This window comes from Aythya marila, assembly GCF_965140915.1.
Source record: "Aythya marila genome assembly, chromosome: 10".
In the NCBI taxonomy this organism is placed as follows: Eukaryota; Metazoa; Chordata; class Aves; order Anseriformes; family Anatidae; genus Aythya; species Aythya marila.
In genome coordinates, this window is record NC_139051.1 from 22,097,940 (window position 1) to 22,169,678 (window position 71,739).

Genomic DNA, 71,739 nt, shown 5'->3' on the forward strand with positions numbered 1-71,739 from the left:
CTCTGAAAATCAAGTTATTTGTTGGCTTTATTTTGGATGATGTGTCTGTCATGCATCAATTTAATAAGAGATGTGCAATTTAATGAGAGATGTTCTCCTTCTAGGCCTCGCTCTGTTGTATGTGTGCAAAACTGCAGACTGAGACAGCTGGTGGGAATGGAGGGCCTGTTTCTTCAGTGTCAATCATTTATCTCTTGTAGTTGAGATGCCTGCTGAGTGCATCTATGCCCTTTGTGCTCATAATAACTGTGGTACAAGGCCTCATGAGCTCGGTTTCATTGTGTTTCAGGCTTTGTTCTTCTGGATGAGAAAGGGTGCTAAGTATAAATTCTATGTGCCTGCAGAGGAGGAAAACAAACAAGCAAAAAACAGTAAAAGCTAGTATGTTAGCTCAGCATATGGTAGTAAAGTTGCATGAAACTAATGCTTTAGTGTTCCTACATTTGTTTTATGTTTACTGAGGAGCTTCCACTGCTCTTGGACTATGTATTTCATTAGTAACAATACATTTCTGAGGGGATGCTGTATGTCTGAGAGCTAAGCAACTAGGGTACTTCTGACCAGCACTGATTTCCTTAGTACATATGGCAGTCTTCCCTTAGCTAAAAAAGTGTAGTATTGATCTTTTCTTATGAAGCATTTTGAGATACTCTGGCCAAATACTTAAGCTAAGCCAAATTTTGTTCCCTTTCTCTTTCTTCATTTGTCCTTTACCAATTAATCAGTCATGCTCTAGGTCTAAGGCTGGACTTTATCCAAGGAAAGCTTTGGCCTCTTTCTTAACATGTCATGCTTTTTATAGTCTGCAGTGTTTTTGCATTTGTTGGCATCATTCATCTTGATTGGTTTTGATCTTGTTTACTCTGAATGATAAAATCATCATCAGTTAGAAGGCTTAGTTACAGAGGGAAGAAGTATTTCACGGCATTATCCATTACAGATACAAGTAACTGAGCGTACATCTATAATACTCATATACTGCTGAGTTATGAGAGCAGAAATAACAGAGCTACTGTGAAAAGTGGGAAAATGCTAGCAGGTGTTGTTTCTTATGGTTTTCAGTCACTTTTGGCTAGTATAGCAACTATTCCGCTTTGCGTTGCATAATGAAAAAGAGCTTAATGCATTTTCTTTTGAAGTTTCACTTTTTCTTTGCACAGGAAACTCAAATAGATTTTAATGTGTATCCAGAAGTTTGAAACGAAGACTAAATGCTCCTGGGAAATAAAGTTTTGGGTCACTTCTGAGGGTTTTTATTCTACCAAGTAGTCTTTTGAACATTCTTGCTATTGTGTTTGTTTTGTGCCTTGACGGGTCAACTTAAGAATTTAGAAGGGTGTAGCAAGTTAAAGTAAAAACACTGTCAAAAGCCAACCTTACTTGTTTTACTGCTCCCTCTGAGTCCTTGCCTTAGTTAATTAGAAGCAATAAAACATAACTAAATGTCTCTCTGTGAAGCAAGAACACTGGCCCTTTCAGTCGTGCTCTAATGGGAGCACAGTGGTAATGGGGGAGGAAATGATGAACACAAAGTCTTAGAAAGTAGTCTGTATCTAAGGTAATTTGTTATATTGGGCTGACTAATGTTTGGGAGGATGAGGTGTGGGTGTAAGCTGTGCAGGGGTGGTAACAACTATCCTGTTGAAGCTATGGAGATATAGGGTGACCGTGCCCTTTAACTTTTTTTATGCTGCATTAGGATGCTTTGTCCTTTCAGGGATCTTCATGCTCTAAGAAAAAGAATTTTTTAGTTCCCAGAGTGTGGTAGTTGAGAGTTAAATATCACAGAATGTTCATCTCCGATGTATTTGCTAACCGGATAGGAGGTCGTGGCAAAGCTTAGAACAGAACTGAAAACTCTAAGTCTGATTTCAGGACAATATCATGTCTAAAGTCCAATCTGGCTTCAGTTTCGTGGTTGGTTTAGGTATTCTTAATTATGGAGGTTGCAATCAAAAGCAGAGGTTGCAATCAAAAAGAATGAACTGATCTGTTTAATGTATGCATTCATTCCTCCTCCTTTGCGTTGGCACAAGCATTCAATTTTTGAGTAACAGATTTAATCAAGAAGCCAATCCAGCTATAAAATCAAATCCAGCTACATTAAAAAAAAGAATATTCAGCTCTCCTCACATCCTGACCATAACTGGGGCTAGTGAAAGGCGAATAGTAGTAAGAGTGGCTTTTTTTAAGATTGGCACAGCTGTCTTTTTGGTAGCAGCCTGAACTTGGGTTGGTTTAAAGCAACTGAACCTACAAGCACAAAGGGAACATACTTATCACTTGTGAAGAATTTGCCTTGTGTGTTTTTAACAGTTTGTTCTTCGTAGAGTAGCAATCCATCATCAGCGCTGTTTTTGTTAATAGATTCAGAATGGTCAGAATGGTCCTTGCTGAACACTTTTATCTCTGGTCATTTTTAATAAATATTTATTTGCTGAATTTTCAGTCAAAATCTGTCTTCCTAAAAATGTTCTAACTGAAAAAACATGGGTATAAATCTTTCTGGAAAATGAGTTGATAGCATTATGAGCATTATTTAGCAAAATTTTAGTTTGTTGATCTTTTCAGCAATGTTTGCCAAGCTTAGCTATAATCATAAACCATAAAATAGCTGAACTAGGAGCTGCAGGATTGATGTGGGAATATTGAGGTGAAACTCTGTGGTTTGTAGTATGCAGGAGGTCAAACAAATTTATTGAATTATCTCTGCTGGTCTAAAAGTACACAAATCCCAGCCATGTAAATCCCGGCTGAAGGTATAAAAATATGGCAGAGTAGCATGGTTCTGCTCTGAGATGAAACATAATTTGCAGAGGCAGAGGAGAAAATATGTTTGTGAGTAGATGAATTATTGAATATTTTTGACTCTAGGAATGGATGATTTCAAGGAGGGAACTCCTCCAGCTTTTCAATACACTGCTCTCTGAAGTAAGATGAAGGTTTTGTCTGAAAAAAGTGAACAAAAAGTTAACCATTCGTGTGTGCGGTTCGTTTTTATGCTCATTAAAAATGAAGTGACTGTTTTTTGTGCTGGTTACATGTGGTGTCTTTTATATGTATCTAAATTACTTTTACTTTGGGAAGATGTTAGGCAATAATGGAATAATGAAAGTTAAACTTGATTTTGTTGTTACATCAGACTGAAGCATGATTTGAATCAAGTAATTGGAATTACAGTAGGCTAAAATTGCTGAAAAATGAGTTTGGAAAGTTGAAATACATTTATTTCCTATTAAACCTTAATTAAAATATTTGGTTCTGTTTTCAGTTAAGAACTACTGGATTCATAAGTGTAATACACAAATGATAACATTTATGAAAGTTAATATTTAATATTTAAACCATATTTTCAAAATACAGAATTGTTCATTTTATCAAACAAGTTTTCCAGTTTTCAGGCAGTGACCTTGCAAACAGTTCAGATGATCGATGACCCTTAAAAGCACAAGCCAGTGTTTTCAAAACAAAACAACAAATCTCCTATTTATAGCAATTGCTGAGCAATTGCTGCTTATGTTACCATCCTCATCCTCCATCCTTCACTCCTCATCTCTTCTCTTAAACTTCATGTTGTCACTGTTATTTTCCACCTTTCTTCTTAGATGGATGGAACAACATGAAACAACTTTTCTAGTCAGGCTAGAATAATTTCTGAAATTTATGTATTTACATTTTTCAGTCTGGTCGTGTCAGTGGTCCACTGACCTTAACTGAACAGCAGCATTCATTCTCTCCTACCAGCCCCAACCACCCCCCAGACCAGAAGAACTGAGCAACCATGCTGGAAGGTTTTGATGATGAATGTTATCTATATTATTTTCCTTCTTCCAGTCTTAAACTTATTTGTACTTTTTTTGTTTAATAACCTGATAGGAAGAAGTAGCTATATACGTTTCTACAGCATTAAGCATCCTATGGAGGATAAAATGTTTGTAAATCAAACGTACAGCAAAAGAAGAGACAGAACAGACAATGTTATTGATTCGTGCTGTTATTCTGTGGCTAGGGACTGGATCTACCTGCTAAAATGGGGATCAAATATAGATTTTAAGCACAAAGTAATTTTGGAAAACAGGTGATTTAGTGGCTTTGACTGGTCTTACTTTGAAGATACAGGATGCTAATGGGGTATGTAGCTAGCTCTGCACTGGAATTTGGAGCACATGTGTGGATGGAGATGAAGTCTGAGATCTGACCTTTCCTGTTCTTTCAGGAATGATGCTGGTGGTGCTGCCTGCCAAAGCCACAAGTTTTAGGAGCATCAGCAGCTAGCCAGTGAGAAAAGTAGATAAAATCATTGGTGCCTCTGTCCGTGCACACAGTAACAGCGTCAGAAGGAGAAAGATAAATCAGTAGTGAATGAGGAAAACAAAGAATAGTTAGACGAGAAAGGCTGCACTCCTGTTTTGTCATCCCAGACGAAGGGCAGGTTGTACAGAACATGCCATTCTGTGCTTTGTCTTTCTGACCTTTTTGGCTGCTGCACAGTAAGTGTTGCTTCGCTGTCATGAATTTGAAATGAGCTGATTGTTTCTCTGTTTGCCAGTGGGCTGGATGTTTCTATTTCTCATCAGTAATGTGACAGGTAATGTTTGCACAGTGTCACTTAAAAATGTTGAGTTTTTTTTTTTTTTTTTTAATATCATCCTGTTGGATGGTGTCATTCCAAGAGATGGCATTGTGATGGTTAACCAGAGAGCTCAACAGTACACAGAGCTGATTTGGGGGATTGGGACTCTTGTTTTGTCACAAAGGAACTAATGATAGAAAGCAGCCTTCAAAGTTTTTGATTATAGCTCATCCTGTCTGTTTGGAATGATGTCGGTGATGCAGGTTTCAGAAGTTGCAGAATTAGGGATCACTGTGTAACCAGTAGAAAAACCTGTGATCTTAAGAAGCTCTGTATATTGATAACAGAAGAAACAACAGTTTCCATAACAGGGTTTGTATTCAATTGCTCGTTATGAAATTGCACAGTCAGGGTAAAATCTTCATTTGACTGACAGAGGAGAAGAACAACGAAAACCTAGAACTGAATAAATACATAAACGATTTTTGGGATGTTTATTGGTGCAGGATTTGGGGGTAGGAGGCATTGTGAAATCTTTGGTCAAATAATAGAACACAGTAGACTGGGGCTGGGTATAAGATAGTTTTCTTTGGGAGACAGAGCAGAGTCAAAAAATGTAAGTCTTCTCCGTTCGGATGATAACTACAAAAAGAGAAGCTGTTTCATTACTGTTGTAAATTATGTTAAAAGCAGATATATCTTGCTTTTTCCTGTTGGCATCTTGAAAAAATAGTTTTTTTAATAGGTTATGTCTATGAAACTGTTCAGAATTGAAATGCATATTAGCATGCATGTATTGTTCACCTTGTATCTCTCTGTCTTCAAAGTTTAATGCATCTCTCATGTAAAAATTATGTTTCTTGTGGGATAGTTTAAGGTGAAAATATGGAATCATTTTTTTCAAAGACAGGGAAAGCTGAGGATCTCAATCAGTTAAGCCGCGGGGGGGGGGGGAACAACAACTATCCTTTTCCCTGTCTTGTATAAATTTTTATTTATTCCCAGGTATAAATATCCTTTTCCCTTTCTGGCATAAGTGAAACTTATTGCTTCTGTCATCTAGAGTTAGTTCTGCTGATTCTCTCGATGTTTTTAATGTCTTTCTTGGTGCTTATATTTTTCATATGGATTTAAGATTGTTTGGATAATATTTTGATTGTAATTACCACTTCATTCAGTCATTTCTAAGGCAGTACCTTCTAAAAATGATGAGATAAAAGTTTTAAGTGGTGAATTCACAGGGTAATTTAACTTACGGTTTCTGTTTTGTGAAATTTCTTAATTTAGCTGCTGTGTTCTTTATTTAGGATTCAAATATCCTTCTAAGAGACTCACACTTAAATTGTTTTTAAAAATGGAGCTTAGCCATCGAAGTGACTGGTGCTCCTGACTGCAAAAAAGCTGAAATTATTTTTAAAAAGCTGAGCCCTGTCTTCCTTAATTGCTTTTAAAAATGGGTTGACAACACCAGTTCTTTGGAAGAATGATGCTTTGACGCAGGGAGCTATCTTTGTCACATACAACACAGCATACTGTCAACAAAGTGATAATCTCTTGGTATGTTTCTGAGGTCTTTGAAACTGGCTAAATATAAAATATACAGGAAGTATAAAGTATTGCCTGTTCAAGAGATGTAGAAATTGTCAGTGCAAATAGCAACTGATATTTTATTCAGGTGTGTTCTATGTGCAAATTAGCCTGGGTAAGTGTTGATAGAAGAGTGTGCAATGGTAACTTCTGGTTCTGTCATTTTGCTTTAAAAAAAAAAAGTTCTGGGGGGATTTCAGCTACTATTTTACAGCAAATGCCAGTATTGAATTATAAAAGAATCATGCTCTGGTAAATTTGGAAAACATATTTGTACAGTTAAGTGCTCTATGTCTGGATTAATGAGTAACTTCTACTTCAATTAGTTGTTCTCCTGCGGTGTAATAGTTGGGCTTCTTTTTCTCTATAAAAACTCTCCTTGTTTTCATTTCATCACTTAGCACCCCAAGATGCACGTTCTCCCTGGTAAGCTGCCAGTACTCCTGATGGGGATAGTTTGTATTACAGAATTTCATGCTGTACCATTCGTTCTTCAGAAAGGTAGGATCAAAATTTCACATCTAACTTTAAGAGTTTTCTAAATACTAAAGCTTTTGTTCATACCCAGTGAAAAGCAAAGAAGTTTTTATTCTTATGCAGCTTTTGTCAGATTCCTTAATGATTCAGTATGAATAAAATTAAATAAATGCGATTTATAACTAAGTAAATAAAATTAAGTACTCTCAAAGTAGCAGCGAGTTAATGAAGGTCCTGGTTTAGCATGTTACCCTTGAGCTGCAAACAAAATACAGTGAGTCTTCTCTTACATTCTTGTATCTTACAATCCAGAGCACACTTCTTTTTGGCACAATTAATGATTGTAATTGTTCCATTTCCTTCATTAAGATTTACTAATTTGTGTAATTGTACACAAATGTACATTAGTGTACAATTGTACATTTGTGTACAAAATGTACACATTGTACATTAGTGCCTCTGTGCCAGGCCATGCCTTCCAATTTTAATCTGCTAAAAAGTAGAAAAACATTAACCCAAAATAAATCATTCCTTCTTTTTCCCCTTCTATTTCTCAGATCCTAAGTGTGGGCAGAAAGTTCATGAGACAAATCCATGGAGTTACCTTAACCTTTTCACTCGGATTGTTGGGGGAAGCCAGGTGAAACAAGGCTCACATCCATGGCAGGTTTGCACAAGCATATGTTGTTTTATCTTCAGAACAAAGTCATTTCTTTCTTCATATTCATAGAAATGACAAAAGAAGACTGGTATACTTTGTGCTTACTGACACTTAATGACATATTGTTGAGCTCCACCTTACATTTATGAAAAGCGGTAAAGCAGGCTGAGAGGACATGAATCTGTCCTGCTCTCTAAGAAACCTTTGTGTATTGTTTATCATTAATTCTGAAAGAGCATCTTTAGATTAGTCTATGTAAAGATGCATGGGTGAAACTGCTTAGAAATAGGATTACCCCAAAACCCATAAACATTGTCAGGCATCATGGATTTGCACTTTGGAAGATAGGGTACCTCATGATGCTTGTGGTGATTTAAGCTTACAAACTGAATAAAGGTTATGGAAATAGATGTCAAGGGCTCTGCGGTGCTCCCAGTGACCTACAAAGGAAAAATTCTTGACTAGCCAGTAGCTTTTACAGCATGCTGAATAAGTCAGTGAATTGGCATTTTTTATATGTAAGATGCTTTTATCGAGGTATCAAGTCATAGACAACGAAAACAGCAAGGTTTAACATCTCTTAGTCTCAAGGAAAGTAGGAATACTGTGAAAGCATCTTTGCTTGAAGTGCAGCATGTACCTTAGCTATCTGAATCTGCAAAGTCTTCTTTATGTGATACAGGTTTCCTTGAAACGAAGGCAGAAGCATTTCTGTGGAGGCACCATTGTTTCTGCTCAGTGGGTGGTCACAGCAGCTCACTGTATCTTAGAAAGGTATGGATGTGATATTTCAGGAGCATTTTGCAGGTGCAGAAAAACATTGTGTGTGCTGTGGCATCTTTCTTTGGAGATTACTTCCAGGTACTGCTCTTCCACCAATATTTTCTATCTTTTAACAAGAAGGGAGAGGGAAAAAAAAAAAAAGACAAACAAAACCTTTGAACGTTTCAAAACTAAGAATAAAATAGCCATACAAAGTGAGATGAAGACTGACTTTCAAGTAGGTAAAGAGTAGGTAAAAATCTGTTATGGATATAACCTAATTATAATTATCAGGTGATTGCAATATTTTTTTTTTTCCAGAAGTAGTATCTAGCACCAGAGGTGAAATTAAATGGTGAATGGACGCAGTACTTACTTATTGCATGCTGATGACATTAATGACATTCAGCCTTAGTTAAAAAACAAAAACAAAACACAAGGTTTCAGTCCTGATTCTGTTGTGGCTTCAAAGAGATTTTGAGATTCTACATTCTAATTCCCTGGCAGTTAATACTGAATCTTTGTACTAAAGGATCACTTAGAATTTTACATTTGATCTGAAATAGTATGTGACCACATCTTGGTTAAATTAGCTATAACTAACTAAAGAAGAACTGGCAGTACCTGAATCAGCACAAAGCCTTCTGACACAAAAGTAATACATCAAGTTGGTGCATAAATCTGAAGCAGAATAGCAAGTTCATCATGATTGTTTTTTTTTTTTGTTTGTTTTTGTTTCCTTGCTGTACATTTTGATTCAGTACTAGGAATCCCAAAGCAGGATTCACTACGTTTTAAGGCATAAACAGGGAATGCTAAAGAAGTGGTTTTTTTTTTTTTTTTTTTTTTTTTGTACTTCCCTATACTTAAATTTTCCATTCTCTGAAAATTCAGTGTGATCAAACATTTTTAAACACAAGAATAGGAGCTGGTTCTTTAGCGAACCACTTAAGCACAGTCAGGGGTGTAGCAAAATGTATTTCTCTCGGTCCTTTTATTTCTCAATTTCTACTGTTGGGCATGCATATTGACTGTAGATGTCAATGTAAATGCTTTAAAATCTGAAGATGAAAGGTATTAAGTATCAGTAGTAATAACTTCTCTGTTTGTAAACAACTACATTTTTACTTTCATTTTGAATATTCTGTAGTTGAATTTTTATTTTACTCTTTTGCAGGAACATACTCGAGTATTTGAATGTCACTGCAGGAGAGCATGATTTGAGGATCAGGGAGAATGGAGAGCAGACACTCCCTGTTAAATATGTCATTAAGCACCCAAACTTTGACCCCAGAAGGCCGATGAACTACGACATTGCCCTTCTGAAGCTAGATGGAGCCTTCAACTTCAGTAAGACCATAGTTAAATATGGAAAATGTGAAGATGAAAAAGCAAGAATAAATTGTCAAATACCTAATTAATATTTCAGACACCACAAAAATAATTAGAGAACTAGACAAAAAATAAAGTACTTTTTTGTTAATGCTTTTTCAAATATTTATCAAGAAACTTCATGTCCATGTGTGGCAGGTTCATCAGTTTTGCCAGCATGTCTTCCTGATCCAGGTGAGAAGTTTGAAGCAGGATATATCTGTACTACTTGTGGCTGGGGACGTTTAAATGAGAGTAAGTCACTGGAATTGTTCTTAAACATTCTAGTTTTATTGACACTGGCTGTGTCAGTCTTTACTTCCTTTGCTCATCCTTCTCTTGCCAATGGGAAAGGACTTGTATAGCAACTTTGTATCTGTGTAGCAGGTAGTTATTTTCAGATGAGCAAACATTCTCTTACCATATTGTTTGGTTTCAGATATTTACTTGAAAATTATGTCTGTCCCAACATGCAGTGTTAGCTTATTTCTGAAGCTAAGAGCTTCTTTGCATAGGCTATAGATAGCCCAGAAGAAATGATAATGTGGTCATAAGAACTGTAATCTCAAAATGGGATCTTTGCCAGCTTTTATGTCTACCTGTGAATTACCTCGATGGATCACTAGAGTACATGGACCCGTATTTCATGTTGGAGACACTTTGAAGTTTATTCAAGTAAAATTGCCTATGTATGCAAAACTGGATGTTTATCAAAATATGCTTGTAAACATAAAATGGCCCAGAGCAAGTTTCCAATTGTTTTTGTTTGTGTATTAGCAGTGACATTAAGTTCATCTCTCAACATTTCTTATGAACAGTTTTTTTGTGTTTCAGATGGAGTACTCCCTCAAGTTTTATATGAAGTCAATCTACCAATTCTGAATAGGAAGGAATGTTCAAGAGCATTGTCATCTTTAAAGAAGCCCATCCAAGGTGACACTATAATGTGTGCTGGATTTCCAGATGGAGGAAAAGATGCCTGTCAGGTCAGCTGAACAGAGGGCATTGTCTACTTACAAGTATTTCTCTGATGCTCAAGGCTCTGTGCACATAAATGAATAAATACACTGCACATAGTGATATTTGGAGTGTATTTCTTTTGATGTGGGAATTCTTGGAAAAGTTCTGTATGGAGGAATGCTATTAATTGCATGATTCTATTTTAATTATTGTGTGAATTGCATGATAAGTGTCTGACAGCAATTTCACAGTGTATCCCAGTGCAGTAATGCATAGAGCTTTCTAACTTTAGAAAACTTGATAAACATTGATTAGTGAATGCAGCTAACATAGTATGGAGGAAGTTAGAAAGTTTTGCCTTGGAAGAAAGTGAGATAAAATTGATTGTTGCTTATCATGTAAAAAAAAAAAAAAAAAAAAAAAAAAAAAAAAGTTCTTCACTCTCTTTTTCATGCTGGAGCACAGCAGATGTGCGCTTCAGAGTGAATTAATCTCTCCCCATCTTCAAAATCCTACCTACTATGTCTTTTTTTTTTTCTTTTTTGCCTTTTTTTTTTTTTTTTTAATGGAAACTACTATTTTGTTTTGTGGCAGGTTTATTAGTATGATTAAAAAAAGGCAACTCAAATTCTTAGAGGCTTGCTCAGTGGTTGGTGTGCATGCACTTTAAGCTATGGGTTCTGGGGGTTCTTACAGGGAGACTCAGGGGGCCCTCTTTTGTGCCAACGTAAGCACGGTGTGTGGATTCTCGCTGGTGTGGTCTCCTGGGGGATGGGATGTGCTCGTGGCTGGATAGATAATGAGAAGAAGAAATATTATGAAAGAGGATCACCAGGAATATTCACAGACCTCAGTGCAGTACTTTCGTGGATTCAAGAAAATATGAGTGCTGGTATTAAGTCTCCACAGTAATTTCTCTTTGTGAAAACTTTTCTGTCTCATAACAACATTTCATTTATCTTTTTCAAGATAGAGTACTAATATTATCCCATTATTCCTGTCAAAGTATTATAGCTTTTCACAATGCCTTTAAGTAGATGGTACTGATTGGTAATTGCCAAAACCAAACTGAGATTATTGTAAACAATTATTTCTCTTCCACTTTGTCTTTTACCTGGATTATATATATATTTATTTATTTAGTATTACTTATTCATGTATTACCTTTAAGGAGGATCCTTTTATCCAGCTAGCCAGTTAGCCTGGTATTTTTGGTTTTAAGTGGAAATTTAACCAGTTGAAAGTCTCTGAAATTCCATATGCACCTCTTTGAAGTTGCTTATCATTTTTCTCAGCTAAAATGTGTTTATTGGGCATTTGACTGGATGGGAAAAAGTCATGGTCTCAGAAGCATTTCTGCTTACTCTGCCCAAAAGGCTACATGTCCTCTGTACAATGGAGCAGCATGAAAATTATCAACCACTTCCAAAGCCATGCAGATGGAGATATAAATAACATCATGTCTAGGTGTTAATGTCACTCAGAGCATTAAGAGTCTGAATTAATATTTTCTTCCAGTTTGAGCTATGTTCTTTTAAAGATAAAGGTGATTGTAATAAAATGTATGTGGAGAATTGGAAAACTGAGGAGGTGTGTTTGAGAGGTTTTGTTAGTCAATGCTTTAAAAAAAATGATGAGGAAAAAAAATAAAAATTTCCTAGATTCACTTGCCACTCTTTTACACTGTTGCACTGGTGCAAAGAATCTGGAGTGTAACTGCTGTCAGGCTCAATGTCTCTGTGTCCCTGATGTGGTGGAAGCAGTTGGATTCTGCTTCCCTGAAATGTATCATATCTACTCAAAACAGAGAGAGAGTGCTGCTCAGATTGAGCAGTAGCCTATCAATATGTGGTTAATTCTAGCAGTGGTTGCTCTAGAATTGTTTATTCTGAAATTAGCATTGCATGAACTTGCAATTTTGTTTTAGTTCCAAGTCTAATTTACTGTAGGCAATATGTCCCCAGGAAGCATTCAAATTTGTGTCAGTGCTAGCTGTATAAACTTACTATTTCACACTGTTAAAAATAGAATGTATGTCGTGAATACAAAACTACACTAATATATTCTTCTTTTTTTCAACCCCTTCCTCCCTTATGAGACCTGAAAATGAAAAGTTCTACACGTGAGTACAGTATTTTTTCAGAATCTTTTATCTGTGTTAGAGCATAACCAACCTGCTCCCTGAATAGTCTGATATATAATCCGTGAAGGAAGAAACATATTTATAGCATGACTCATCAATGCACTTTAAAATGTATACTTTAAAAATACACTTTTTTCTTCTGACTCAATTAAAAAACAAACAAACAAACAAACAAAAAACAACTTATGTAGGATACTACTTATGTGCTGGTGACTTCAGAAAGGAATTTCCCTTAAGACAGCTACGTATGAAAAGCAATACCTTTTTTTGAAATGTAAATAGGATTAATGGGAAAAATATAGAACAGAGCCTCAAGTAATTCAAGAAATCCAGTTAGTGAGGTTGATTCTGTATAATAATATAGATTCTAAGCAGGAAGTATGAGATAAATTGATAGTATTTCTGAGCAGTTTATGATGAATCTACTTGTCTGATGTCCATTTCTGTGAATAAAATATAAAAAACAAAATCAAAAGCAAAAATAACTAAAAAAGGAAATATGATATAATTTGTTTTACAACTGAAGTTTTATTTTGATTTTGGTATGTTTATGGTTTTTTTTGGGCACGGTTCAACTACATACCATTTCACATAAGGATAATAGTAACTCCTGTGAACTAGATCATAGAATTTCAGTTTTTACTATCTAGAAATTTCTCAGATGACAAATGACACAGTCAGTTTGCATAGACTTGTTTATACCAATGAGCATTGGGTGTTTGTCTTTTTAAAATTTTTTACTGGTCTTCCTAGGACAATTTAGGTAAGATAATCGTTAAAGTACATAACTCTTTTTTTTTTTTTTTTTTTTTCTTTTTTTTTTTTCCATGAAGTGTTGATAAATGTCTTACTAGCTTACCTTGGCAAGGAGAAAGAAAGGCAAGAGGAGACAATTTTTGTAAGTAGTTATAGTTTGCAGCAGTAGCTATCTCAACAGAAAATCTTTTGCTTCTTCCAATACCATGTTGTACTGTTACAGAAGTTTCCTGCTGTAATATAGCTAGGAACATTATTATAAATGGACAGCAATGAATACTTATGTCTTGTGATATGCATTTTTTGTCCCTGAAAAATACTTCAACCAAAATCTTAATTTAGCAAATAGTTTATTCAAGGTAAAAAGCAAGCACTGCCATTTTTACAGTAAAATATGATAGGGCACTGGCAGTGCTTGGTTTTTGCCTTCAAATTCTGTGCTTTAAAAATGGCTTGCTGTAATTTTAAATAAAAGAAGGAAGACAGGAAAGACCCAGCATCATTCTGCCATCAGTTACAAGTTACAACATCAGTTACAGTTACAACATCAGTTACAAGTTACTGCTGAGCAGTCTTGAGTCTCACAATAGTCTCAGATAATTGCAAATGTATTCTTCCTATTTTGTTTTTACTCTGCAATGCAGCATTTTGTGGTGTTCAAGATGGCAAACTCCCAGACAGTGAAGGAGAATTACATTTTCCTGGAAGTCTCAAACAGTTCTATCAAAACCACCAGTGAGTAGACAAATGGAAACCTTGCCCAGAAACTCTTCCTGGTACCTGTGTGGTTGTTTTTCATTGTAGTTTTGACAACAGGAACAAATCTATCATTCCAGATTGTGTGTATGGACTCTACTTGTACCGGAAGGAAATTATATATTGCTTCATTTTTCCCACTTTGATATAGAACCAGAAACATTTTGTGACTTTGATTCTTTATCAGTATATTCAAAAGACAACAGACTTCTTGGTGAGTTACTGTCCTCTTGTTCTTTGAAATAATCTGTTAGCATAACCTTTTGTTCTAAAGGTAACCAAACCTAGAGAGGACATTGCAGTTGATGATGTTTTACTCATGTTTTCATAATGAACACATTGTGACATGTGATCTGAACTAAATGATGAGAGGTTATGAGGGGAAAAGAATGGAAGAATACCTGTTAGGGAGCTGTGTCAGCATGTGAATTGATGGTGTCAAGGATTTTCAATTTTTAATATTTTAATTCTACTTTTAATATTTTTATTTTCTTTTATTTGGACTAATGGATTAGTAGTGAATAGAGGGGATTGGGTAGGCAATTTCCTTTTCATCTTTGTTTTTTTATAGCCAGGTACAAAAAATAGTACCTCAAAGTTTTCTCAAGTGACTAAATATTTTGAACTATGATTACTATCTGATATCTTGTTACAGGAAAATTCTGTGGAGGAGATCTTCCATTACCTATTTTGATTGGCTCCAATAGTATAAGGCTGAAATTTGTTTCTGACAGCAAGGATTATGGAACTGGTTTTTCCATGATGTATAAAGCTCTTACACCACATATACTTCCTAGTAAGTCTAAGTCTAGTAATATACCTGTCTGTGCTCTTGGGCGGTTGCCTGAAAAAATAAACTGGAGGAGAACACAGAAGAAGTTAGCTTGCTGCTCTTTTTCTGTTTTCTTTCTCAATTGTGTGAAAGCACCATGAGAGGTTTTCTGGATTTTATTTTTATTTTTTTTCCAAATGATTTAAGAGGTGCCTCCTTTTTTTTTTTTTTTTTTTTTTTTTCTCTGGATTTCCAGATTCTGGCTGTGAGTCCATAGCCATCCTTTTTGAAGAAGGAGTGTTACAAAGCATGCACTATCCAGAACAGTACAGTAATCTGGCAGACTGTCAATGGATTATTTGTGCACCAGAGGACCATGTAATCAAGGTATAATATGAGTGCTTCTTGTGTCTACAGAATGGAAGCGGGTAACGTTTAGTAGACACAAAAGCGTGCTGCTAAGGACAAACAAGATCTAGCAACATAACCTTGAATAATGCTGCTGGATACAGTTAAGAGAAATTGCTTTCCATCCCAAAAGCCAGATAGGTTTTGATTTCTCCTTTAGGTTAATAGTAAAATAGGATTTTCTGGTTTATCGTGTGTCATCTTATTTTGACACATTTTTCTATGAAATTTAATATGACGTGTCACTTGTTAGAGGTCTGAATGACCCTAAAATAATCTTTGAGACTATTAAAGATGTTTTTGTAGATAATTGAATTTTAATTTGTGAATTTAACAATATTTTTTTTCTTTAATGTAAAGCTTACATACAAATCTTTTGAAGTAGAAGAGAGTGAAGATTGCTCTTACGATGCTGTGACTGTATATGAAGATGTGGGAAAAGAGGAGGAAATTGGTTTGACTTTTGATTTTCAACATATTTTGGGGATGAACTATCAGTCCTATGATTTTCAGTAGCTCTGTTTTACAGTGTAAAACCAAGTTCAACATTAGAATCTTGGGTGATGTTGAAGGTACCAGTTTGAGTACCATGAAAATACATGTATTGGTTCTTCTGTTCCACTTGTTGAGGCAAAAAGACATCTAATAACTATTTGGTGTATTTAAGTTCTATATGGAATGAAATCTGAATTCATGTAAATGAAGAGAAGAATTTAGGACAATAATTTGTTTTTATAGTAATTATGTTGGTCAGATCAGGAACAGAAAGCAACCCATGGGTTTCAGAGTCCAGTTTTTCTTCACTCCAGATGTGCATTCATGTTATTCTTACCACCCTGATAGAGATTCCCCTGGCTTATATCAAAAGAAAGGAAGACCTGTGCCAATCGAATCTTTTCAACACTAATTAATGCTGTTGCTTAGATTAGCACTGGCAGATGTTAGTGCTGAAACAGCAGTAAGGAAACCAATTTTCCAGTGTGTTCTATATGTAATGGCAACCTAAGAGCGTGAGTGCTGCAATAGTATCTTGCACAATGATACATGATTCTCCTTGCTCTTACGAGATAATTACTAAACAGACTGACAAGAATAATAGAATTGTCCTTCAGCCTCAGTCTGGTTATCTATTTCTCTCTTGTGTATAGTTCTTTTTTTATTATTATTTTTTAACCTTCCTATGTGGCAGCTGGAATGCACAGACTGTTGAAAGAGATAAGGATGAAAAACTACCTTCTAATCTGCTGTGAACATCTGCTTTCTGATCTTTAGCTAAGTCTTGTGGATTTGACCTACCAGCACCTGTTTTAAGCTCCTCTGCTCTGATGCTTGTTGTCTTTCACTCTGATGAAACAAAGACCTTTGAAGGATTCAAAGCTACAATCTCTTTTGTTCATGTAACAGGTAATAGAAGTAACTTGGGAGACTGCCTCACTGGGGCAGCACAAAGGGCTCTGCACTGAATCTGGATATTCAGAATGATTTTGTTCTAGGAGATTTTCACATAATACATAGTTTCAGTGAAAAATAGTATGAACCTATTGAGACATTGAACAAATGACTTATTGAGCAGGTAAAGAGAAACAATGGATCTCCCCCAAACCTCAGGGTTTTGTTTTGTGTAAAAGTATTTTGGTACATTTTAAATGGTACTTTAGTACCATGTGAATATGTAATAACACAGGCCCCTGCTGTAGAAATCTATTCCTTCTACAAAAATGATAATAGGGAAATAAAAATAATTTTGAAATAAAAGTATTATTCAAGACAACCCACTAACACATTTGTTATTTTCATTTGCTAGATTTAGATACTCTGAATTCAACTAGTGAAGAAGTTTTTGAAGATATGGATACGACTGTAGAAGAAATACAGGTTACAACAGGTATGTCAACCTGAGGTATATTTTCTTCATGGGAATGTGGAGTACCTCTAGGACTGAAATGGTGTTTTCTCCAAATATTTAATGGCTGCATTCTGAGTTGTCCTAAGATTTTTTCCTTAGGATGTGTTGTGGAAATAAAAGATGAATAGTAAGATTTCTATGTTTTAGCTTTTGAATAATAGAAGACATTTTTTGCTTGTTTCCTTCATCTTCTTAAGTCACTTAGAGCAATACACTGTCATTTTTACAGCCTGTCAGTCAGTTTTACAGCCTGTCAGTCAGTTTTACACCCTGCATCTTGGAAAATAATTGCAAAGAGTATAGGGTCTTTTCTGTTTCAGATGATACTTGTGGAGTGCCTTCAAATCAGCCCAGGTTCATCTTCAGTAGGATAATTGGAGGTGAAGAAGCAGTACCATACTCATGGCCTTGGCAGGTCAGCATACAAATTTCGAATGAGCATATCTGTGGAGGAGCTGTCCTTGCCAAAGAATGGGTTGTCACAGCTGCTCATTGCTTTAATTCTAAGTAAGTACACTGGGATGAACCCTCTGCTGTGAATATCTGCGATTGCACAGTGCATCTCTGCAGTGTGGTGGTCCTGCCTAGGGAGGCTGGCATGGTTTCGGTTACTACCTACTTGCAACTCAGTCAGGACTCTTTCTCTACACACACGTATTAGCCTTACAGTGGCTACTTAGGAAGCAGCCTCATTCTGTAGGATTGGTTTCCTTTCAGATCAGTCTACAGAAGAGATGACAAGACACTGTCATCTTGTCATCCATTGCTTATTCTCAGGCAGTTTCTCTCTGGGTCATTTGCAGAGCATGATTTCCTCTAGGTAGAATCAACCTATCAAAAAGTCTTAAAATTACTAAATTTATATAGACTTTAAGAGGACATAAAGGAAGGTTTTGTGCACAGAAGCCAAAAGGGCAGTCTGTGAGACTTTCAGACTCTTTTTATAAACACTTTATAAAATGTACTTTAATTATTCATCTCATAGACTGAACTACCAATTTCAAATGAATCACACTTAGATTTTAAATTAATCTTCACATACTTCACATAAATTAAACTTCACATACATCTTGAGTCATTAAAAATGACACATCTTGAGTCATTAAAATCTTTTATAAAAATCCTCCCTGATAATGAGATATTCTGGACCAATTTTTAAATAAAGTAGTAATTACTTGAAAATGAGAGGAAGCATTCAAAAGCTAAGAATGACAAAGATGTTTAGATATGTACATGTATATTTTCTATTGAACTCTGAAATGGAAATGCTGTTTTGAATTTTTGACTTTGTCTTTTAAGTTTCTAAATATTAGTTTGCAAAATTTTATGTCTGGAGCATTGTTGTACTGTGTTGAAAGTACTGCTCTAAGAGCCACAATAAGGAGGATTTTTCTGTCACACATTGCCAATGCATCAGAATTTGTGTACATGGCTTAATGTGATTTTATCAGGGAGTTATGACATGTTTTCAAGGAGCTGAAAGGATTTGGTTAAGATAACAGAGAATGAAATGAAATGTACCTGTTACATTTCTTCATATCATTTGATGAGTAGTTATGATGTATAGGTTACCCGTTTTTTTCATTAAGATAGGGACCAGCGCCATCCCTGGATGGTATTGACCATGCAGGTCTTGAGTCCTGCAGCAGACACTCTAAGTCTTTATAAATCTTATCTTTCTGTTAGTTCACTATGTGTTTGAGATATGCTATGGCCTCATCATGAGATTTCCATAGATTTGTATGGTAGTGTGGTCCTCAGGTGGTGTTGGTCCAGGAATATGTAGGGCTTTAGTATTTGTTTTGGGTGAGGGAGGTTATAAGATTCTCACGTTTTATGAATGTTGTTATAGCAGCCTGAGAATGGGCTTATATTGTATTTATATTTTTTTGGCAGGGAATTGTACAGAGACCTATGGATGGTGGTCACAGGACTTCATGATCTTACAGAGCAAGAATACAGACAGGTACTATAAGTTCTGCTTAATAACAGAAAGCATATCAATCTTACAAAATACATTTTTAATGTAAATGTATCTTTCAAGTTGTTCATGATGCAGCAATTTAACAGCCTGAATGCTGGTTTTAATCTGCATTTGTACAACGTTTTTTATTTGACTGACAGAGAACTTGCATCAATATAGACCTGTCTTCACCATTAATGAAGTGTAAAGCTCAGTATCCTGGAATATGTCTGAGGAGTGTATTGTTTCTAAATTTTGGTAATAGTTGGCTTGGTAATAGTTCCCAGAAATAATGAGGACACAGCTTTCCACTTTGCTCAGACTGGACAAATGTTTTTCCAAGACCCTTTTCCTACATTTGGTGGATGAAGCTTCCTGCACATTTCCTGATCCATGTCCAAGAAGCATAACCCTGACTTCTTAATAAAAGCAGCTGCTGAAGTTACCTGCTTTCTTATAAATATTTCTTCCTCCTCAGACATTGTGCAAATTTATAAGAGATTTTAAAAGAGCTTTAAAAGAAGATTTATAAAACCAAAGACTCAGATTCTCAAGTCACTCAGCAAATGTCAATGTCCTTGCTTTCCTAGAAAAGATCAGTGAAGCAGTATATTATACATCCAAGCTTTAACAAAACCACGATGGACTCAGATATTGCTTTACTGCAACTGGCCAAGCCCTTAGAATTCAACCACTATGTGCGGCCAGTGTGCCTCCCTGCGAAGGACGAAGTGATTCAGCCTTCAACGGTGTGCATCGTCACAGGATGGGGGACACATGAAGAAGGTATGTAGTCTTTGCCCTTTTGAGGGCTGATCAGGCTGTGGCTGTCTCTTATGGTTCGTTCTGTGTTGTAATGTTAATTCTATCTATACTTAGTCTCCTGGAGAACTGATTTGCTAAGAAGTTTTTGCTTGTGTAAGCTCAGCTAGACATGCGTGGATCTGAGTAGGAGTAAAGCAATCAGATAATAGAGATTTAGGCTATTTGAAAAAGAGAAGAGTAAAGCTGCTTTCTGGAAGCCCTAAATAAGCAGGCTGTCTAAAGCACTAGAGAGATACTGTGGAGAGCAGTCCTGCTCTGGAGGAAGACAAAACTGAAGGGACCCAGAGATATTCCTCACTTTTTGTGATGTCAGGTGAGGCAGGTATCGTATCATTAATTAATACCTCTGCTGGTTTCTAAAATGTTTTTTTTTCTTCTTCTTTTTTTAAAGACAGAGAAAAGAGTAAAAAACTACGTCAGCTGGAAGTCCCTATCCTGGTGCTTGACAGATGTCAGACCTATTACATAAATCTGCCCAGTAAAGTGACTCAGAGGATGATCTGTGCTGGATTCCCTCTGGAAGAAGGCAAGGACTCATGCACAGTAAGTTGCACACATCATCTTTGCTTTCTAATACCTGGGGTATGTCCAGATGTGTTCTGAAAAGACGGGAATGTTGAAACCTCCCTAGGAGCTGTTCTCTTGCAAACAGGCTGTAGGTGATTTACAGTGGAACACACCTTAACAGTAGGATTTTAATTATTCATATTGTATAAAAAGGTACATCCCTTGACAAACGGTTATTTCTCTCACTGCCCTTAAAAACAGGGACACCCAAACACGTGAGCAACCTTGAGCCTATTGTGTAGCTGAAGTTATCTTTTAAAAACATAAGGAGTGCTTTTGGATTGTAACAGGATTCCTTTGTCCTTGCGCAGGGTGATTCTGGTGGCCCATTAGTTTGTCCTTCAGAAGATGACTCAGGATTTTATACCCTTCATGGAATCACTAGTTGGGGCTTGGGCTGTGGAAGGAAGAGCTACCCAGGAGTATACACAAATATCGCGTTTTTTGTGGACTGGATCAAGCAGAGTGTTAATACTAGTGGTATGTATGAAAGCAAGCAAGCAAAAACTGATTAAATTAATCCTTTTGCTGTTGCTAGTGGCTCTCTTTGAGGCCTTTTCCAGGATGCCACTTTTATACTTGGGCGTCTAGCACTTTCTGAAATCTAGGCTGCTTAAAATACAACGAGCTGAGTGCCCAGAAGCTGGTGAATCTAAATCAATAGTCAGTTCTGAAAATCTTACTACTTCAGGATGTATTGTTATTCCTCTTCACCGCATTTCCCCTCCTGAAGAACAGTGCTTTTTATTATTGCTGCTTTGCTGCCTCATTTCTAAGGGTTGGGGGAGGTAGGGAGGTGTGAAATGACGCTTGATGACAAGTGAGTCCACTTCGAGGAGTTGACTGACAGACTTTGGTGTTTGCAAAGTTTACCTGGTGTTTTTTTTTTCCTTTCTTGTAGATCTTCCCATGTTCATGGTGTAGCTGTCAAAAGAGCAGTTCTGATGGACTACATTGTAAAGCACTTCCAAAGTACAAATGTCATTGAAAGCAACATTTGGTGAAGCGTATTAGATTATGACTGGTGAACAGATTACAAAGTAGCTGATACTTAGCTTGATTCTTGTACTGCCTATTTATCCAAGTGAGACTTTGACCATACCTGTATGTTCTTGGGAAATACAAAAGTTACTCGCATGCTTCTGGCACTGTTGGTCTGTATTAGAAGGAATGATAGGGAAAATGAGTCACCATATACATGTACTGAATGTCAAGCATGTCCTTGAATGTAGCACTGGAGAGAACAAAAATGAAGATGAAATAAGCACTTGTGTAAAACAGCTTGAGGAATAGTCCGTTATCTTTCCATTAAGGTCAATGAGAGTGTTACCTCTGGCTCTGAAAGGACCTAGGCAGTGGCAGTAGTAGTGCATTTGTGAGGAGCAGAAGAACATTGCCTAGTGATTAGTCAATCAAATTGCTGTGAAAATTATATTTTAATATGACCAAGCGATGGTCCCTATAGGCCTGATCTGACCAATTTGAGTGTTAAAATACTCTTTTCAGCTGAAAAACCTGGCCAGTCATACCAGTAAAAAAAAGTACCCACTGCAGCAAGGAAGTTGAATTGCAGTGTAAAATACGTATTTTTTTTTCCCCCTCTGGTTCTTTCCTATTATTTTTAATTTTTAAAAGCAATGTTTTGTTTAAAGAAGTCATGCAGTTCTGAGGAGTTAGAATGTGCTTACACCATCAATTGCCCATTGTTGTAACAATTTTTCTACATGTAACTGCATCAAAAGAACTTCAGTGCTTGTAGAAAGCCACTACCAAATGAGGAGAAGGCATAACTATCTCCAAAACTACTCAGGCTTTTAAGATGTAAGGTAGGATCAGCAATGAGCCAGGATGACTTGCATGACCACTACCTTCTGGTCTGCCTTCACAGTGGAATTTTCCATTAGTGTGAAGCCCTATGTATTAGCTCATGTATTCTGCAAGATTTTCATGGCTTGTTAAGATTAAAATTCCTCTGAAAGACATTTTCTTGACGTTACATAAGTTGTTGTGGATGTATGGAATTCTACAAAGTCAGGGCCGTGCTAGGTGGAAATGCTGATCTCAGCTATCCACAACTTTTCAATAATCTCTACAACCTGGGATGCTGGAGGTATGCTTTTCATACTTAATCAAAGGTTTCCCTTGCATCAGCCATGCACCCACTTTAATTCCATGGTTGCAATATTTTTTTTATTGATTGAGAGAAAAGAGAATCTGGGTCATTAGCTTAAGTTTTCACTATACTTTTGTGAAGTCTGTATTTAACTGAACTGTTTGACATCAGTTATGTAAAGTATATTACTTAAGGTCGGTTCATCTTGGTTAGCAATGCAAGTATAGACTGAGGTCTAAATGAAGTCTTGATGACTTGTCCAATATTTGTAGTGTGGTGTTGCTATGCCTGTGGGGAATATGAAAATGGCTGAGATTCCAATTACTTGTATTCAGGACTTCAGTAATGGTCATCAAAGTTAACAGATGTGCTCACAAAGCATTAGGTATTGGATTGTCTTTGGAATCAAACCACTTGCTGGTTGCAAACTGTTGCAATTTTCTGGATTGAAGGAAAGTTGATGTTTTGATTAAAAAGTAACATCAGTTTTTCAAGCTGCTGGACATTTCATATATTCATTAAGTTTTGAAAACAGCAACTAGTATTTGTTATTTTAACAAATTGCTTGTTGTTCAAATAGAAATATTTGAAAACTCTGGTGTTCTAGGCCAACCACCTTTGGCACCATGCAATAACTAGCAAATTAATCTATTAATATATCCATATAGCCCAATTAATCTATCCATATAATCAAAGAGGTACTGTGTAATCCACATGCTTCTAAGTGAGCACATCTGCTTGTAAACAGCAATTTGTTTAATGCCTCAGTGGCTGCTTGCACAAAAAGATGTGATGACAAGCTCCAATTAGATTTGCAAATTGTGGTGTGTGAGGGGTTGCATAGAGGCTCCCAAAGGGGGTTCAGGTCCACCCAAAGGCTTCCATTGGGAGCACTTTTTGATGGGAGAAACTGACGACATACATGTTTTTTACGGTCATATTTAGTGTTAGGGTTACATTTAGAGTTGTTTGGAAAGAGAGAAAACGCAGAGTGCTGTTGTGTGTCAGGTTGCATAAAGGCTACCAAAGGTAGTTCAGGTCCACTCAAAGGTTTCCACTGGGAGCACTTTTTGATGGGAGAAACTGGCGACACATGTTTTCTTTAGGATCCTAATTACGGCTAGGCTTAGTATTTCGTTTAGGGTTACATTTAGTTTTGTTTGGAAAGAGAGAAAGCAAAGAGTCCTGTTATGTGTTGTGTTGGACTGTGGCCATGGGGGTAGACAAGCCCCATGGTTGGCGATAACATTGGACTCTTAATCATGAGGCCAGGAGGAATGTAAAGTGTTTAGAAGGAACAAAGAAGGGACTATTCAGGAGACGCTTTGCCATCTGGGACTGCTTTTTCTTCAGTCGTTAAGACACGGAAGTTTCTGGGTGTTAGTGGTTGGTGGGCAAAGTTGTTTGACCAATGAATATTTAGTGGAAAAGTACTGCTGTAGAGCGAATGGTATGAGAAGGGAGGCTGTCCTCAATAAGAGATAGTTAAAGTTATGCCCTCAGTGAGATAGTCCTGTCATCTGGAATGAGCCTGAGAAAGTGCATTTTGATAGGGGACTGCCCTGCACTCAGATTTTGTCCTTCCTTCTTGCCTTCCCCTCCTCACCTTCGCCTTTTCCAGCTGTGAGCATTTCTGTGCTCTCAAGACCTTTTCCAGGCACTGCTGTAGACCTGCAGTTTGCTGACCACAGCAGCGGACAGATGTGAATTTTGGATCAGCTGACAGGATGGACTGCTCAGGAAGAGCATCCTTAGCCTTTCCTCACTTGTGAGGTAGACATCAAGGCTAATCTGTCCTGTGTTTCCCTCGTGACAAGCTGATCAAGTCAAATAAGGCCTGGCTGGAGTGAAAGCAGTTTCATTAACATTAACCCACTTCACACGCAGTTCTTCCCTCACTTAGCCATATGAGGGTAGTGCTTTGTTTTCACCCCAGACCAGTGCTAGAATAGTTGTCTAGATGCTCTAAAAGAGCATATGTACATTCAGTGCATCTGTGAGAAATCAACCAGGGAAGTTAGGAAGATAAACAGTATTCCCTGACCTCTTCCAACTCCTTCATTTAATGTTGACCTCATTTTGATATGGGTTTGTCTTGCCATTTCTCTTCATTATTTCACCAGATTGGTACCTGTGTCGACTTAAAGGTAAAAACAAGCATAAAGTCAATTGCACTTCCTGTAATTACCTAGTTATTAAAAGGGAAAGACATTTATTTAATTTGCTTTGAAACCTGTGAGCTCATGAGGTTTGTTAATTTTGTAGGAAGTAAATAAGTTCCAGTGTTCTGTTCTGGAATTTATCACTTTTTACCTATTTCCATTTGAACTCATAGTTTAAGCTCTGCAGGGGTTATGGGTTAGGGTAAGGGTAAGTGTAAGGTAAGGGTAAGCTTTAGGGCATGGGTAAGGGGTAGGCTAAATGGAAGGGTTAGGGTAAGGGTAAGGTTAAGGATAAGGTTTAGGGTTAGGGTAAGGTTTAGGGTAAGGGTCAGTGTTAGAGTAAGGGTAAGAGTATGGATAAGGGTAAGGGTTAGTGTAACAGTTAGGCTTACGGTAGGGGTGAAGGTAAGGATATGGGTTAGCATAATGGTATGGGTACAGGTAAGGGTATGTGTAAGTGTAAGGGTTAGGGTAAGTGTAAATATAAGTTTTAGGGTAAGGTTTGTGGTAAAGGTAAGGGTAACAGTAAGGGTTAGTGTTAGGGTATGGGTAAGAGTAAGTGTAATGGTAATGGAAAGGGTTAGGGTAAGGGTATGTGTAAGTGTAAGGGTTATGGTAAGTGTAAATGTAAGTGTTAGGGTAAGGTTTGGAGTAAGGGCTAGTGTTAGGGTAAGTGTTAGGGTAAGGGTAAGGTTTAAGGTAAGGGTAAGGGTTAGGTTAAAGGTATGGTTTAGGGTTAGGGTACCAGAAAGGGTAAGGGTTAGTGTAAGGGTTAGGATTAGGTTAAAGCTAAATGGAAGGGTACGGGTTAGCAAAAGGGTATTGGTAGGAGTACAGGTAAGGGTAAGTGTACAGTTTACAGTAAGAGTAAGATTAAGGGTAAGTGTAAGGCTTAGGGTAAGTGTAAATGTAAGTGTTAGAGTAAGGTTTAGAGTAAAGGTAAGGGTAAGAGTTAGTGTTAGGGTAAGGGTAAGGCTAATTTTTAGGGTAAGGGTAAGGGTTAGAGTAAGTGTTAGGGTTGCGATAAGGGTAAGGGTTAGTGTAAGGGTTAGATTAAGGGTAAAGGTAAGAATACGGGTTAGCCTAAGGGTATGGGTCCAGATAAGGGTAATTGTTAGGGAAAGGGTTAAGGTAAGGATAAGGGTTAGGGTAAGGTTAAGGGTAAGGGTAATTGTTAGGGTTATGGTAATCATAAGAGTAAGGGTAAGGTTAAGGGTAAGGTTTATTGTAAGAGTAAGGGTTAGGGTAAGGGTAAGTGTAAGGCTAATTGTTAGGATAAGGGTAAGGGCAAGGGTTAGGATAAGGGTAAGGGTAAGTGTAAGGGTTAGGGTAAGGTTTAGAATAAGGTTTAGGGTAACAATAAGGGTAAGGATTAGTGTAAGCGTTAGGGTTAGGTTAAGGGTAAGGGTAATGGTTAGGGTAAGGGTAAGTGTAAGGGTTAGGGTAAGTGTAAGTGTTATGCTAAGGGTAAGGGTAAAGGTAAGTGTTACAGTAAGGGTAAGGGTTAGGGTTAGAGTAAGGGTTAGGGTAAGAGTAAGGGTAAGGGTAAAGGTAAGAGTAAGTGTAATTGTAAGGTTAAGGGTAAAGGTAAGGGTAAGGTTTAGTGTAAGGGTTAAGGTTAGAGTAAGTGTAAAGGTAACGGTATGGGTTAGCATAAGTGTATGGGTACAGGTTAGGGTAAGGGTTGGGGTAATGGTTAGGGTAAGGGTTTGGTTAAGCATTAGTATAAGGGTTAGGGTAAGGATAATGGTAAGCGTAATGGTAAGGGTAAGAGTAAGGTTAAGGGTAAGGGTAAGAGTAAGGATAAGAATAAGGGTAAGGGGAATGGTAAGGGTAAGAGTAAGGTTAGGGTAAGGGTAAAGGTAAGAGTACGGGTAAGAGTAAGTTTAGGGTAAGGGTTTAGCTTATGGTATGGATTAGCATAAGCTTATTGGTAAGGGTAATGGTTAGGGTAAGGGTAAGGGTAACATTAACGGTAAGTGTAAGGCTAAGTGTAAGTTTAACAGTTAGGGTAAGCGTAAGGGTTAGGGTAAGGGTAAATGTAAGGGTTAGGGTGAGGGTAAGGGTAAGGTTAGGGTAAGGGTAAGCGTAAGGTTTAGATTAAGGGTAAGGGGTAAGTGTAGCAGAAAGGGTAAGGGATAGGGTAAGGATAAGGTTAAAGGTTAGGGTAAGTGTTAGGGTAAGGGCAAGCATAAGGGTAAGGGTTAGGGTAACAGTTAGGGTAAGGTTTACTGTAAGGGTAAGCGTAAGGGTAAAGGGTAAGGGTAAGGATAAGTGTAAATGGAAGTGTTAGGGTAAGGGAAAGGGTTAGTTTAAGGATTCTGGTAAGTGTAAGGGTAGGGGCTAGGTTAAGGTTAAGGTAACAACGGTTAGTGTAAGGGTTACGGTAACGGTTAGGTTAAGCGTTATTGTAAGTGTAAGGGTTAGGGTAAGGGTAACGGTAAGGGTAAGGGTTAGGGTAAGCTTAAGATTCAGGGTAAGGATAAGGGTATGGGTAAGGTTAAGGGTAAGGGTTATGGTTAGTGTAAGGGTAAAGGTAAGGTTATGGATTACCATAAGTGTATGGTTATGGATAAGGGTAAAGGTAAGTGTTACAGTAAGGGTAATTGTAAGGGTAAGGTTTAGGGTAAGGGTAAGTGTAAGGTTTACGGTAAGGGTTAGGGTAACTGTAAGGTAAGGGTAAGGGAAAGAGTAAGGCTAAGGGTAAGACTAACTTTTATTGTAAGGGTTAGGGTAAGGATAAAGGTAAGGGTATGGGTTAGCATAAGTGTATGGTTACGAGTAAGGGTTACGGTAAGGGAAAGAGTAAGGTTTAGGGTAAGGGTAAGAGTAACATTAAGGGTAACGGTACTGGTAAGGGTAAGTGTAAGGGTTAGGGTTTTGGCAAGGGTTGGGGTAAGGATAAGGGTAAGGGTTAGGGTAAGTGTTTGGGTAATGTAAGTGTTAGGGTATGGGTTAGGGTAAGGGATAGGATAATGGTAATGGTTTGGGTTAGGGCAAGAGTTAGGTTAAGTATAAGGATAAGTGTTAGGTTAAGGGTTAGGGTAAGGGTAAGTGTTAGGGTATGGGTTAGAGTAAGGGTAAGCATATCGTTAAGTGTATGTGTAAGGTTAAGTGTTAGGGGAAGGGTAAGTGTAACGTTAAGTGTAAGGGTACGGGTAAGGGTAAGAGTTAGGGTAAGGGTAAGGTTTAGGGTATGAGTAAGGGCAACGGTTAGTGTAAGGGTAAGTGTTAGGGTAAAAGTTCGGGTAAGGGTAAGTGTTAGGGTATGGGTTATAGTAAGGGTTAGGTTAAGGGAAAGGGTAAGGATATCGTTAAGTGTATGGGTACGGGTAAGGGTAAGTGTAACGTTAAGGGTAAGGGTACGGGTAAGGGTTAGGGTAAAGGTAAGTGTAAGGTTTAGGGTAAGGGTAAGTAGGGTTAGGGTAAGGGTTACGGTAAGGGTTACTTTAAGCATTATTGTAAGGGTAAGGGTTAGGGTAATAGTAAAAGTTAGGGTAAGTATAAGAGTAAGGGTAAGGGTAAATATAAGGGTATGGGCTAGCATAAGGGTATGATTACGGTAAAGGGTAAAGGTAAGGGTTAGGGAAAGTGATAAGGTAAGGGTAAGGGTTAAGTGTTAGGGTTACGGCAAGGATTAGGGTAAGGATTAGATTAAGTGTTAGGGCAAATTTTAGGGTAAGGGTTAGGGTAACGGTAAGTGTAAGGGTTCGGGTAATGATAAGGGTAAGGGTATAGGTAACGGTATGGGTAAGGGTAAGGATTAGGGTATGGGTAAGGCTAAGGATTAGGGTTAAGGTTTCGGTAAGGGTAAGGGTGAGGTTAAGGTATAAGGTAAGAGTAAGGGTAAGAGTTAGGGTAAGGGTGTTAGGGTATGGGTAAGGTAATGGTTAGGGTTAGGGCAAGTGTTAGGGTAAGGATAAGGGTAAATGTTAGGGTAAGGGTTCGGGTTATTGTAAGTATTAGGGTATGGGTTAGAGTAAGGGTTAGGGTAAGGGTACGTGTAAGGGTTAGGGTAAGTTTAAGGGTAAGGGTAAGAGCAACAGTAGGGTAACCTTAAGGGTAGGGGTAAGGGTAAGGCTAATGGAAGGTTAAGGATTAGGGTAAGGGTTAGGGTAAGGGTAAGAAGGGATAGGGTAAAGGTTACGGTAAGGATTAGGTTAAGCATTAGGGTGAGGGTTATGGTAAGGGTAAATGTAAGGGTTAGGGTAAGGGTATGGCTAAGGGTTAGGGTATGGATAAGGTTAAGAGTAAGGGTTATGGTAAGGATTAGGTTAAGTGTTAGCGTAAGGTAAGGGTTAGGGCAAGGGTAAGGGTAAGGAAAAGGGTAAGTGGTAGGGTAATGGTTAGGGTAAGGGTAAGTTTTAGAGTGTGTATTAGCGTAAGGGTTAGGATAAGTGTAAGTGTAAGCGTTAGGGTAAGGGTATGGGTAAGGGTTTAGGTAATGGTAAGTGTTAGGGGAAGGATTAGGGTAAGGGTAATAGTAATGTTTAGGGTAAAGGTAAGGGAAAGGGTAAGGGTATGTGTATGGGAAAGTGGAAGTGTTAGAAAAAGGGTTAGTGTAATTGTTAGTTTAAGGGTTAGGGTAAGGGTAAGGCAAAGGGTAAAGGTAATGCTAAGGGTTAGGGTAAGGTTAAGATTAAGGGTAAGGATATTCATAAGGGTAAGGGTAATGGTAAGGGTTAGGGTATGGTTTAGTGTAACTGTTATGGTTAGGGTAAGGGTAAAGGTAAGGTTATGGATTATAATAAGTGTATGGTTATGGGTAAGGGTTAAGGTAAGTGTTACGGTAAGAGTAAGGATAAGGGTTAGGGTAAGGGTAGGTGTAATGTTTACAGTAAGTGTCAGGTTAAGGGTAAGGTGAGGATAAGGGCAAGGTTTAGGGTAAGGGTAAGAGTAAAGGTTTGGGTAAGGGTAAAGGAAAGGGTAAGGGTAAGATTAACTTTTATTGTTTAGGGTTAGGGTAAGAATAAAGGTAAGAGTATGGGTTAGCATAAGTGTATGGTTATGGGTAAGGGTAAATGTAAGGGTTACAGTAAGGGTAAGAGTAAGGATAAGGATAAGAAGGGTTAGGGTAAGGGTTACGGTAAGGGTTTGCTTAAGCATTAGGGTAAGGGTAAGTGTTAGGGTTAGGGTAAGGGTAATGGTAAGTGTATGGATAAGTGTAATGGTAATGGTAAGGACCCTTATGGTAATGGTAAGGACCCTAACGGTAATGGTAAGGACCCTTACCATTACACTTATCCATACACTTACCATTACCCTTAGGTGAAGGGTAAGGGTAAGGTTAAGAATAAGGGTAAGAGTAAGGATAAGAATAAGGGGAAGGGGAAGGGTATGGGTAAGGTTAAGAGTTAGGGTAAGGGTAATGTTAAGGGATAGGGTAAGGGTAAGGTTAGGGTAAGGGTAATGGTAAGGGTAAGTGTAAGGGTATGGGTAAGGTTATTGGTAACGGTAAGTGTAAGGGTAAGTGTAATGGTAAGGGAAAGGGTTAGAGTAAGGGTAAGCTTTAGGTTTAGGGTAAGGGTAAAGGTAAGGGTTAGGTTAAGGGATAGGGTAATGGTAAGGGTAAGAGTTAGGGTTATGGCAATGATTAGGGTAAGGATAAGAGTAAGTGTTAGGGCAATTGTTAGGGTAACGGTAAGTGTTACATATGGGTTAGGGTAAGGATAAGAGTAAGTGTTAGGGTAAGGATAAGGTTAAGGGTAAGAAGGGATAGGGTAAGGGTTAGGGTAAGGATTAGGTTAAGCATTAGGGTAAGGGTAAGTGTTAGGGTAAGGATAAGTTTTAGAGTATGGGTAGCATAAGGGTTAGGATAAGGGTAAGTGTAAGTGTTAGGGTAAGGGTAATAGTAAGGTTTAGGTTAATGGTAAGGGTAAGGATAAGGTTACGGATAAGTGTAATAGTAAGGGTAAGCGTACGGGTTAGGGTAAGGGTAAGAGTTAGGGTATGGGTAAGTTCAGGGTAAGGGTAAATGTAGAGGTTAGGGTAAGGATAAGTGTTAGGGTATGGGTTAGGGTAAGGGATAAGATAAGGGTAAGGGTAATGGTTAGGGTTAGGGTAAGGATAAGGGTAAGGGTTTGGGTTATTGTAAGTGTTAGGGTTAGAGTAAGGGTTAGGGTAAGTGTAAGCGTAAGGGTTAGGATAAGGGTAAGGGTAAGGATATCGTTAGGGTATGGGTAACGTTAAGTGTTAGGGTAATGGTAAGTGTAATGGTTAGGGTAAGGGTACGAGTAAGTGTTAGGGTACAGGTTATTTTAAAGATAACGGTAAGGGTTAGGGTAAGTGTAAGGGTTATGGTTAGTGTAAGGGTAAGAGTTAGGTTTAGTGTAAGAGTAAGGGTAAGGATAAGTGTAAATGTAAGTGTTAGGGTTAGGGTAAGGGTAAGAGTAAGTGTTAAGGTAGGCGTAAGGGTAAGTGTAACATTAAGGGTAAGTTTAAAGGAAAGGGGAAGGGTAAGGATTTGGGTAATGTTAAGGGTAAGAAGGGTTAGAGTAAGTGTTACGGTAAGGGTTAGGTAATGCAGTGTACAACCTGGGACGTCACACGCAGAGCTGCCTCTGGCAAGGTGAGTGAGGAACAGATGTAGCAGTTGTTGTGTTGTAGGTCTCACTGTTCCTCTAAGCATCCCCTCTTTGTCTTTTAGAGGTGTTGTAGCTGTTTGAAGAGGGTAGATTGAAGCATCTGCCTCGGGGGCTGGTAAGCGGCAGAGGTAAGGGAGCAGATGAGAGTAACTTACCTAGTTGTGCTGTGTCTTTGGATGCTGCATCGGCCTATGCGTTTCTTTTTCTTTCACAGGTGTCTCGCACAGGCTCAAAGGAGCAAACTGCACTCTGAAGAGCTGTGTAAGAAGAGGGGCTGGTCATGAGCTGGGTTGGAGCAGAACGACCAAGTAGCACAAGGTGACTATGAAAGGTGTCTGTCTTGCTTTGCAGGTGCCGTGGCAGGCTCTCCACAGAAGCGACTGAGGATATGAGATAAGGCCAGAGAGCGACAAGGAGCAGCACGTGCAGGGATGGTTTTGAAGCGCTGCGGTGGCTTACTCTTCTGTTCATCAGGTGCCACAGGCAAGGTGGGTTGTAACATCAGTCGTTATATTTGCATGAAAGCAGTTCACTTGAATGCCACAGTGCATCTGAGAAGGGTGTTCTAGCAGAAAAAGCTTGTCTGGCACGGTGGTTCCTGATGGCAGTGTGTTTCCTCAGGTGAAGAGGTGCCTGGAGCTCCATCTCATGCAGTCTGCGTGTGCCTTGAGGAGGAATCCTGCTTTCCAGCCGTCCCTAAAGCTAAGTTTGTCTTGAAATGCCCTGTCTGTGTGTTGGGTGGGGTTGTACCTTGGCATGTGCGTGGTATGTGCATGGGGATGGCTTTTAAGTCAGGGCAGCATGGGAAAGGGATCCAGTAACAACTGGGTAAAGAGGCCATGGATTCATCCTTTTCAGCCTAGCGTGTGGTAGTCAGGGCAGTTCCAGTATGTGTTCTATGGTGTATGGTTGTTTCTGTGTACTATAGTATCCATTACCAGGTCTTGTTCCCATAGTTGTTGGCTTCTGCAGTGCTTGCTGAGCACCATATCATGCGTCTTAAATGTATTGTTGGCAAGGGTATAGTAATGAAGCAGTTTTTGTCTTTCACTGGGATTTGGAAAGGCTGATCTCTCTCGAGCTTGATGTTGTCTGCTTTTCTTGATGGTAGCCATCATGGCCCTCAGTCTCTGGCTTGTGTGTGTTCGTACTCATGTACGGTTCGGGAGCCTGGCTCCATGTGGTTTGGGGTCCCGGTTCTGTAGTTTTTGACTACTGTTTCTGGATTGGTGGGAGGGATGGCTCCCTGCATTGCTCTGGCTGCCCCGCCCTGCGCCGCCCCCCTCCCCCTGCCGCCGCCGCGTGGTGCCAGCCCCCCCGCCCCCGCCGCCGCCGAGTGGTGCCGGTCCGCCCTGTCCCGGCCGCATTGAAGCTGTGAGGAGCTGAAGAAGAGCTAGTGAAAGAGAGGTATTGCAGCAGGTAGGCTGTGCCTGTGAGGTGCCTGAGGATCTGCCTTTTTTTTTTTTTTCTTTTATGGCTGCTTCTTGCAGTCCCAGAGGGTTGAATCCTCTCCGGAGTGCTGAGGAAAGGCGGGAGGGTCGTCAGCCCAGTCAGTGTCCCTAAGCAAGGGTCCCCCTAAGGCAAGTCTCTGAAGTGCTTCCCCTCTGTTTTAGTGGTGCTGTGGTAGGCGCTGCTCAGAATCTGCTGAGGGTCTGAGGTTCGGGGGGGAGCTGCTTGTACACTGTTGGAGCCTGGGTTGGGAGGGAGGCTTGGAGCTGCTTCTACACCTTTGGGGCTGGCCTCGGGGGTAGAGGATTGGGTGCAGGTTGTATACTGTAGGGGCCTGTGTTTGGGGGGGGTGCTTGGGGCCTCCGTCTGGGGGAGGGGTGGGAGCTGTTTGTACAACTTTGGGGCCTGCATCTGGGGGTTGTTGGGAGCTGCTTGTATACTGTAAGGGCCTGTGTCTGGGGGGGGGGCTTGGGGCCTGTGTCTCGGGGGTTTGTGAGCTGGTTGTACACCTTTGGGGCTTGCGTCCATGGGGGGTTGGAGCCTGCCTCTGGGTGGGGGGTTTGGAGTTGCTGGTGCACTGTAAGGGCCTGCGTTGGGGGGGGATTTTGAGGAGGCTGTACACCTTTGGGGCCTGTGTCTGTGGGGGGTCAGGGCCTGTGTCTAGGGGGTTGGGAACTGCTTGTACAATGTAGGAATCTGTTTCTGTGAGGGTTGGGAGCTGTTTGTACAACTTTGGGGCCAGCATCTGGGGGTGGCTGGGAGCTGCCTGTACACTGTAGGGGCCTGTGTTTGGAGGGACTTGGGGGCCTCCCTCGGGGGGAAAGGGGGTTGGGAGCTGCTTATATAGGGTAGGGGGCCTGCCTTTTGCAGGGGTTGGGAGCTGCTTATAGAATTTGGGGCCCTGTGTCTGGGGATGGGGGGTTTGGGGCCTGTGTCTCAGGGGTGTTGAGAACTGGTTGTACACCTTTGGGTCCTGTCTCTGTGGAGGGAGCTACTTGTGCGCTTTTTGGGCCTGTATTTGAGGGGGGTTGGGAGCTGCTTGTACACTTTAGCGGCCTTGGTCTCAGAGGGGGGTCTGGGCTTTTTGTACACCTTTGTGGCCTGTGTTTGGGGGGGGGGTGCCTGTGCCTGGGGGAGTTGGGAGGTGCTTGTTCACTCTAGGTGCCTCCCTTTGAGAGGGAGGGAGTTGGGAGTTGGTTGTACACCTCTGCGTCCCATGTTTTGGGGAGGGGGGCGGGGGCTTGGGACCTGTCTCTGAAGGGGTGGCTTGTGAGCTGCTTGTACACCTTTGGGACCTGTGTCTGGGGGGTGGGTGGGGCCTGGGTCTGGGGCCAGTGTCTGGGTGGAGTCCAGTTCTTGGGAGGGGGTGGGAGCTGCTTGTGGGCAGTTGGGGTCTGCATCTGGGTGTGGTCGGTGCCTGCTTCTGTTGGCAGTTTGGGGTCTGCTTGTAGACTTCTGCAGCCTGGGTTTGGGGGCTTTTCTGTAACGTTTGGGATCTGCATTTTTTCTTTGGGTTGCATCTTGAACTTTTGAGGCCTAGCTGTAGCATTTGGAGCCTGCGTCTGGGGCTTTTCTGTAGCGTTTTGGTCGGGTGTTTGTGATTTGGGGCCTGTATCCAGGGTTTTGCCTTTTTTGTAGTTTCCATCTTTGTGTGTGTGTGTTTCATTGTTGGTTGTCTGCGGTTAGGGGCAGTTTGGGGTTTGAATTAAGGTCAGTGTCATTAGCGTTAGGGGGTTGATAATAAGGGTTAGGGTAGTGGTTAGAGTTGTTAGGTTTAAGGAGAATAAGGATTTCAGGGTAAGGGGATCAAGGTTGTAGGAATAAAAATGTTGTTTTTGCGCAGTTACATCGTGTAGAGGGAAGGAAGGTGGTACTGAGATATGCTTGCAGTGATAAGACAGCTTTACAGTGTGAAATGTGTTCATCTGATTCGTGTCAATATGGACCAATGCTAGGGCCGCATGATATGATGAAATGTGACCTTCTGTCTTACATACCCTTGTATAACCACAAGACTAAGAAAACCAGAGTGGTTAGTGTGTATAGTTCTTGTATCTTGCAAAGGAATGGTCCAGCAATTCGGGTCAATAGGGGATAAGAGAACAAAGGGGTTTCAGAATAACTACTAACTATTACAACTGCTTCATGGGACACTATGCAAGTGTCTGACATCCAGCCAAGATGGACAAAGGAGAAGGACAAGGGAAAAACCTGGGAGGAAGACTACGAGCTTTCAGCATGAGAGACCCCCAGAGGGACCACCGGAGACTGATAGCGCGTGCACCAGTGGGAGCTAATTAGAATAACCCTGCCTTTTGTAGAAGTAGTAATGAATATGTATTAGCTTAGGAGCATAAAAAACAGCTGCCTGATGTAACTGGTGCGTGTCTTGGTGGAGCAGACTCCCGGAGCACCCAGTGCTACTTGCTTACCTCTATTCATTTAATAAATTGTAAACTTCAATTGCAATCCTATTTGGGACCCAGTCATTTATTACAATTGCAGGCTCGTTCGGGAGGGCTTTGGTTCCTGAATTCTGATTGGTTCTAGGAGAGGCGCCACACCATTTGGTGGCTGCTGTTCGAGTCAGGTCAGGACTAATGGCATCTTGAACCTGAATAAAAGTAAGCAAAGTTTTTGATTTTTTTTTTTCAGCTCCCTTGCCAGCTGCAGCACTATATTTTGCCCGTAATTCTGCGTGTGAAGATCTGAACGAAGATGACGGAGTCGTAAGCATTTAAAGCGTATACTGTTTGGCTGGGTAGGATTTGGTTGCCTGTGTGTGTAAGAGTGTGACAGAGACGGAACTTAGATCCAAAGCGATTGTGGAGGTCTTCTAACTGCAGTTCCAATCTCCCGTGAGGGACTTGGCCAGTGAAGGACTGAAGCGATTCCTATAGCATTTGTGGGTGTGTGATAGGTCCTAAACCACCTGCAAGACACTCTTACTAAGGTAACCAAGGGCTGTGGGAATTGCCATAGTAAAATTCCTAGATGGGTCAGACAAAATCGAAGACCAGGGACCAGAAGAAAGGGAGCAAATTACCAGTCATACCACCAGAAAGTCCATTAGGAATAACGATTAGAAATTGGAATGATAGGGGCCCCAGAAAAGGAAAAAGTAAATTAAAAATGGTCCAGTATTGTGTGATAGAATGGCCAAAGGAGCCTTTAAGACCACATGTCTTTCGGCCTGTTTTTGGATCCTTTGAAGACTGGATTTGCCAGGCCTTAAATATCCATGTTAATTCAAAGGAACCTTTTAGCCAGGAAGAAAGTGATTATGCAGGATTATGGATCAGGAGGACTTCCCGTCCTTTTCCAGCTTCAATATTTACACTAAAAGCAGATAAGAAATTTGAAGAACAAGAAGAACAGGAAAAAGAAAAAGGTGATAAACGTGAGCCATTGGATAAGCTACCACCTCCATATCCTAACAATCCACCCCCGGCGGCTCCCCCTCTGGTGGATGTGGTATCTCCACCAGTACCACCGTTGCCCCAGCTTCCACCACCAACAGCACCAGAATTAGACCAACCTCCGGCTGCATGCACGAGAAGTAGGACTGCCGTATCTGAGAGAGCTTCTCTATATCCCTTAAGGGAGGTAACTGGTGTATAACTGGTGCGCGTCTTGGTGGAGCAGAGACTCCCAGCGTACCCAGCACTGTTTGCTTACCTCTATTCATTCAGTGAATTGTAAACTTTGATTGTAACCCTATTTGGGACTTTTATTATTTATTATAACAGACAACCTTGTAAAACGCAGACAACCAGAATCCTTACAGCAATTAGGTGGAAATCACGGCGTAAGAAACATTACCACCTCAAAGAGTAAAAACCTCAAAAGAAATGTGACTTTGGCCAGCAGCTGTGTATTTTCTGTGAAGCACCAGCTAGATTATGAACCTTGAATAGCACAGTTAAAGGGGAAACAGGGGAGGGTCCCAGTCCTTGGCAGAAAAAAAAAAGTGTATAAACTGTGTACGGAATTAGTAGGCACCCTCCTGCTTGTGGGACACCCGCCATTGTAATCTCGAATAATAATGCTACTGTACTGAGATCCTCGACTCAGCCTATGCTATTTGCTACAGATTGATTCATGGTTTTAAGGTTTCAGGGATTGGGCACTAGGGTTGGGTTTCAGGGTAAGGGGTTTCAGGGTTTATGTTTAGGATTTTAAGGTTTTTAGGGTTGGAGTTTTAACGGTTAGGATTTTAAGGATTTGGGGGTTAGGGTTTTAAGGGTTTCAGGGTTAGCATGTTCGGGTATTAGAGTTTTTTGGGTTGTAGTGTTGATATGTTTTTTAGGGTTAGAGTCTTAAGGTTTTATTTTTGGTCAGTTATTTACGGTTAGGGTTTTAAGATCTTAATTTTTTTTTTTTTTTCAGGTTAGGTTCTCCAGGGGTAGCATTTTGAGTATCCTAATTTTGGGGGTTTGGATTTTGAGCACCTTAATTTTTGGGGTTAGGCTTTTGTGTGCCCTAATTTTTTGGGATAGGCTTTTGAGCATTCTGAGTAGTTGGGTTTGGGTTTTGAGCATCCTAAGTTTTTGGGAAAGTGTTTTGAGCATCTTAATGTTTTCGGGATAGGGTTTTGAGCGTCCTAAGTTTTTGGGAAAGGGCTTTGAGCGTTCTAATATTTTTGGGTTACGGTTTGGAGCGTCCTAATGTTTTGCATTAGGACTTTGTGCAACCTAACCTTTTGGGTTGGGTTTGGGTTTGCGTGTCGTAATTTCTGGGTTTGGGTTTTGAGCATCCTAAGATTTGGGGTTAGGGGGTTTAGGCAGAGGTCTTCAGGGGTTTAGTGTGGTAAATAGTTTGGGTTAGGTCTGTAGGGGTTTCAAGGTTTTTTAATGTTAGGGCTTGAGGCTTTTTTGTAACTGCGGTAAGGGCTAGGGTTCCAGTGAGTGCTGGTAAATGTAGTTCTTGAACACTCGGCCTTTGATTGGCCATGCCGGCTGTCTGGGGAATGCTGGTAGGTGTAGTTTTCCAGCACCGGGAGGCAATGTTGGGTGCCCAGAGCATGCCGGGAGATGTAGTTCTCAGGACTTCAGATGTCCAGGAGGTCATGTTGAGTGCCCAGAGTATGCTGGGAAATGTAGTTTTTGGATTCTGGACTTCCGGGAGGTCATGTTGAGTGCCCAGAGTATGCCGGGAAATGTAGTTCTTGGGAACTAGGGATAGGGTTAGGGGCTAGGGCTGGGGCTAGGGTTAGGGTTTAGGGTTACGGTAAGGATTAGGGTTAGGGGTTATTGTTAGGGTTAGAGGGTTAGGGTTAAGGATAGGTTAGGGGTAGGGTTAGGGGTTAGGGTTAGGGTGAGAGTGTTAGGGTTACAGTTAGGGTTAGGGTTATGGTTACGTTTAGGGTAAGGGTTAAGACAAGTGTAAGTGTTAGGGTAAGGGTAAGGTTAACAGTTAGGGTAATGCTAAGGCTAAGGGTTAGGGTGAGGATAAGGTTTAGGTTTAGGGTAAGAGTAAGAGTTAGGGTTATGATAAGTTTAAGGGTTAGGTTTGGGGTAAGGGTAAGAGTTAGGGTAAAGGTTAGAGGAAGGGTAAGGGTAGGGTTAGGATTAGGGTAAGGGTAAGGGTTAGGGTTAGGTTTAGGGTAAGAATAAGGGTTAGGGTTAGTGTTAGGGTAAGGGCAAGGTAACGGCTAGGGCTTGGGTTAGGGTAAAGGTTTTCATTTGTTAAAGCTGAAAAGCAGTATGCAATCTGGGACATCACAGCCAGAGCTGCCTATGGCAAGGTGAGAGAGGAAAAGATGGAGCAGATGTTCTACTCCTAGTTTTTTCTTTATATGTAAATAAAAGTTTGAGCTAATTCCAGTTGGAAGAGTTCCAATTATTTGCTTGGTAATAATGTCTTTTAATATTATAAGCTGCAGCAAAAGCATAGGGATTGTTGCTTCTAGAAGCACCCCATTTCTCTTGTCTGCACTATGCATGCTGTTGAGCTAAAACAGATTAAAAAAAAAAAAAAAAAAAAAAAGAAAAATAACACACACAAAAAAAACACCACCACAGCTGCTGCTGCTGCTCTCTTCCTACTTCCTTGTGCTTTGCCCCTACCCTTTCCCAGGTGATTGGTTTGGGTGCTGGGCGGGGCCAAATGGTATATGAGCCCCAGGCATCCCCTCAGAGAGCTCCTTCTGCTTGGGCTGCTCTTTGGGGTGTTTGTTTTTCCTTCAGTCAGTTTCGGGGTTCTTTAGGTGGATCAGAGTTTATGGACTGATGCGTTTCCAAGTAGCGAGGGGTACGCACATCTTTTTGAGGTAACAGCTAGTAGGATCTGTTAGAATAAACTAATTCTAACTAGTACTTGGTGCCTTTATTGCATGCAGTTCTTTATCAGGTGAGTAACTTATAGCATGTTTACAGATAGGATGTCAATGTTACTGTGTGTGTTTGCTATGCAGTGCATGTGGGGACACTCTGTGCTTGGCTGGGAACTGAGGGCAGAGGTGATGTCAGGGCCTGTCTTCAATCAGGGTGGAAACACTGTGTGATTGGCTTGGAAAATAAAATTTGTGTAGCTTCCAAAATGTTAATGAAAATAAAATTTGTGAAATATGTTCATCTGATTCGTGCCAATATGGAACAACACTAGGGCCTCATAATGAAATGTGACCTTCTGTCTTACATCCCCTTGTATAAATAACTACAAGGCCAAGTGGTTAGTGTGTATAGTTCTTGTATCTTGCAAAAGAACGGTCTAGCAGTTCATGTCGATAGAGGGTTTGAAGGGTAAACCTTGAGACTTGGGTCTGGGAGATAAGAGAACGGGGGAAGTTTTTTTGAGTTAACTGCTGACTATTGCACGAGACACAGCTTTCTGATGTCTGGCCCAGCGACTACTAAATAAGGAGTGGGGAGGAAGCTGAAGAACGACCAAAGGACAAAGCCTGGGAGGAAGACTACGAGCCTTCAGTACGAACCACCCCCAGAGGGACCACTGGAGACTGATAACGCATGCATCCGCAGGATTGTTCGGGTCCTGGGAAACTAATTATAATATCCCTGCCTTTTCCAAAAGTGGTGATGAATATGTATTAGCCTAGGAGCATAAAAACCAGCCGCCTGATGTAACTGGTGTGTGTCTTAGTGGAGCAGAGACTGCTGGCACACCCAGCGCTGTTTGCTTACCTCTATTCCTTTAATAAATTGTAAACATTAATTGTAACCCTATTTGGGACTCAGTCATTTGTTACAACTGGGACCTCCCGATGGGTGGAAGCTGTCGGGATAGCCCAGGATGACGAGGCATGGTGCCACAACGAGGTTGGTGGTCAGTGGTGCCCAGGGGCATGCCGAATCGGGAGGGGGAGAGGTGGCAGGCCGTCGGTGGCTTCTATGGAAAAGGCCATTGTGTGGGGAAAGTGGCGGCGCATTCAGAGGAACCTTGACAGGCTGCAGATAGGGGCAGGCAGGAACCTTTTGAAGTTCAGGACAGGGAAATGCCAAGCCCTACCCCTAGGGAGGAACAACTCTATTCACCAGCACTGGATATCTGGATACTAAATAAGCATCTCTTCATGGAAGGGGTGGTTACACATTAGAACAGGCTGCCCAGGGAAGTGGTAAGAGTCCCCATCCTTAAAAGTATTTAAAAGACGAGTGGACATAGCACTTAGGGATACGATTTAGTGGTAGCATTAGGTTGATGTTTGGACTTGATGTTCTTAACGGCCTTTTCCAACATAAGAATTCTTGTTAAGGATGGGGATTCAAATAACAAATGCGTTTTCGGGAAGTGGCTCTATCATTCATTGTAGGTGACAGAAGCTCACCTTGCAAATGGAATCCACCCAAAGATCTCGGGTCATGTCATCACAGATACTGTAGAAGGGAAGAAAGTTGGAACTTTTTTTTTTTTTCAGAGGTAAAACCTGCAGGTGAGTACAGAAGTAACATGTACACTGGGAGCTGTAGAGGTTCCCTGAAAGTTTAGGGTTGAAATTTGGCTAGGCCTGCCTGTTCAACAAATGGGAAACTATGCTCTGCTTGACAAACAGCTTTTGAAAGGTAATTTTCAATGTTGGAATGGAACATCTTTAATCCTCTTGTCGGGTTCTTTCCAGCTGGTGACTTACTGCATCAGCCTTGCATTCAAAGAACTAAGTAGAATTTGTATTGTTTTCAGTCTTAGAGGTTATCATGTCTTATTGATGATTTCAGGGTGAAAGCATGCATATAGAATGTACTGCTGAACTAAGATAGTGTGTAGTTTCATTTTTTATCCTAAGTTCTTTTTATGACTCAGTCTTTTGTTACTGTATGTAGCAATGTTTTCCTGCCTCTGTGTTGCTGTGACAATGTAACAATGGCCACAGAAAGTCAGGCCAAAGATCTTAGCAGAATAGAACAAGTATAGAGTGATACTTGTGACTTGCACTGTAAGACAAGCAAATGCCTTGGAGTATAAAAATGCTTAATGGATTTCTTGTAAAAATTGGCCATATCCCTTGAACCCATGTAAACACTTAGCATCCATGGGTCACAGCAGTCACGAGCCTTAACTAGGTATTGTGTGTAAACTTTGGAGCTAGCTTCACTATGTGAAGAACTGCTTCCTTTATTTTGTGTGTGCTTGTGGGCTGGAGGAGTGAAATTTGCTTCCTGCTAGCTTTTGATGCCCTAATCTGTATGGAAAGAGAATGTGGGTGATCGATCTCTGTTCAACTTCTATGATATGAGATATCGTCTTTTCCCTCATCTCTCTTTCACGTGAAAAAGGTTTTTTCTTAGTCCTTTCCTACAGAAACTGTTCCAAACATTTGGCGATCCCTGTTTCTCTTGGCTGAAACTGTTTTTATTCTACTGTGACCTTTTTAAGGTGGGCAAAAATAAAATTTTGTGTAGCATCCAAGATGCAGATGAACCTTCAGTTTATAAGATAGCAAGGCTACCTTTGATGAGATTGGTGATACTTTTTGTTGCCTTTCCTAGGCCTTTTCCAAAAGGTTAAACAGGGAAGATGCTGTTCAACACTGATGAGCATTGAAGTGATGTTTTCATAGGATTGCATGCAGTACCAAGGCCTGATTTCCCCTTTTGCCTCTGCATTACTTCATGTTTATCTGCTGTGAATTGTACTTGCTATTTGGTTGCATAGTGGCTGCAAAGGAATCACAGGCTGGTTGAGGTTGAAAGGACCTCCAGAGGTCACCTGGTCCAACACTCCTTTTGTGTTCAAAGAACACAAAAATATACTCTGCTTTATAAAGTATGACCTCGCTTTAAAAAGCTGTTTTAACAGTCCTTCATTAAGTCTTATTAATCAAGTGTCCCCTAGTTCTTTTCTTACGCTTCCCACTATACCTCCTATTATTTTCCTTAACATGGGAATTCCTGCTCTGGCAATTTCTCTAGGACACTTCTTAAACAGAAGTCTAGGCATGTAAGTCACATTTCAAGTAATCTGTTTCAATTCAGACAATTTCAAGAGTTAAAAGTAAATACATAGCTTATCCATGAGCTCCTTGAGAACTCCTTAGTGAAATGCTGCCTGAGCCTTTTGACTTGTTACTTCTGTTTCTGTGTCAAAACTTGTTCTGTATCATTTCAGTTGGAGATGGATTCTTTGACATCCATGCCAAGAAAAACCTTTCTTCTGTAGAAGCCCTTCAATGTACACAGAGCAGAGAAAGAACAGCTATTCTGCAAGTTGGTACTCAGGCTGGTTTTGGCTTCCCATATTGTTAGTACGTTCCCATGTTGTTTTGCAATCTTTTCTCTTTTCAGTAGTTATATAATAAACTTTTTCAAAGGATGCCTCCCTGTTTTCAGTAGCCTCCTTACGCCCTGAGATTTAGCTGTCCTTGTATTCCTTTGCTCTTCATCTTTTTGATATAAGTCATATAGTTGTTGGACCCCCGGACTCCGGGACGGCCACTGTGCTGAGCTCTTGGTTGCCTACCTCTGGAGGGGCGGGAGGCGGCTGTCCTGATCCTCTGGGTTCTGGCCTCGGGCGGTGCGGGGGCCACCGTCAAAGGGCCAGGGAGTCCGGCAACGGGTGGCACAGGGGCTGGCTGCCCTGTGGTCTGTCCTAGGGCGGATGGGGGGGCAGCATTCCCAGGGCCCAGGGAACCGGTCTTGGGCGGCCAGCAGTCCCAAGCCCCGAGGAGGCAAGTCTCGGGTGGCAAGGGGGCCCGGCTGTCCCTTCACCTGGGGCGGACGTCCTCAGGCTCATGAGGCCCAGCTTTCCCGGGATCCCGGGAGCCGGCTTCTGGAGGCACAGTGGCCAGTTGTCCCGTGTCCTGGGGGGCCATCCTTGGGTGCCGTCGGTACTGGCCATGCCATGAAGCGGGAGGCTGTGGTCTGCCAGGGACTGGCCGTCACAGAGACCGGGGGTTCTCTCCCGTGTGGAGCAGCGGCCGGCCTTCCCGACCTCCTGGTTGCCCCCATCCAGAGGCACGGGATCCGACCGTCCCGAGCCCCTGGTCTCCGGTCTTGGGCGCCGTGTGTTCTATCCGCATTGTCATCCAGGTCCAACGTCGGGCGGCTCGGGGACGGCAATCCCAGGACACGGGTATCTGGCCACAAGCGGCATGGGGGTTGGCGTACAGTGAAGCGGGAGGCTGTCCTCTGCCGGCTTGGGGACTGGCCATCCTGGAGACTGGCGGTTCTGTCCTGTTCGGAGCGGCAGCCAGCGGTCTTGAGCCCCTGGGCTCCGGTCCTGGGCGATGTGTGTGCTAGCCGCACCGGAGTCCGGGGCCGACCTCAAGCGGCTCTTGGACGTGGTCCCGTGTGCGGGAGTTCGGCCACAGGCTGAACAGGCGCCGGCTGTCCCGTGTTCCTGGGGTCCATCCTTGGGTGCCGTGGGTGCCGGCCGTGCCGTGATCGGGAGGCTTTCGTCTGCTGGCTCGGGGACTGGCTGTCCCAGAGACCAGCGGATAGGTCCCGTGCGGAGCAGCCAACGTCCTTCCCGAGCTCACGGTTGCCTCCTTCTGGAAACGCGGGATCTGACTGTCCCGAGCCCCTGGGCTCCGGTCTTGGGTGACGTGTATGCTAGCCGCACTGGGGTCCGGATCTGACCTTGGGCGGCTTGGGGACAGTGGTCCCAGTTGCGGGAATTGGGCCATGGGCTGCACGGGGGCTGTCCTGTGTCCCAGGAGGTCCGTCCTCGGGCGCCATCTATGTAGGCCGTGCCCTGATTGGGAGGCTATCTACTGCCCAGCTCGGGGACTGGTTGTCCTGGAGACCAGCGGATCGGTCCTGTGCGGAGCTGCAGACGGCATTCCTGAGTTCCCGGTTGCCTCCATCCGGAGGCGCGGGATCCGACCGTCCCGAGCTCCTGCTCTCCGGTATTGTTTGCCTTGTGTGCTAGCCATACTGGGGACCTGGGCTGACTTTGAGTGGCTCGGGGACAGCGGTCCCGTGTGCCAGAGTTCGGCGGTGGCCGGCTGTCCCATGTTCCGGGGGTCCGTCCTTGGGCACTGTGGGTGCCGACTGTGCCGTGAAGCGGGAGGCTGTCTTCCACCGGCTCGGGGACTGGCCGTCATGGAAGATGGGGTTACTGTCCCATGTGGTGCGGCGGCCAGCCTTCCCGAGCTCCCTGTGTCCTCCATCTGCAGGTGCGGGATCCGACCGTCCTGAGCCCCTTGGCTATGGTCTTGTACGACGCGTGTGCTAGCCACACCGGGGTGCAGGGCCGACCTAGAGCGGCTTGGGGACGGTGGTCCTGTGTGCGGGAGTTCAGCCACGGGCTGTGCAGGGGCCGGCTTTCCCGTGTTCCGGGGGTCCATCCTTGGGCACCGGCCGTGCTATGAAGCTGGAGGCTGTCGTCCACTGGCTTGGGGACTGGCCGTCACAGAGACCGGGGTGTTCTGTCCCGTGCGGAGCTGCGCCCTGCCGTCCTGAACCACTGGGCTCCGGTCTTGAGCGACGTGTGTGCTAGCCGCACTGGTGTCCAGGGCCAACCTCGACTGGTTCAGAGAGAGTCGTCCCATTTTGTGGGAGTTGGGCCACGGGCTTCGCGGGGGCCGGCTTCCCTGTGTTCCAAGGGTCCGTCCTCGGGCGCCGTGGGTGCCGGCCGTGCCGTGAAGTGGGAGGCTGTTGTCTGCCGGCTTGGGGACTGGCCATCCCGGAGACCGGGGTGTTCTATCCCGTGCAGAGCGGCGGACGGCCTTCCTGAGCCCCTGGGCTTCAGTCTTGGGCGATGTGTGTGCTAGCTGCACCGGGGTCCGGGGTCAACCTTGAGCGCCTCGGGGACGGCGGTCCCGTGTGCGGGAGTTTGGCCATGGGCTGCACGAGGGCTGGCTATACCGTGTCCCGGGGATCCATCCTCGGGCGCCATGGGTTTCAGCTGTGCCGTGATTGGGTGGCTGTCGTCCGCCGGCTTGGGGACTGGCTGTCCTGGAGACCAGGGGGTTCTGTCCCGTGCGGAGCAGCGCCCGGCCATACCAAAAACCCCTGGGGTCCGGTCCTGGGCGAAGTGTGTGCTAGCCGCACTGGGGTCCGGGTGCCATCTCGGCCGGCTTCTGGACGGCGATCCCAGGACACTGGTGTCCGGCCATGAGCGGCGTAGGGGCCAGCCGTGCCGGGAAGCCGGAGGCTGTCGTCTGCCGGTTCGGGGACAGCCGTCACAGAGACAAGCGGATCGGTCCCGTGCGGAGTGGCGGACGGCCTTCCCAAGCTCCCGGTTACCTCCATCCGCAGGCACGGGATTTCACCGTCCTTAGCCCCTAAGATCTGATCTTGGGCGCCGCGCGTGCTATCCGCTTTGTCATCCGGGTCCAACGTCGGGTGGTTGGGGTACGGCGATTCCAGGACACAGATGTCCGGTTACAAGCGGCGTGGGGGTTGGCCATGCCGGGAAGCGGTATGCTGTTGTCCGCTGGCTCAGGAATGTGCTGTCCTGGAGACCGAAGTTTGGGTCCCATTCGGAGCGGCGGCCGGTCTTCACGAGCTCCCGGTTGCCTTCATCCAGAGGCACGGGATCCGACCCTCCGGAACACCTGGGCTCCTGTCCTGGGCAACATGTATGCTAGCTGCACCAGGGTCCAGGTGCAATCTCGGGTAGCTTTTGGACGGCGATCCCAGGACACTGGTGTCCAGCCACCGCCGACGCTAGGGCCAGCGTTCTGGAGCCCCTTGGATCTGATCCTGGGCGATGTGTGTGCTAGCCGCACCAGGGAACGGAGCCGACCTTGAGCGGCTTGTGGACAGAGATCCCTGAAAACGGGTGTCCGGCCACGAGCAGTGTGGGTGTCGGCCTTGCCGTGAAGCGGGTGGCTGTCGTCCGCCGGCTTAGGGACTGGCTGTCCTGGAGACCGGGGGGTTCGGTTCCGTGCAGAGCGGTGGCCAGCTGTCCCGAACCCCTGGGCTCCGGTCCTGGGCGAGGTGTGTGCTAGCCACACCGGGGTCCGGGGCTGACTTCGTGAGTTTCAGGGACGGTGATCCCGGGGCCTGCGTGCCCAGCCATGGGCGGCGTGGGGGCTGGCTGTCCCGTGTCCCGAGGGTCCATCCTCTGGGACGTGGGTGCCGGCCGTGCCGTGAAGCGGGAGGCTGTCATCTGCCGGCTCAGGGGCTGGCCGTCAGAGACCGGCGGTTCTGTCCTGTCTGGAGCGGCGGCCGTCCGTCCTGAACCCCTAGGCTCTGGTCCTGGGCTATGTCTGTGTTAGCCACACTGGGGACAGGGTCCCGTCTCGGGCGGCTCGGCGAAAGCGATCCCAGGACAACGGGTGTCTGGCCACAAGCGGTGTAGGGGCCGGCTGTGCCGGGAAGCCGGAGGTTGTCGTCTGCCGGCTAAGGGTAAGTGTAGCAGAAAGGGCAAGGGTTAGGGTAAGGGTAAGTGTTAGGGTAATAGTTAGGGTTAATTTTAGGGTTAGGGTGAGGGAAACGTAAGGGTAAGTTTTAGGTTAAGTTTAAGGGTAAGGTTAAGGTTAAGAGTAAGTGTAAGGTTAGATTTAGACTAAGGGTAAGTGTAGCAGAAAGGGTAAGGGTTAGGGTAAGGGTAAGGTTTAGGGTTAGGTTAAGGGTAAGGGTAATGTTTAGGGTAAGGGTAAGGTAAGGGTAAAGTTAAGGGTATGGATAAGGGTAAGGGTAATATTTAGGGTAAGTGTAAGGGTAAGGGTAAGGTTAAGGGTTAGATGTAGGGTAATTGTACGAGTAATTGCTAGGGTAAGTGTAAGCGTAAGTGTACATATAAGTGTTATTGTATGGCTTATGGTAAGGGAAAGTTTTAGGGTATGTGTTAGGGTAACAGGAAGTGTAAGGGTAAGGTCAGGTTAAAGGAAAGAGTAAGGGTAAGGAAAAAGTAAAGGTAAGGATTTGGGTAATGGTAAGGGTGAGAAGGGTTAGGGTAAGGGTTACGGTAAGGGTTAGGTAACGCAGTGTACAACCTGGGACGTCACACGCAGAGCTGCCTCTGGCAAGGTGAGTGAGGAACAGATGTAGCAGTTGTTGTGTTGTAGGTCTCACTGTTCCTCTAAGCATCCCCTCTTTGTCTTTTAGAGGTGTTGTAGCTGTTTGAAGAGGGTAGATTGAAGCATCTGCCTCGGGGGCTGGTAAGCGGCAGAGGTAAGGGAGCAGATGAGAGTAACTTACCTAGTTGTGCTGTGTCTTTGGATGCTGCATCGGCCTATGCGTTTCTTTTTCTTTCACAGGTGTCTCACACAGGCTCAAAGGAGCAAACTGCACTCTGAAGAGCTGTGTAAGAAGAGGGGCTGGTCATGAGCTGGGTTGGAGCAGAACGACCAAGTAGCACAAGGTGACTATGAAAGGTGTCCGTCTTGCTTTGCAAGATTAAGAAAGTGCATTACGAGGAAGACCTACGGCCTTCCTCCCAAAGACCACTGTCCACATCCTGGAGACCCTGGCCCACAATTCTTGGAAGGCTTTGCGCAGGCGCAAGGACTGATAAGCTAATTAGCATATGAAGCGAGGGTAGGCGGGGTTAGGTAATGAATATGTATAGGCACTAATTGAATATTCATTGTTTCGCTGTATAAATACGACATAGTTTGTCACTTCGAACATGCACGATAGGAGGAAGGATCCCCCGTGCATCAAGCGCTGCAATAAAGAATATACCATGTCCTGGTTTCAGTTAGAACAGAATTAATTTTCTTCCTAGTAGCTGGTGGAATGCTGTGTTTTGGCTTAGGATGAGAAGAGTGCTGATAACACCCCGATGTTTTAATTGTTGCAGAGCAGTGCTTATACCAAGCCAAGGACTCCTCAGACTTTTGCTCTGTCCTGCCAACAGGCAGGCTGGGGGTGCAGTAAGAGCTGGGAGGGGACAGACCCAGGACAGGTGACCCAAACTAGCCAAAGGGGTATTCCATACCATCTGACGTCATGCTAAACAATATATAGGGGTGGCTAGCCGGGGGGAGGGGGCCGGACTGCTCGGGGTTTAGTTGGGCATCGGTCAGCGGGTGGTGAGCAATTGCATTGTGCATCACTTGTTTGTACATATTATTATTAGTAGTACTATTATCATCATTGTATTATTATTACTTTTGTTATTATTATTTTCCTGTCTTATTAAACTGTCTTTATCTCAACTCACGAGCTTCACTTTCCATTTCTCTCCCCCGTCCCAGAGAGGGAGGGGGGAGGGTGAGCGAACGGCTGCGTGGTGTTTAGCTGCCAGCCGGGTTAAACCACGACAACCACTTAAAGAAATTTCGGCTTTGATCTTTAAATCACAGGCAAGGTGGGTTGTAACATCAGTCGTTATATTTGCATGAAAGCAGTTCACTTGAATGCCACAGTGCATCTGAGTAGGGTGTTCTAGCAGAACAAGCTTGTCTGGCACAGCGGTGCCTGATGGCAGTGTGTTTCCTCAGGTGAAGAGGTGCCTGAAGCCCCATCCTATCTAGCCTGCACACAATTATCTGAGAATGAAAGCTGCTTTCCAGTAATTCAGAAAGCCAAGTTACGTCTCAGCCTTGAGCATCTCGGGCTTTTGGGCCTGTCTGTAACATTTGGCACCAGCACTAATACTTTTTTTGGCGTATGTTTAGCGTTTGGGGCCTGTGTCTGGGATTTGGGCCCTGTCTTGAACCAGTGGGGCTTTGTCCTGGGTTTTGGAGCCTGCCTCTAGAGTTCAGGGCTTGTGATTAAGCTTTTGGGGTCTGTGTCTGGGGGTCGGGGGGTTGGGGCCAGTATCTGGGGGCAAGGGGGGAGCTGCTTGTAGGCCCTTGGGGCCAGCACTGAGGGGGTTGGGAGCTGACTGTACACCTTTGGGGCCTGCTTCTGGGGGGGGGTTTGAGACCTGCATCTGGGGGAGAGGTGGGAGCTCTTTGTATTTCTTTGGAGCCTGTGTAGGGAAGGGGGAGTGTGGGGGGGAGGGGGAAAGGGGAGGGTTGGTTGGGAGCTGCTTGTACACTTGGGAGCTGCTTGTGGCCTGTGTTTGGGGGGTGGCGGTGGGCCTGTGCCTGGGGGAGTTGGGAGGTGCTTGTTCACTCTAGGAGCCTCCATTTGGGGGTCTTTGGGGCCTCCCTTTGAGGGGGAGGGAGTTGGGAGTTGGTTGTACACCTCTGCATCCCATGTCTTGGGGGGGGTGGGGGGGTGGGACCGGTCTCTGAAGGGGCAGGTTGTGAGCTGCTTGTACACCTGTGTCAGGAGGGGGGGGGGTGGTGTGGGGCGGTGGGTGGGTGGTCGGGCCCGGGTCTGGGGCCAGTGTCTGGGTGGAGTCCAGTTCTTGGGAGGGGGTGGTGGGGTAGGAGCTGCTTGTGGGCAGTTGGGGTCTGCATCTGGGTGTGGTTGGTGCCTGCTTCTGTTGGCAGTTTGGGATCTGCTTGTAGACTTCTGCAGCCTGGGTTTGGGGGCTTTTCTGTAACGTTTGGGGTCTGCATTTTTGCTTTGGGTTGCATCTTGAGCTTTTGAGGCCTAGCTGTAGCATTTGGAGCCTGCGTCTGGGGCTTTTCTGTAGCATTTTGGTTGTGTATTTGTGATTTGGGGCCTGTATCGTGGGTTTTGCCTTTTTTGTAGTTTCCATCTTTGTGTGTGTGTGTTTCATTGTTGGTTGTCTGGGGTTAGGGGCAGTTTGGGGTTTGGATGAAGGTCAGTGTCATTAGCGTTAGGGGGTTGATGTGATAAATTAGTGGGGGTTTGTTCATTGTCTTTGAGGAATTTGGAGAATCTGCTGAGGAGATAAGGTTGTACAATTTAATGGCCTTTATGTGGGGGAGGATTAAGCAAGCAAATAGCAGGAGCGGGTGTTGGGTAAACATCCTTGAGTGAAACCAGACTCTGTGAAATTCCTTACCACAAGACATCGTTTTTGCCGCTTCACTTCCCCCACCTGAACACAAAGCAGAGGAACAACGACCCCCCTCTCAACAATAGACTGCGCAGCCTCAGCCAGTTCAACAAGTCCCGATAAGCTGGAATTCAACTGCTATAAAACAGCAACCCTGGAAAGGGAAGTTGCGTGCTGTTGCAGAGCGGAGACTCCCCAACCGCCCAGCGCTGTTTTGTTTGTGCCTGCTTACTTGATTAATAAAATAATTTCAATAGACCAGAAAATTGTGTGGTCTAATTTATAACAGTTGATAATAAGGGTTAGGGTTGTGGTTAGAGTTGTTAGGTTTAAGGGGAATAAGGATTTCAGGGTAAGGGGATCAAGGTTGTGGGAAGAAAAATGTTGTTTTTGCGCAGTTACATCGTGTAGAGGGAAGGAAGGTGGTATTGAGATATGCTTGCAGAGATAAGACAGCTTTACAGTGTGAAATGAGTTCATCTGATTCGTGTCAATATGGAACAACGCTAGGGCCGCATGATATGATGAAATGTGACCTTCTGTTTTACATACCCTTGTATAACCACAAGACTAAGAAAACCAGAGTGGTTAGTGTGTATAGTTCTTGTATCTTGCAAAGGAATGGTCCAGCAATTTGGGTCAATAGGGGATAAGAGAACAAAGGGGTTTCAGAATAACTACTAACTATTACAACTGCTTCATGGGACACTATGCAAGTGTCTGACATCCAGCCAAGATGGACAAAGGAGATGGACAAGGGAAAAGCCTGGGAGGAAGACTACAAGCTTTCAGCATGAGAGACCCCCAGAGGGACCACCGGAGACTGATAACGTCTGCACCAGTGGGAGGGTTTGGATTCTGGGAACTAATTAGAATAACCCTGCCTTTTGTAGAAGTAGTAATGAATATGTATTAGCCTAGCAGCATAAAAACCAGCCGCCTGATGTAACTTGTGTGCGTCTTGGTGGAGCAGAGACTCCTGGCGCACCCAGTGCTACTTGCTTACCTCTATTCATTTAATAAATTGTAAATTTCAATTGCAATCCTATTTGGGACCCAGTCATTTATTACAAGTGGGGGCTCGTCCAGGAGGGCTTTGGTTCCTGATTTCTGGTTTGATCTAGGAGAGGCACCCCCACCATTTGGTGGCTGCTGTTTGAGTCAGGTCGGAACTAATGGCATCTTGAACCTGAATAAAGGTAAGCAAAGTTTCTGATTCTTTTTTTCAGCTCCCTTGCCAGCTGCAGCACTATATTTTGCCCATAATTCTGTGTGTGAAGATCCGAACGAAGATGACAGAGTCGTAAGCATTTAAAGCGTATACCGTTCGGTTGGGTGGGGTTCGGTTGCCTGTGTGTGTAAGAGTGTGACTGAGATGGAACTTAGTTCCGAAGCGATTGTGGAGGTCTTCTAACCGCGGTTCCAATCTCCTGCGAGGGACGTGGCCGGTGAAGGACCGAAGGGATTCCTATAGGATTTGTGGGTGTGTGATAGGTCCTAAACCACCTGCAAGACACTCTTACTAAGGTAACCAAGGGCTGTGGGAATTGCCATAGTAAAATTCCTAGATGGGTCAGACAAAATCGAAGACCAGGGACCAGAAGAAAGGGAGCAAATTACCAGTCATACCACCAGAAAGTCCATTAGGAATAACGATTAGAAATTGGAATGATAGGGGCCCCAGAAAAGGAAAAAGTAAATTAAAAATGGTCCAGTATTGTGTGACAGAATGTCCAAAGGAGCCTTTAAGACCACATGTCTTTCGGCCTGTTTTTGGATCCTTTGAAGACTGGATTTGCCAGGCCTTAAATATCCATGTTAATTCAAAGGAACCTTTTAGCCAGGAAGAAAGTGATTATGCAGGATTATGGATCAGGAGGACTTCCCGTCCTTTTCCAGCCTCAATATTTATGCTAAAAGCAGATAAGAAATTTGAAGAACAAGAAGAACAGGAAAAAGAAAAAGGTGATAAACGTGAGCCATTGGATAAGCTACCACCTCCATATCCTAACAATCCACCCCCGGCGGCTCCCCCTCCGGTGGCTGTGGTATCTCCACCAGTACCACCGTTGCCCCAGTTTCCACCACCAACAGCACCAGAATTAGACCAACCTCCGGCTGCATGCACGAGAAGTAGGACTGCCGTATCTGAGAGAGCTTCTCTATATCCCTTAAGGGAGGTAACTGGTGTATAACTGGTGTGCGTCTTGGTGGAGCAGAGACTCCCAGCGTACCCAGCACTGTTTGCTTACCTCTATTCATTCAGTGAATTGTAAACTTTGATTGTAATCCTATTTGGGACTTTTATTATTTATTATAACAGACAACCTTGTAAAACGCAGACAACCAGAATCCTTACAGCAATTAGGTGGAAATCACGGCGTAAGAAACATTACCACCTCAAAGAGTAAAAACCTCAAAAGAAATGTGACTTTGGCCAGCAGCTGTGTATTTTCTGTGAAGCACCAGCTAGATTATGAACCTTGAATAGCACAGTTAAAGGGGAAACAGGGGAGGGTCCCGGTCCTCGGCAGAAAAAAAAAGTGTATAAACTGTGTACGGAATTAGTAGGCACCCTCCTGCTTGTGGGACACCCGCCATTGTAATCTCGAATAATAATGCTACTGTACTGAGATCCTCGACTCAGCCTATGCTATTTGCTACAGATTGATTCATGGTTTTAAGGTTTCAGGGATTGGGCACTAGGGTTGGGTTTCAGGGTAAGGGGTTTCAGGGTTTATGTTTAGGATTTTAAGGTTTTTAGGGTTGGAGTTTTAACGGTTAGGATTTTAAGGATTTGGGGGTTAGGGTTTTAAGGGTTTCAGGGTTAGCGTGTTCGGGTATTAGAGTTTTTTGGGTTGTAGTGTTGATATGTTTTTTAGGGTTAGAGTCTTACGGTTTTATTTTTGGTCAGTTATTTACGGTTAGGGTTTTAAGATCTTAATTTTTTTTTTTTTTTTTCAGGTTAGGTTCTCCAGGGCCAGGGTTTTGAGTATGCTAATTTTGGGGGTTTGGATTTTGAGCACCTTAATTTTGGGGGTTAGGCTTTTGTGTGCCCTAATTTTTTGGGATAGGCTTTTAAGCATCCTAAGTAGTTGGGTTAGGGTTTTGAGCATCTTAATGTTTTGGGTTTGGGTACTGAGCATCCTATGTTTTCAGGAAAGGGTTTTGAGCATCTTAATGTTTCCAGGATAGGGTTTGGAGCATCCTAATGTTTTTGGGTTAGGGCTTGGAGCGTCCTAATGTTTTTGGTTTAGTATTTGGAGCGTTCTAAATTTTCGGGATAGGGTTTTGAGCATCTCAATGTTTCCAGGATAGGGTTTTGAGCGTCCTAAGTTTTTGGGTTAGGGCTTGGAGCGTCCTAATGTTTTCTGGATAGGGTTTGGAGCGTCTTAATGTTTTGGGTTTGGGTTTTGAGCGTCCTAATGTTTTTGGGTTAGGGCTTTGAGCGTCCTAATGTTTTTGGGTTAGGGCTTGGAGCGTCCTAATGTTTTCGGGATAGGGTTTGGAGCGTCCTAAGTTTTCGGAATAGGGTTTGGAGAGTCCTAATGTTTTCGGGATAGGGTTTGGAGCGTCCTAGTGTTTTCGGGATAGGGTTTTGAGTGTCCAAAGTTTTTGGGTTTGGGTTTTGAGCGTCCAAAGTGTTACAAGTTGCCCCCTTAATTAATTTTCAGAGAGCATTGTATTAATCATAGAAAGGAATTTATTGAGTGAGCAAACATCAAGCAAAACAGCACTGGGCGGCCAGGGAGTCTCAGCTCCGCCAACGGCACGCACCTCACCCCCGCCAGGGTCCCTTTTTATATCTTGCTAATTCCAGGATTACGCAGCACATCCTGGTATATTCTGCGACTGCGCGCACTGTTGCTAGGGGGTCGTCTCTGTCCCTCTGGTGGTCGTGAAGATGAAGGCCGTAGTCTTCCTCGGCGTTGTGGTTCAACTTCTTTTATTATTTGGTCATGTTGGCCCAGCGTGAGAAAGGAAGGCAGGATGTTGATACACTAGTTTAGCAACTTATCAGGAGATGGTTACATGAGCTTTGCAACAGTGTCTTTGAACAAAAGAGGCAACTGAGATGCAGAAGGAGAATGGGTTGGGGGGTCTCTTTTTTGTTACGTTAAGCAAAAGAATTTTCATTGTGTCTAGGCAAGCATTATGCAGCTCCTTACTTCAGCAGGGAGCTTTCGCAACTCCCGCTCCTCAAACAGAACTCCTTGTTTGTATAATACAAAAGACAATGAACAAACATTTATGGTGTTTTATTTATGGTGTTATGGTATGTTACACTAAGTTTTTGGGTTAGGTTTTTGTGCATCTTAATGTTTTGGGGTTAGGGTTTGGAGCGCCCTAAGTTTTTGGGCTAGGGCTTTGAGCATCCTAACGTTTTGGGTTGGGTTTGGGTTTTGAGCATCCTAAGATTTTGGGTTAGGGGTTTTAGGCATAGGTCTTCAGGGGTTTAGTGTGGTAAATAGTTTGGGTTAGGTCTGTAGGGGTTTCGAGTTTTTTTTTGATGTTGGGGCTTGAGGCTTTTTTTGTAAGGGCGGTGAGGGTTCCAGTGAGTGCTGGTAAATGCAGTTCTCGAGCACTTGGCCTGTGATTGGCCATGCCGGCTGTCCGGGGAATGCTGGTAGGTGTAGTTTTCCGGCACTGGGAGGCCATGTTGGGTGCCCAGAGCATGCCGGGAGATATAGTTCTCGGGACTCCGGACTTCCGGGAGGCCATGTTGCGTACCCATGGTATGCCGGGAAATGTAGTTGTCGGATTGGGGACTTCCGGGAGGCCATGTTGAATGCCCAGAGCATACCGGGAGATGTAGTTCTCGGGAACTAGGGTTAGGGTTAGGGGCTAGGGCTGGGGCTAGAGTTAGGGTTTCGGGTGAGGGTTGGGGTTGGGGGTTATTGTTAGCGTTAGAGGGTTAGGGTTAGGCTTAGAGGGTTATGGTTAGGGATAGGTTAGGGGTACGTTTAGGGGTTAGGGTAAGGGTTAGGGGTTGGGGGTTAGGAGTTAGGGGGTTAGGGGTTGTGGTTAAGGTAAGGGTTAGGGTGAGAGTATTAGGGTTAGGGTTCGGGTTCAGATTAGGGTAAGGGTAAGGGTTAGGGCAAGGGTAAGTGTTAGGGTAAGGCTAAGGGTAAGGGTTAGGGTAAGGCTTAGGGTGAGGATAAGGTTTAGGTTTAGGGAAAGGGTTAGGTTTAGGGTAAGGGTTGGGGTAAGGGTTAGGGTAAGGGTAAGGGTTAGGATTAGGTTTAGGGTAAGAATAAGGGTAAACTAGTGGTTAGGATAAGGTTAAGGGTTAGGGTAAAGGTTTTCATTTTTTAAAGCTGAAAAGCAGTATGCAATCTGGGACGTCACAGCCAGAGCTGCCTATGGCAAGGCGAGAGAGGAAAAGATGGAGCAGATGTTCTACTCCTAGTTTTTTCTTTATACGTAAATAAAAGTTTGAGCTAATTCCAGTTGGAAGAGTTCCAATTACTTGCTTGGTCATATTGACCTTTCAATATTATAAGCTGCAGCAAAAGCATAGGGATTGTTGCTTCTAGAAACACCCTAGTTCTCTTGTCTGCACTATGCATGCTGTTGAGCTAAAACTGATTAAAAAATAAAAAGAAAAATCACACACACACATGCACACACACAAAAAAAAAAAAAAAAAAAAACAAAAAAAAAAAAAAAAACACCACAGCTGCTGCTGCTCTCTTCCTACTTCCTTGTGCTTTGCCCCTACCCTTTCCCAGGTGATTGGGTTTGGGTGCTAGGTGGGGCCAAATGGTATATGAGTCCCAGGCATCCCTCAGAGAGCTCCTTCTGCTTGGGCTGCTCTTTGGGGTGTTTGTTTTTCCTTCGGTCAGTTGCAGGCTTCTTCAGGTGGATGAGAGTTTATGGACTGATGCGTTTCCAAGTAGCGAGGGGTACGCACTTCTTTTTGAGGTAACAGCTAGTAGGATCTGTTAGAATATACTAATGTAGTACTTGGTGCCTTTATTGCATGCAGTTCTTTATCAGGTGAGTATCTGTTGTGAGTAACTGAAGTCAATGTTACTTGGTGTGTTTGCTATGCAGTGCCTGTGCGGACTATTGCACGAGACACAGCTTTCTGACATCTGGCCCAGCAACTACTAAATAAGGGGAGGGGAGAAGCTGAAGAACGACCAAAGGACAAAGCCTGGGAGGAAGACTACGAGCCTTCAGTACGAGCGGCCCCCAGAGGGACCACCGGAGACTGATAACGCATGCACCAGTGGGAGGGTTTGGATTCTGGGAACTAATTAGAATAACCCTGCCTTTTGTAGAAGTAGTAATGAATATGTATTAGCCTAGCAGCATAAAAACTAGCCTCCTGATGTAACTGGTGTGCGTCTTGGTGGAGCAGAGACTCCTGGCGCACCCAGCGCTGTTTGCTTACCTCTATTCCTTTAATAAATTGTAAACATTAATTGTAACCCTATTTGGGACTCGGTCATTTATTACAACTGGGACCTCCCGATGGGTGGAAGCTGTCGGGATAGCTCGGGATGCTGAGGCGTGGTGCTGCAAGGAGGTTGGTGGTCGGTGGCGCCCTGGGGCAGGTCGAACTGGGAGGGGGCGAGGCGGCGGGTGGTCGGTGGCTTCTGTGGAAAAGGCCCTTGTATGGGGGGCTGCGCATTCAGAGGAACCTTGACAGGCTGCAGATAGGGGCAGGCAGGAACCTTTTGAAGTTCAGGAGAGGGAAATGCCAAGCCCTACCCCTAGGGAGAAACACCTCTGTTCACCAGCACTGGATATCTCGATACTAAATAAGCATTTCTTCATGGAAGGGGTGGTTTGCTATTAGAACAGGCTGCCTGGGGAAGTGGTAAGAGACCCGATCCTTAAAGGTATTTAAGAGACATGTGGACATAGCCCAGGAGTCCAGCCTACGGCAGGGCGGGAGCTGGCTCTTCCGAGCCCCTGTGCTCCGGTCTTGTGCGACGCGTTTGCAAGCAGCACCGGGTTCCGGGTCTGACATTGGATGGTTCGGGGACGGCGATTCCGGGGCCGTCGGATAGCAGGGGCCGGCTATCTCGTGTCCCGGGGATCCAAATTCAGGGGGCGTGGGGGCCGGCCGTGCAGTGAAGTGGGGGGCTGGCGTCCGCCGGCTTCCCAGAGAGCGGGCTTTCGGTCCCGTGCGGTTCGGAGCTGCATAATGCTTGCCTAGACACAATGAAAATTCTTTTGCTTAACGTAACAAAAAAGAGACCCCCCAACCCATTCTCCTTCTGCATCTCAGTTGCCTCTTTTGTTCAAAGACACTGTTGCAAAGCTCATGTAACCATCTCCTGATAAGTTGCTAAACTAGTGTATCAACATCCTGCCTTCCTTTCTCACGCTGGGCCAACATGACCAAATAATAAAAGAAGTTGAACCACAACGCCGAGGAAGACTACGGCCTTCATCTTCACGACCACCAGAGGGACAGAGACGACCCCCTAGCAACAGTGCGCGCAGTCGCAGAATATACCAGGATGTGCTGCGTAATCCTGGAATTAGCAAGATATAAAAAGGGACCCTGGCGGGGGTGAGGTGCGTGCCGTTGGCGGAGCTGAGACTCCCTGGCCGCCCAGTGCTGTTTTGCTTGATGTTTGCTCACTCAATAAATTCCTTTCTATGATTAATACAATGCTCTCTGAAAATTAATTAAGGGGGCAACTTGTAACACTTTGGACGCTCAAAACCCAAACCCAAAAACTTTGGACACTCAAAACCCTATCCCGAAAACACTAGGACGCTCCAAACCCTATCCCGAAAACATTAGGACTCTCCAAACCCTATTCCGAAAACTTAGGACGCTCCAAACCCTATCCAGAAAACATTAGGACGCTCCAAGCCCTAACCCAAAAACATTAGGACGCTCAAAGCCCTAACCCAAAACATTAAGACGCTCCAAACCCTATCCAGAAAACATTAGGACGCTCCAAGCCCTAACCCAAAAACATTAGGACGCTCAAAACCCAAACCCAAAACATTAAGACGCTCCAAACCCTATCCGGAAAACATTAGGACGCTCCAAGCCCTAACCCAAAAACATTAGGATGCTCCAAACCCTATCCTGGAAACATTAAGATGCTCAAAACCCTTTCCTGAAAACATAGGATGCTCAGTACCCAAACCCAAAACATTAAGATGCTCAAAACCCTAACCCAACTACTTAGGATGCTTAAAAGCCTATCCCAAAAAATTAGGGTACACAAAAGCCTAACCCCAAAAATTAAGGTGCTCAAAATCCAAACCCCCAAAATTAGCATACTCAAAACCCTGGCCCTGGAGAACCTAACCTGAAAAAAAAAAAAAAAAATTAAGATCTTAAAACCCTAACCATAAATAACTGACCAAAAATAAAACCGTAAGACTCTAACCCTAAAAAACATATCAACACTACTACCCAAAAAACTCTAATACCCTAACACGCTAACCCTGAAACCCTTAAAACCCTAACCCCCAAATCCTTAAAATCCTAACCGTTAAAACTCCAACCCTAAAAACCTTAAAATCCTAAACATAAACCCTGAAACCCCTTACCCTGAAACCCAACCCTAGTGCCCAGTCCCTGAAACCTTAAAACCATGAATCAATCTGTAGCAAATAGCATAGGCTGAGTCGAGGATCTCAGTACAGTAGCATTATTATTCGAGATTACAATGGCGGGTGTCCCACAAGCAGGAGGGTGCCTACTAATTCCGTACACAGTTTATACACTTTTTTTTTCTGCCGAGGACCGGGACCCTCCCCTGTTTCCCCTTTAACTGTGCTATTCAAGGTTCATAATCTAGCTGGTGCTTCACAGAAAATACACAGCTGCTGGCCAAAGTCACATTTCTTTTGAGGTTTTTACTCTTTGAGGTGGTAATGTTTCTTACGCCGTGATTTCCACCTAATTGCTGTAAGGATTCTGGTTGTCTGCGTTTTACAAGGTTGTCTGTTATAATAAATAATAAAAGTCCCAAATAGGGTTACAATCAAAGTTTACAATTCACTGAATGAATAGAGGTAAGCAAACAGTGCTGGGTACGCTGGGAGTCTCTGCTCCACCAAGACGCGCACCAGTTATACACCAGTTACCTCCCTTAAGGGATATAGAGAAGCTCTCTCAGATACGGCAGTCCTACTTCTCGTGCATGCAGCCGGAGGTTGGTCTAATTCTGGTGCTGTTGGTGGTGGAAGCTGGGGCAACGGTGGTACTGGTGGAGATACCACAGCCACCGGAGGGGGAGCCGCCGGGGGTGGATTGTTAGGATATGGAGGTGGTAGCTTATCCAATGGCTCACGTTTATCACCTTTTTCTTTTTCCTGTTCTTCTTGTTCTTCAAATTTCTTATCTGCTTTTAGCGTAAATATTGAGGCTGGAAAAGGACGGGAAGTCCTCCTGATCCATAATCCTGCATAATCACTTTCTTCCTGGCTAAAAGGTTCCTTTGAATTAACATGGATATTTAAGGCCTGGCAAATCCAGTCTTCAAAGGATCCAAAAACAGGCCGAAAGACATGTGGTCTTAAAGGCTCCTTTGGCCATTCTGTCACACAATACTGGACCATTTTTAATTTACTTTTTCCTTTTCTGGGGCCCCTATCATTCCAATTTCTAATCGTTATTCCTAATGGACTTTCTGGTGGTATGACTGGTAATTTGCTCCCTTTCTTCTGGTCCCTGGTCTTCGATTTTGTCTGACCCATCTAGGAATTTTACTATGGCAATTCCCACAGCCCTTGGTTACCTTAGTAAGAGTGTCTTGCAGGTGGTTTAGGACCTATCACACACCCACAAATCCTATAGGAATCCCTTCGGTCCTTCACCGGCCACGTCCCTCGCAGGAGATTGGAACCGCGGTTAGAAGACCTCCACAATCGCTTCGGAACTAAGTTCCATCTCAGTCACACTCTTACACACACAGGCAACCGAACCCCACCCAACCGAACGGTATACGCTTTAAATGCTTACAACTCTGTCATCTTCGTTCGGATCTTCACACACACAATTACGGGCAAAATATAGTGCTGCAGCTGGCAAGGGAGCTGAAAAAAAGAATCAGAAACTTTGCTTACCTTTATTCAGGTTCAAGATGCCATTAGTTCCGACCTGACTCAAACAGCAGCCACCAAATGGTGGGGGTGCCTCTCCTAGATCAAACCAGAAATCAGGAACCAAAGCCCTCCTGGACGAGAGCCCACTTGTAATAAATGACTGGGTCCCAAATAGGATTGCAATTGAAATTTACAAATTATTAAATGAATAGAGGTAAGCAAGTAGCACTGGGTGCGCCAGGAGTCTCTGCTCCACCAAGACGCACACAAGTTACATCAGGTGGCTGGTTTTTATGCTGCTAGGCTAATACATATTCATTACTACTTCTACAAAAGGCAGGGTTATTCTAATTAGTTCCCAGAATCCAAACCCTCCCACTGGTGCATGCGTTATCAGTCTCCGGTGGTCCCTCTGGGGGTCTCTCATGCTAAAAGCTTGTAGTCTTCCTCCCAGGCTTTTCTCTTGTCCATCTCCTTTGTCCATCTTGGCTGGATGTCAGACACTTGCATAGTGTCCCATGCAACAGTTGTAATAGTTAGCGGTTATTCTGAAACCCCTTTGTTCTCTTATCCCCTATTGACCCGAATTGCTGGACCATTCCTTTGCAAGATACAAGAACTATATATATTAACCACTCTAGTTTTCTCAGACTTGTGGTTATACAAGGGTATGTAAGACAGAAGGTCACATTTCATCATATCATGCGGCCCTAGCGTTGTTCCATATTGACATGAATCAGATGAACTCATTTCACACTGTAAAGCTGTCTTATCACTGCAAGCATATCTCAATACCACCTTCCTTCCCTCTACACGATGTAACTGCGCAAAAACAACATTTTTCTTCCCACAACCTTGATCCCCTTACCCTGAAATCCTTATTCCCCTTAAACCTAACAACTCTAACCACTACCCTAACCCTTATTATCAACCCCCTAACGCTAATGACACTGACCTTAATCCAAACCCCAAACTGCCCCTAACCCCAGACAACCAACAACAAAACACACACACACACAAAGATGGAAACTACAAAAAAGGCAAAACCCACGATACAGGCCCCAAATCACAAATACACAACCAAAACGCTACAGAAAAGCCCCAGATGCAGGCCCCAAATGCTACAGCTAGGCCTCAAAAGCTCAAGATGCATCCCAAAGCAAATATGCAGATCCCAAACGTTACAGAAAAGCCCCCAAACCCAGGCTGCACAAGTCTACAAGCAGGCCCCAAACTGCCAACAGAAGCAGGCTCCAACCACACCCAGATGCAGACCCCAACTGCCCACAAGCAGCTCCTACCCCACCACCCCCTCCCAAGAACTGGACTCCACCCAGACACTGGCCCCAGACCCGGGCCCGCCCCCTGCCACCAATCCTCACCCCCCCCCCTCCCCCCCCCCCGACACAGGTGTACAAGCAGCTCACAACCTGCCCCTTCAGAGACCAGTCGTCCCCCGCCCCCCCAAGACATGGGATGCAGAGGTGTACAACCAACTCCCAACTCCCTCCCCCTCAAAGGGAGGCCCCAAAGACCCTCAAATGGAGGCTCCTAGAGTGAACAAGCACAGAATCACAGAATCACAGAATCACAGAATTTTCTAGGTTGGAAGAGACCTCAAGGTCATCGAGTCCAACCTCCAACCTAACGCTAACAGCCCTCCACTAAACCATATCCCTAAGCTCTACATCTAAGCGTCATTTGAAGACTTCCAGGGATGGTGACTCCACCACTTCCCTGGCCAGCCCGTTTCAATGCCTCACAACCCTTTCAGTGAAGAAGTTCTTCCTAACATCCAGCCTAAAACTCCCCTGGCTCAACTTAAGCCCATTCCCCCTCGTCCTGTCACCAGGCACGTGGGAGAACAGGCCAACCCCCACCTCGCTACAGCCTCCCTTGAGGTACCTAAAAAGAGCGATAAGGTCACCCCTGAGCCTCCTCTTCTCCAGGCTGAACAAGCCCAGCTCCCTCAGCCGCTCCTCGTAGGACTTGTTCTCCAGGCCCCTCACCAGCTTTGTCGCCCTTCTCTGCACCCGCTCAAGCACCTCGATGTCCTTCTTGTAGCGAGGGGCCCAAAACTGAACACAGTACTCGAGGTGCGGCCTCACCAGAGTTGAGTACAGGGGGACGATCACCTCCCTAGCCCTGCTGGTCACGCTGTTCCTGATACAAGCCAGGATGCCGTTGGCCTTCTTGGCCACCTGAGCACACTGCTGGCTCATATTCAGCCGACTATCCACCATCACTCCCAGGTCCTTCTCTGCCTGGCAGCTTTCCAACCATTCCTCTCCCAGCCTGTAGCTCTGCTTGGGGTTATTGCGCCCCAGGTGCAGGACCCGGCACTTGGCCTTGTTAAACTTCATGCAGTTGACCTCAGCCCATCGGTGCAGCCTATCCAGATCCTCCTGCAGAGCTTTCCTACCCTCAAGCAGATCGACACACGCACCTAACTTGGTGTCATCTGCGAACTTACTGAGGGTGCACTCGATGCCCTCGTCCAGATCATCGATGAAGATATTAAAGAGGACCGGCCAAGATATTAAAGAGCACCTCCCAACTCCCCCAGGCACAGGCACCCCTCCCCCCCCCCAAACACAGGCCACATAGGTGTATAAACAGCCCAGACCCCCCTCCAAGACCCAGGCCCCTATAGTGTACAAGCAGCTCCCAACCACCCACAGATGCAGTCTCCAACCCCTCTCAAAAGAGAGGCACCTAGAATGCATGAGCAGCTCCCAACCCCCCTAAACGTAGGTCCAAAAGTGCACAAGCAGCTCCCAACCCCCCTCAAATACAGACCCCAAAAGTGTACAAGTAGCTCCGCCCCAGAGACAGGACCCAAAGGTGTACAACCAGTTCCCAACACCCCTGAGACACAGGCCCCAACCTCCCCCCCAGACACAGGGCCCCAAATTCTACAAGCAGCTTCCAACCCCTGCAAGGCAGGCCCCCTACCCTATACAAGCAGCTCCCAACTCTCCCCCCCCCCCGAGGGAGGCTCCCAAGCCCCCCAAACACAGGCCCCTACAGAGTACAAGCAGCTCCCAGCCACCCCCAGATGCTGGCCCCAAAGTTGTACAAACAGCTCCCGGTCACCCCGCAGAAACAGATTCCTACATTGTACAAGCAGTTCCCAGCCCCCTAGACACAGGCCCTGACCCCCACAGAGGCAGGCCCCAAAGGTGTACAAGCAGCTCCCAGCCCTCCCCCAGACGCAGGCCCCAAGCCGCCCCCCCAATCACAGGCCCCTACAACCAGCACCCAACCCCCTACCCCCGATGCCAGCCCCAAAGGTGTAGAAGCAGCTCCAAGCCTCCTCCCCCAACCCAGGCTCCAACAGTGTACAAGCAGCTCCCAACCAACCCTCCCCTTTCCCCCTCCCCCCTGCCCTCCCCCTCCCCTACACAGGCTCCAAAGGAATACAAAGAGCTCCCACCCCTCCCCCAGATGCAGGTCTCAAATACCCCCCCAGAAGCAGGCCCCAAAGGTGTAGAGTCAGCTCCCAACCCCCTCAGTGCTGGCCCCAAGGGTCTACAAGCAGCTCCCCCCTTGCCCCCAGATACCGGCCCCAACCCCCCGACCCCCAGACACAGACCCCAAAAGCTTAATCACAGGCCCTGAACTCTAGAGGCAGGCTCCAAAACCCAGGACAAAGCCCCACTGGTTCAAGACAGGGCCCAAATCCCAGACACAGGCCCCAAACGCTAAACATACGCCAAAAAAAGTATTAGTGCTGGTGCCAAATGTTACAGACAGGCCCAAAAGCCCGAGATGCTCAAGGCTGAGACGTAACTTGGCTTTCTGAATTACTGGAAAGCAGCTTTCATTCTCAGATAATTGTGTGCAGGCTAGATAGGATGGGGCTTCAGGCACCTCTTCACCTGAGGAAACACACTGCCATCAGGCACCGCTGTGCCAGACAAGCTTGTTCTGCTAGAACACCCTACTCAGATGCACTGTGACATTCAAGTGAACTGCTTTCATGCAAATATAACGACTGATGTTACAACCCACCTTGCCTGTGGCACCTGATGAACAGAAGAGTAAGCCACCGCAGTGCTTCAAAACCATCCCTGCACTTGCCGCTCCTTGTCGCTCTCTGGCCTTATCTCATACCCTTATCCACTTCTGTGGAGAGCCTGCCACGGCACCTGCAAAGCAAGACGGACACCTTTCATAGTCACCTTGTGCTACTTGGTCGTTCTGCTCCAACCCAGCTCATGACCAGCCCCTCTTCTTACACAGCTCTTCAGAGTGCAGTTTGCTCCTTTGAGCCTGTGCGAGACACCTGTGAAAGAAAAAGAAACGCATAGGCCGATGCAGCATCCAAAGACACAGCACAACTAGGTAAGTTACTCTCATCTGCTCCCTTACCTCTGCCGCTTACCAGCCCCCGAGGCAGATGCTTCAATCTACCCTCTTCAAACAGCTACAACACCTCTAAAAGACAAAGAGGGGATGCTTAGAGGAACAGTGAGACCTACAACACAACAACTGCTACATCTGTTCCTCACTCACCTTGCCAGAGGCAGCTCTGCGTGTGACGTCCCAGGTTGTACACTGCGTTACCTAACCCTTACCGTAACCCTTACCCTAACCCTTCTCACCCTTACCATTACCCAAATCCTTACCTTTACTTTTTCCTTACCCTTACTCTTTCCTTTAACCATAACCTTACCCTTACCCTATACCTTACTCCAACCCTTCCCCTTACCTTCCCCTCCCCTTACACTTAACCTAACCCTTACCCTTCCGCTTCCCCTAAAACATACCCTAACACTTTCCCTTACCCTTACACTTACCCTAACCCTTACTATTACCCTTACACTTACTCTTGCCCTAATCCTTGCTTTCACCCTTACACTTATCCTAACCCTTACTCTTACCCTTACTCAAACCCTTACTCTAACCCTTACCATGACCCGTACCCTTACACTTACTATTCCACCTAACCCGTACCCTTAAACTTACCCTAACCCTTACCCTTACTCTAACCCTTATCCTGTCCCGTACCCTTACCCTTACCCTTACCCTTACCCTTACCCTTACCCTTACCCTTACCCTTACCCTTACCCTTACCCTTACCCTTACCCTAACCCTTAACCTTTCTGCTACACTTACCCTTTTCCTAAATCTAAACCTTACACTTACCCTTACCCTTACCCTCAACCTTACCATTACCCATACCCTTACTCTTACCCTTACCCTAACCCTTATCTTTACACTTACTGTTACCTTTAACACTACCCTTACCATAACACTTACCCTTACCCTAACCCTAACCCTAACCTTTACTCTAACCCTTACCCTGACCCGTACCCTTAAACTTAACCTTACCCATACACTTACCCTAACCCTTACCCTGATACTAACCATACACTAACACATACTTGTACCCTTAACCTTACCGTTCCTCTTACCCTTACCTTTACTCTATCCGTTACCCTTATGCTTACCCTTAACATAAACCTTACCCTTAACCTTACCCTTACCATTAGCCATACAACAACACTTACATGTACATTTACGCTTACACTTACCCTAGCAATTACTCATACAATTACCCTTACCCTTACCCTTAACCTAACCCTAAACCTTACCCTTATCCTAACACTTACCGTTACCGTAAACCTTACCCTTTCTGCTACACTTACCCTTTGCCTAATTCTAAACCTTACCCCAACCCTTACCCTGACCCTTACATTAACCCTTACACTTACCCTAAACCTTACACTTACTCTTAACCTTAACCTTACCCTTAACCTTAATCTAATACTTACACTTTGTTATCCGTCACCCTAACCCTAAAATTAACCCTAACCATTACCCCAACTCTTACCCTTACCCTAACCCTTACTCTAACCCTTACAATGACCCATACCCTTACACATACCCTTACCCTTACTCTTACCGTAACCCTTACACTTACCCTTACCCTTACCCTTAACCGTAACCTAAGCCTAAACCTTAACCTTATCCTAACACTTACACTTTCCGTAACCCTTACCATTTCTGCTACACTTACCCTTAGCCTAAATTACCAATTACCATTACCATTACCAATACCCTTACTCTTACCCTTACCCTAACCCTTACCCTTACACTTACCGTTACCATTAACCTTACCCTTACCCTAAGACTTACCCTTACCGTATCCCTTACACTTATCCTTATCCATACAAATAACCCTTACCCTAACACTTAACCTTAACCTTACCCTACCACTCAACCTTACCCCAACCCTTACCCTGACCCTTCCATTAACCCTTACCCTTACCCTAAACCTTACCCTTACATCTACTCTTACCATTCATCTTATCCTTACCCCAACACTTACCCTGACACTTACCCTTCCTTACTCTACCTAACCCTACCTTACCCTTAACCTTACCCTTCCCATAAGCCATTCAACAACACTTACATGTACACTTCCACTTCCACTTCCCCTAGCAATATCTCATACAATTACACTTACTTTTACTTTTAAACCCTTACCCTGACCCTTACATTATCCCTAACCCTTACCCTAAACCTTACACTTACTCTTAACCTTAACCTTAAGCTTACCCTTAACCTTAACCTAATACTTACCCTTACGTTTCCCTCACCCTAAACCTAAAACTAACCCTAACCATTACCTAACACTTACCCTTACCCTAACCCTAACCCTAACCCTTACATTGACCCGTACCCTTACACATACCCCTACCCTTACCCTTACCCTTACCCTTACCCTAACCCTTAACCTTTCTGCTACACTTACCCTTAGCCTAAATTTAAACCTTGCAATTACCCTTACCCTAACTCTCACCCTTACCATTACACATACCCTTATTATTACCCTTACCCTAAACCTTATCCTTATATGTACTGTTACCATTAACCTTACCCTTACCCTAACACTTACCCTTACCCTATCACTTACACTTATTCTTATCCATAACCTCACCCTCACCCTTATCATCATGCATACCCTTATCCTTACCCTTACTATATCCATTACCTTTATGCTTACCCTTAACATAAACCTTACTCTTAACCTTACCCTTACCATAAGCCATACAACCACACTTACACGTACACTTACGCTTACACTTACCCTAGCAATTACTCGTACAATTACACTTACCCTTACCCTTACCCTTACCCTTACCCATAACATTAGCCTTACCCATAACATTAGCCTTACCCTTAATCTAACCCTTACCCTTACCCTTATCCTAACCCTTACCCTTTTTGCTACACTTGCACTTAGCCTAAATCTAAACCTTACACTTACCCTTAGCCTAACCCTCACCCTTACCATTACCCATACCCTTATTCTTACCCTTACCCTAACCCTTACCTTTACACCTACGGTTACCATTAATCTTACCCTTACCCTAACACTTATCCTGAACCTAACCCTTACCCTAAACCTTACCCCAACCCTTACCCTGACCCTTACGTTAACCCTAACCCTTACCCTAAACCTTACACTTACTCTTAACCTTAACCTTACCCTTAACCTTAACCTAATACTTACGCTTACGTTTCCCTCACCCTAACCCTAAAATTAACCCTAACCATTACCCTAACACTTACCCTTACCCTAAACCTAACCCTAATTCTTACTCTAACTCTTATCCTGACACGTACCCTTACACTTACCCTTACCCTTATACTTACCCTAAATCTAACCCATACGATAACCCATACCCTAACACATATTTGTACCCTTAACCTTACCGTTACCCTTACCCTTACATTTACTCTTACTCTATCCATTACGCTTACACTTACCCTTAACATAAACCTTACCATTAACCTTACCCTTACGCTAACACTTAACCTTAACCTATCCTTTACACTTATCCTTATCCATACCCTTACCCCAACCCTTAGCCTTAAGCTAACCCTAACCCTAAACCTTACCCCAACCCTTACCCTGAACCTTATATTAACCCTAACCCTTACCCTAAACCTTACACTTACTCTTAACCTTAACCTTACCCTTAACCTTTAGCTAGTACTTAACCTTATGTTTTTCTCACCCTAACCCTTAAATTAACCCTAACCATTACCCTAACACTTAACCTTACCCTTACCATAAGCCATACAACAATTAAATGTACACTTACGCTTACACTTGCCCTAGGAATTACTCGTTCAATTACTCCTACCCTTACCCTTACCCTTACCCTTACCCTTACCCTTACCCTTACCCTTACCCTTATCCATACCATTACCCTTACCCTAAACCTTACACTTACCCTTACCCTAACCCTCACCCTTACCCTTATCCATACCATTACCCTTACCCTAAACCTTACACTTACCCTTACCCTAACCCTCACCCTTACCCTTATCCATACCATTACCCTTACCCTAAACCTTACCCCAACCCTTACCCTGACCCTTACATTAACCCTAACCCTTAACCTAAACCTTACACTTACTCTTAACCTAAACCTTATCCTTAAACTAATACATACCTGTACGTTTCCATGACCATACACCTAAAATTAACCGTAACCATTACCCTAACACTTATCCTAACATAAACCTAACCCTAACCCTTACTCTAACCCTTACGCTGACCCTTTCATTAACCCTAACCCTTAACCTAAACCTTACACTTACTCTTTATCTTAACCTTACCCTTAAACTAATGCATACCCGTACGTTTCCCTGACTATAACCCTAAAATTAACTGTAACCATTACCCTAACACTTACCCTAACCTAAACCTAAGCCTAACCCTTACTCTAACCCTTACCTTGACCCGTACCCTTAGAGTTACCCTTACCCTTACCCTTACCGTAAACCTTAATCCTTACCCTTACCCTTATCCATACCATTACCCTTACCCTTAACCTTACCCTTATCCTAACACTTACCCTTAACCTAACCCTTAACATTTCTGCTACACTTACCCTTATCCTAAATCTAAACCTTGCCCTTACCCTCACCCATACCATTACCCATATCCTTACTCTTACCCTTACCCTAACCCTTACACTTACTGTTACCATTAACCTTACCCTTACCCTAACACTTACCCTTACCCTATTCCTTACACTTATCCTTGTCCATAAAACTTACCTTTACCCTAACACTTACCCTTAACCTAACCCTAACCCTAAAAATACCTGAAACCTTATCCAAAACCTTACATTAACCCTTACCCTTACCCTAAGCCTTACACTTACTCTTAACCTTAACCTTACCCTTAACCTTAACCTAATACTTACCCTTACGTTTCCCTCACCCTAACCCTAAAATTAACCCTAACCCAACACTTACCCTTACCCTAACCTTTGCTCTAACCCTTACAATGACCCCTACCCTTACACATACCCTTACCCTTACTCTTACCCTAACCCTTACCCTTACCATAACCCATACTCTAACACATACTTCAACCCCTACCCTTAACCTTACCGTAACCCTTACCCTTACCCTTACCCTCAACCTAAGCCTAAACCTTAACCTTATCCTAACACTTACACTTACCATAACCCTTACCCTTTCTGCTACACTTACCCTTAGCCTAAATCTAAACCTTACAATTACCCTTACCCTAAGTCTCACCCTTACCATTACCCATACCCTTATTATTACCCTTACCCTAAACCTTACCCTTACATGTACTGTTACCAGTAACCTTACCCTTACCCTAACACTTACCCTTACCCTTACCCTTACCCTTACCCTCACCCTTACCCTTACCCTTACCCTTACACTTATTCTTATCCATAACCTCACCCTTACCCTTATCATACATACCCTTATCCTTACCCTTACTCTATCCGTTACCCTTATGCTTACCCTTAACATAAACCTTACTCTTAACCTTACCCTTACCATAAGCCATACAACCACACTTACATGTACACTTACGCTTACACTTACCCTAGCAATTACTCGTACAATTACACTTACCCTTAACCCTAGCCATACCCTTAGCCATACCATTACCCTTAGTCTTAACCTTACCCTAAACTTTACGCTTATCCTAACACTTACCCTTTCTGCTGCACTTACCCTTAGCCTAAATCTAAACCTTACCCTTACCCTTACCCTTAGCCTTAACCTTACCCTAACACTTACCCTTACACTATCCCTTACACTTATCCTTATCCATACCCTTACCCTAACCCTTACCCTTAACCTCACCCTAACCCGAAACTTTACCCCAACCCTTACCCTGACCCTTACATTAACCCTAACTCTTATCCTAAACCTTACACTTACTCTTAACCTTAACCTTACCTTGAACCTTAACCTAATACTTACCCTTACCCTCACCCTAACCCTAAAATTAACCCAAACCATTATCCTAACACTTATCCTTACCTAACCCTAACCCTTACTCTAACCCTTACCCTGACCCATACCCTTGCACTTACCCTTAACATTTCATTACTCTTACCCTTAACCTAAACCTAAACCTTATCCTTACCCTAACACTTACGTTTACCCTAATCCTTACCATTTCTGCTACACTTAAACTTAGACTAAATCTAAACGTTACACTTACCCTTACCCTCACCCTTACCATTACCCATACCCTTACTCTTACCCTTATCCTTACACTTACCGTTACCACTAACCTTAACCTTATCCTAACACTTACCCTTACCCTATCCCTTACATTTATCCTTATCCATACTCTTACCCTTACCCTGACCCTTACCCTTAACCTAACCTTCAACCTTACCCTTATCCTAACACTTTCCCTTACCGTAACCCTTATCCTTTCTCCTACACTTACCCTTAGCCTAAATCTCAACCTTACACTAACCATCACCCTTACCTAAATCTAGCTCTGACCCTTATCCTCACCCTTACACTTACCCATAACATTACTCCTACACTTAACCTAAACCTTACCCCAACACTTACCCTGACCCTTACCCTTCCTTACTCTACCTTACCCTTATCCTTACCCTTACCATAAATCATTCAACAACAGTTAAAAGTACACTTATACTTACACTTACCCTAGCAATTACTTGTATAATTACCCTTACCCTTACCCTTACCATTTTCCTTACCCTTATCCTAACACTTACCCTTCCCTAACCCTTACACTTTCTGCTACATTTATCCTTAGCCTAAATCTAAACCTTACCCTAAACCTCATCCTTACCTAAAACTAACACTTACCCTAACCCTCACCCTTACCCTTACCATTACCCATAACCTTACTCCTACACTTACCTTAAACCTTACCCCAACCCTTACCCTGACCCTTGTATTAACCGTAACACTTACCCTAACCTTACACTTACTCTTAACCTTAACCTTACCCTTAACCTTAACCTACTACTTACCCTTACATTTCCCTCAGCCTAACCCTAAAATTAACCCTAACCATTACCCTAACAATTACCCTTACTCTAATTCTTACTCTAACCCTTACCCTGACCTGTACCCTTACCATTACCCTTACACTTACCCTTACTCTTGGACTTACACTAACCCTTACCCTTAACTAAATCTAACCCTTACACTAAACATCATCCTTACCCTTACCATTATCCCTACTCTTACTCTTACCCTTATCCTAAACGTTTTCCAAACCCTTACCCTTACCCTTACATTAAACCTAACCCTAACCCTAAACCTTACATTTACTCTTAACCTTAACCTTATCCTTAACCTTAACCTAATACTTACCCTTATGTTTCCCTCACTCTAACCCTAAAATTAAGCC

At 43.7% G+C, this 71,739-nt stretch overlaps 1 protein-coding gene and 1 long non-coding RNA gene across 2 annotated transcripts; both read left to right on the forward strand.

The window, feature by feature from the left end:
• Positions 1-6,570: 6,570 nt before the first annotated feature.
• OVCH2 (ovochymase 2) lies at positions 6,571-21,646 on the forward strand (the record flags this gene model as incomplete). The annotated part of the gene is made up of 21 exons (XM_082768484.1): positions 6,571-6,586; positions 7,195-7,304; positions 7,981-8,072; positions 9,238-9,410; positions 9,591-9,686; positions 10,266-10,417; positions 11,088-11,283; positions 12,490-12,513; positions 13,935-14,025; positions 14,127-14,260; positions 14,702-14,842; positions 15,075-15,205; positions 15,587-15,680; positions 16,499-16,630; positions 17,031-17,111; positions 17,453-17,639; positions 19,029-19,098; positions 19,686-19,881; positions 20,312-20,463; positions 20,799-20,967; positions 21,389-21,646. The coding sequence occupies 21 exons, from the start codon at positions 6,571-6,573 to the stop codon at positions 21,409-21,411; spliced, it is 2,460 nt and encodes an 819-aa protein (XP_082624610.1). The 3' UTR covers positions 21,412-21,646.
• An 11,012-nt stretch (positions 21,647-32,658) lies between these two features.
• LOC309881656 lies at positions 32,659-39,993 on the forward strand. Its single transcript, XR_014318167.1, has 3 exons — positions 32,659-32,765; positions 35,451-35,524; positions 39,643-39,993. It is a non-coding gene; the product is annotated as an uncharacterized lncRNA (long non-coding RNA).
• Positions 39,994-71,739: the final 31,746 nt, after the last annotated feature.